We start from the raw sequence: 72,089 nt of genomic DNA, 5'->3' as shown, positions 1-72,089 counted from the left end.
CTACTATTTCATTAAATTAGTAGCACCCCCTGTGATTAATTTTATAGGGGGGCGACTAAAAAGGAAAATACAATTTTATCCTTAAAATCATATTTTATTATTGTAAACTAAGTCGTTTTATAGACAATTCATATATAATAACTGATTTTAACAAATTTAATAGAAAATCTAATCTAAAAAACCGAACATGCTGCTAATTAAATAATTAATTAGTCAGTAGGACGTTAATCCAATCTCATGTAATCCAATATAGATAATCGAACGAGCCCTTAGTAGTATATTCAAGTGAATGTTTGTCGTTCTACAATCACATTATAGTGGAAGAGAATATTTATTAGAATGGTCATTTAATTGTTACTATACACAAATGAAATAATTGTTAATCAATTATTAATATCAATAAATTATGTGGGCAATGGGATATATCAATGTGTGAGAAGAAAGTGTGCTTAATGATTAAACAGATTAGTCCATAGATTAAAAAAGTTGATTTCAACAAACTCGAGGATAAAATAATCACTACATGTTTAAAAAATACTCAAGAAAATTATAAAAATAAATACAGTAAAAAGTGATGGATTGATAGTTTAAAAAAAAAGAAATCTATCCTCATTAATAATTAATTATAGAGTTTTCTTAGAAAATTATAGCTAATTTTGCCAAAATTTATATTCATGGAAATAGAAACTCGTTTGGATTTCTTTCCATGCTTAAATTTGTAGCGGTGGAAATCAGAATGGTATTTCTGAATTCTGCCAATTCCGATTCGAAAATATTCGAATTTGAAACTATACTTTTCATCCCAATTTCCGAAGTTCCAATTTCGGATTCTTTCGAATTTATTTGGAATGGTATATAAAATTATCGAAAATTCCGATTTCCAATTCGATTTTAATTCCAAATATTTCTATGGACTTTCAAAATATATAGTATAATTTTATGATATATTTTATAATTCAATAATATTACTTATGTTACATTTTATCGGAAAAATATAAATACCAAATGGTTAAGCAAATTAAAACCCTATAAAATATTAGTGGGTATCAAAAAATTTATGTTGTATTTTTCCTTATAAGAAAATATATGTCTCAATTTGTTATTCCCACATTTGTTTTTATTTATTGCATTTTGTCAAACTCTCTTTTGAGTTTTCTTGCATTTTCCTGCACAAAAAAAAAAAAAAAAAGATAGAAAAATATTGTGAAAGTATTCATTATATCCGAATTTGGAACAATAGATTACAAACTAATGTAATTTCTCAAAATTCCGTCGGTTCCGAGGTATTCCAAAATCGGAATGAATTTTTGCATTCCGATTTGGGTAAATCGGAATTATTTTTTGCCTAACTTCATACCATAAGGGGGTCATGTGCAGAATTTCAAAACCACAAGGGGGTTATATGCCTAAATTCATACCATAAGGAGGTCATGTGCAAAATATCCAAACCACAAGGGGTTTACGTGCCTAATTTCATACCATAAAGGGGTCATGTGCAAAATGTCCAAACCACAAGGTGGTTAAGTGCTATTTACCCTTCCGATTTTTTGGAACGAAAATTGGAACTCATATTTTTACTTCCAAAAATTATGAAATTTTTTCGAAAAAGTCATTTTCAATCCATTCCTTCTGAAATAGTAATATTAGCATGAGAGAGTAATATTACGGTCGAAGCCAGCAAAATTGCAGGCCAAGACGATAAAATTAATTAATACAGTAAAACTACTGATTCATACAGTAATTATTGTCTCACACAGTTAAATTACTGTCGAAGTCAGTAATATTGCAGGCCAAGACAATAATATTAATTAAAATAATTATTATAAAGAATAAACAAATTTAAAATAAAAAAATCAACGCCGGAGACTAGCTGTTGACCTGCCGAAGAAAAAAACACATTCAGAAGAAAAAAAAAATAAAAAAAAAACAGAATGTCAACGCCGGAGACCAGCGGTTGACCTGTCAGGAAAAAAAAGTTATAAAAAAAAAAGAAAAGAAAAAGAACCGGCGATTAACGGCGGCTGACCGGCGGTCTCCAACGGTGGCGGTCAAAATTGGTGTCAAAATTGGGGTCAAAATTGTCTAATGTGTGAAATTGGGCTAAATTGTGGTGTAAATCATAAAATTGAAGTTGAATTAGGATTTCAAGGAGTTGGGGATAATTTTGGTATGGGATGTGATAAATGTCGTTCGAGCTTTAATAATACTGTTTCGACTTCAAACGTGATTTTCATCATTTTTAATTCCAAATTTTGCAAAACCTGATAAATAGAATTTGTAGTATTTTGGGTTAGTTTTCTAATACAACTTGAATCACCAAAATTGGATGTCAGACGAGAAAGATATACATGAATCAATGGATACTGCCCATAATTTTGATGTATTGCGGTATCTAAAATTCAAAATGTGACTCATTCATGCATAACTTTTTCACACGGTATCCAATCTAGTGGATTTAAGTTGGATTAGAAAGTTAACCCAAAACACTACAGTTTTCGTGTTTCGAATTTTGCCAAAATCAAAATAGAAATATGTCAAAATCAAGTTCGAAGTCAAAACGACATTAGTAAAATTGAAATGACATTTAACATTTCAGTTTTGGTATATATAAAAGTGTTTTCCTTATTTGCAAATAAGTTTAAATAAAGTGGATTTATATGCAAGATAAAAAGTTGGAAATCCCCCTTTTTAATAGGGATTATTTCACAAAACCCACTCGTCACGTAACTCCAATTACAATCAGCCCAAATTTATTTCTTATTTTTATGATAAATTCAAAACATCTTTTATTAATAAAAATTAATTAAGTATCACAATTATACCCTTAGATTTATTATAACGTATCTTAGTGTTGAATATAACAACATAAATAAACGTGTATCTCTTTTTTCTCTCAGATTTGATTTTCTGCCCTTTTTTTTTCACCCCACCGGCGCCGCCTCTTTCTTCTATCCCCACCGGCGCCGCCCCAGCCTCCATGCACCTGGCGCCGCCCCTGCCCCCATTCGGCGCCGCCTCAGCCCCCATCCCTATTTCTCTCTCTTCAGCGTAAACGATGGATATCTAAGCGGTGGTAGAAGAAAAGGTAATTTTTTTTTTTTCAATCCTCTTTCAATGGTTTTAGGATTTGTGAGGAGCAGTCCCTATTTAATAACGATATTGTGGGAAAAAACTATTAATTCTTATAAATTAATATTTTTGAACAAGATGATTATTATATTAATATTTTATGTACATGTTTCTGAAAATTTTGGGGCGAACAAGATGATTTTATATATATATATATATATATATATATATATATATATATATATATATATATATATATATATATATATATATATATATATATATATATATATATCATGGTTATCGGATCGTAAAAATATCTCGTATCGTTTTGCTCCACATCTCGTACCGTATCGTTATCGTATCGTATCGTAAGATATTTAACCAACTATTAAAATAGTAAAAAATATATATCTATATTATAAAAATATTATAAACATGTAAAATTTAATACAACTATTTATTTCGAAATAAATATAAACTCAAGTTTCAACATCATATTATAAAATATGACAAAAATCATAATTATTTATGAAATAACAACATCTAAGAGGGTGTTTGGCTAGGCTTATAAGATGTTAACAATAACTTATAAGATGTTTAAGAGCTTATACGCGATTCTAGAGTATTAGGTAATTTTTTTTTAAGATCTTAAAAATTCAAAATATTATAAGCTGTTGGAGGAGAGCAAATAATCTTTTTTAAAGTATATTTACCCTGTCTATTTATTTAAGATCTTATAATGAGTAAAAATAATTTGTAAGATCACTATCCAAACACTTGACAAAAATATTTTTAAAAGTAAGATGTAACAACTTATCAACTCTTAAAACATCTTATCAGTTGTTCAAAAGAAGCTTAGCCAAATGGGCCCAAGTACAAATTCAAATAACTAATTTCTAAAATATTCGATCTCTCATAATTTTGAAGATCAATGTCACTTAAGTCATCCTCATCTACCAATTTTAAACGGTTCATCATCATCAATCGCAAAACTCAGTAAAAAGGCCTTAAAAAGGCCTTAACTATCCATATATATATTGAATTAGGGTTGCGATATTATGAAGATTGGTGAAGAAATTTGAAGAGAAAAGTGTGAAATAGGATTGGGATATTGAAAAAATTTATTCAAAACCGTTTTTCAGAACAGTTGATTGCATTTCTTCCTTTTTTTTTTCTTTTTTTCTTTTTTTTTTTAATTGTCGACTAATATCGTAAATATCGTATCGTATCATGATACGGCGATACGGTACGATATCTCGCGATATTTGACGGTATTTATCAATAAGCGATACAGAACCCGAGTTGTATCGTTTTGATTGGAACCGTACCGTATCGCGATATATATCGCGGTATATCGCGAGATTAACTACCATGATATATATAATCATCTTCCGCATTGCTTCATGGATAATATTTTTTAATACAATTTTGGCATCAGGACTATATAGTCATGGATGTATCCATGACTAGCTCCATAAAGTAGTCATATTAATGCTATATTATATAAATCTGTTGAAACGGAAAACGAATGAGGAAACAATAATTATAATTAAAAGGAATGATAGTGGTGATAAATTACATATTAGTAGGTTAGAAAAATTTTGTTTATGAAAGCTTCCCAAATTTGGTACTCACCAACGATGGTGTGACAACAAACTTTGCTTTTGGAAATTGGTTTTGATTTCCTAATTAATTTTTTTTCTTGTTCATATTGATACAGTGACCCTCGTCGGCCGTGTTGGTGGTGGTGTACTGATTTTGCACTTTTTTCCTGGATATAGTAGGGGTTTACGTTTTAAATAGTTGATTTTCGAATAGTGAATTTATGTTCTATTTTTTAGTTATGTTAGTAGTGGATTACGTATGTTTTTAGTAGATTTCGATAAGTTTGTTGTTGATTATGTTATTAATAAAGTGGATTACGTTAATTTTTCGTAATTGTTCTTGCACTTTTTTCCAGGACATAGTAGTGGTTTACGTTTCAAATAGTAGATTTTCGAATAGTGGATTTACGAATAGCGAATTTACGTTTTCTTTTTGGAGTTGTGTTAGTAGTGGATCACGTATTTTTGTAGTGAATTTCGATAAGTTTACATAGTTGTTTTGGTTAATTAATAAGTTTATAGTGAACTTTTCGTAATCAAATTCGTTAATGACATAGTGGTTTTCGTTAATTACAGAGTGGTTTTCATTAATTACAGAGTGATTTTTGTTAATTGATAAGTTTATAGTGGATTTTGTAATGAAATTTGTTAATTACATAGTGATTTTCGTTTATTACAGAGTGGGTTTTATAAATTACAGAGTGGTTTTCATTAACTGTAGAGGGTTTTTGTTAATTACATAATGATTTTCGATAAGTTTATAATGGATTTTCTTAACGAAATAATATAACTCCATAGTGGTTTTTGGTAAGTTTATATTTAGATTTTAATTTTTTTTTTTAAATTTAACGTTAAAAAACAAAAGTATAAAAAATAAAAAATTGAAATTAAAAAAAACGAAAAATAAACTTTTTGAAAAATAAAATTACATTGTTCTTAAGAAAAAATCGAAAATAAAAAAGAAGTAAAAACGAGATTTTTGGAGTTGATTTGGGAGCGTTATTTGGGGCATAAATCTTGGAGCGTGATTTGTGGCCATAATTTTGTAGGAAATTTGGGTGTAGATTTGAAGCAGGATTTGAATTTATCAACATAATTATTTTTTTAAGTTTTTGGAATAGTTAATTGGAGCATATAGGGTATTTTGTATTGATTGGACTTATGGCAAATATAAACTATTAAAGTTGGATTTATTAAGAAGTCAAAATGCTATGAAGGGTGTTTATCAAGTAGCCTCTTTTTAATAAGTGCTTTTGTTATGGGCCTACTTGCCATTTATCTTAATTTTTTTTTAAATAACTTGTTGGAGAGAAAATATGATTTTTTTTTTAAATATCTCTACCCAACTTTTTTTTATTTAAGATCTTATAATAAGAAAAAATAGCTGATAAACTCGTTACCACAACCATGGTTATCGGATCGTAAATATATCTTCTATCGTTTGGCTCCACATCTCGTATCGTATCGTTTATCGTATAGTATCGTAAAATATTTAACCAACTACTAAAATGGCAAAATGTATATATCTACATAATAAAAGTATTATAAACTTATAAAATTTAATATTTTAAAGTCAAACACTCATAAATAGATCCAAAATCCAAATTCAAGTTTCAACACCACATTATAAAATTGGACAAAAATCATTATTGTTCATCAAATAACATTATCGAGATTCAAATTCAAATCCCTAATTTATAAAAATAATATATCACTCGCAATCTTGAAGATCAATATCACTTAAATCTTTTTTATCCATCAATTTCATACAATTGCCTTCATCTTCATTTTCATCAATCTCTTTAACTTCGTCAACTCGAACTTTGACTTTTCTTCTCTTATTAATCTCAAACTTTAACATTTAAATTTCTTAGACATATCTCAAACAAGCAGCCGCTTTGGGCCCAAGTGCAACGGGGCCCAAAAAAAAGGAAAGAAACTCTTCACATTTACATATAATCTAAGTTTTAATATAAAAGTAAAATATACCTTTACTTAGACATGGCCACAGGGCGGGTCGGGTCCGGATCCGGATCGGACCCGCCGGGTCTGGGTCCGACTTTTCGGGGATCCGAAACCGACCCGCGGGGAGGCGGGTCTGGGTCTGGGGCGGGTTCACCCGGCTCCATCCGGGTCCGGTCCCGGTCCGGTCCGGGTCCACCCGGTTTTTCAATTTTTTTTTATATTTTTTTTATTATTATTTATAAGAAAGGAAAAAAAAACTTATATTGAAACTTGAAAAAACATGAGATTAACTTTAAATTCAAAATAAAAAAATAATTGAATTTAAACACTAAACAATTTTAGAAAAAAATGAAACGAATAAGACTTTGAGACATAAAGTAAATAAAATTAAAGTTGTGAAGATTGAATTATGGGTATTTATAAGTGAAGTAATAAGTGAGAAATTTTTCAAAATTTCAAAATTCAAAAAATATCAAAATTCAATCTTTCTTTTAAATTAAATCGTATTTTTTTTATATTTTTCAAAATTAAATATATATGCATTTGTTACTAGTCGAGATTTTTGATATTAATAATAGTCAACATGAAAATTAATAATTTATAAATATTAATAAGTTCTTGTCAACAATTGAGGTTAATCGATTTAAATTTGTTACTAGTCGAGATTTATATTTTTAATTAATCATCTTATGATAAGATACACAATAATATTAATAATTTCTTGTAACAATTGAGGTTAATCGATTTAAATTAATTGAAACGAGTTATAATCTATTTTTTTAAATAAACATATTATTTTATTTTTCATTCGATTTTTTCACACGGTCGATTTTAATAACATAAGTGAATTTGTAATAAGTCAACACATTTGTTTATATATTGAATTGATTCAATACTTTATATTTTTCAATAGTGGAGATTACATTGATATAGTAATTAATAATAGATGTTTTGACGTATTGAACCGTGATTCTATATATTTTTTTAAAAGTTTCTTATATTGCATTTGTTAAGTATTTAATTAAAATTATTTAATAATAATTAATATGAGAAATTTTTCATAATTTCAAAGTTAAAAAAAAATTCAAAATTCAATCTTTCTTTTAAATTAAATCTTAATTATTTATATATGCATTTGTTATTAGGGGAGATTTTTAAATATATATGTATTTGTTATTAGGTGAGATTTTTAATATTAAAGATAATGAACCTGACAATTAATAATTTATTAACATTAGTTATTCAATTGTTATAATCATTTTATAGTATTACTTATAATTATATATTTATAGTTAAGATTAATATTGCAATAAATAACTTTGCCCGAGTGGTTAGTGTTCACTAATCAAATTGGGCTACCCGGGTTCGAACCCCAGAAGCTGCATGTTTGGTGATTATTTCATTAAAAATCCGATGGACCCAACGGGTCCGGGTCTTCGGGCCCCCCCGCCGGGTAGACCCGGCTAGTCATGGCCACGGGCCGGGTCTGACCCGGACCCGGCCCGTTAACTGCCCCACCCCGGCCCCGGCCCGTTGACCATGGACCCGAACCCGGCCAAATACGGGTCGGTTTCAGGTCCCGACTTCTTGGACACGAGACCCGCCGGGTAGACGAGTGGTTTAGTGGGCACTAACCACTCGGGCAAAGTTAATAAATTATTAATTGTCAGATTCGTTATCTTTAATATTAAAAATCTCCCCTAATAACAAATGCATATATAAATAATTACGATTTAATTTAAAAGAAAGATTGAATTTTGGTTAGTGTTCACTAATCAAATTGGGCTACCCGGGTTCGAACCCCAGAAGCTGCATGTTTGGTGATTATTTCATTAAAAATCCGATGGACCCAACGGGTCCGGGTCTTCGGGCCCCCCCGCCGGGTAGACCCGGCTAGTCATGGCCACGGGCCGGGTCTGACCCGGACCCGGCCCGTTAACTGCCCCACCCCGGCCCCGGCCCGTTGACCATGGACCCGAACCCGGCCAAATACGGGTCGGTTTCAGGTCCCGACTTCTTGGACACGAGACCCGCCGGGTAGACGAGTGGTTTAGTGGGCACTAACCACTCGGGCAAAGTTAATAAATTATTAATTGTCAGATTCGTTATCTTTAATATTAAAAATCTCCCCTAATAACAAATGCATATATAAATAATTACGATTTAATTTAAAAGAAAGATTGAATTTTGAAAAAAAAATTAGTTTTGAAATTATGAAAAATTTCTCATATTAATTATTCTTAAATAATTTTAATTAAATAATTAACAAATGCAATATAAGAAAGTTTTAAAAAAATATATAGAATCACGGTTCAATACATCAAAACATATATTATTAATTACTATAGCAATATAATCTCCACTATTGAAAAATATAAAGTATTGAATCAATTCAATATATAAACAAATGCGTTGACTTATTACAAATTAACTTATGTTATTAAAATCGACCGTGTGAAAAAATCAAATGAAAAATAAAATAATATGTTTATTTAAAAAAATAGATTATAACTCATTTCAATTAATTTAAATCGATTAACCTCAATTATTGACAATAACTTATTAATATTATTGAGTATCATATCATAAGATGATTAATTAAAAATATAAATCTCGACTAGTAACAAATTTAAATCGATTAACCTCAATTGTTGACAAGAACTTATTAATATTTATAAATTATTAATATCAAAAATCTCGACTAGTAACAAATGCATATATATTTAATTTTGAAAAATATAAAAAAAATACGATTTAATTTAAAAGAAAGATTGAATTTTGATATTTTTTGAATTTTGAAATTTTGAAAAATTTCTCACTTATTACTTTCACTTATAAATACCCATAATTCAATCTTCACAACTTTAATTTTTTTTAGTTTATGTCTCAAAGTCTTAATCGTTTCATTTTTTTCTAAAATTGTTTAGTGTTTGAATTCAATTATTTTTTTTATTTTGAATTTAAAGTTAATCTCATGTTTTTTCAAGCTTCAATATAATTTTTTTTCCTTTCTCTAGAAAAAAAATAAATAAAATAAAATGAAAAACCGGGTGGACCCCGACCCGACCCGGACCCGGATGGACCCGCCTCGCCGCGGGTCGGTTTCGGGTCCCCGAAAAGTCGGACCCGGACCCGGACCCGACCCGCCCCGTGGCCATGTCTAGACCCGGCTACCCGACGGGTCTCGGGTCCAAGAAGTCGGGACCCGAAACCGACCCGTACTTGGTCGGGTCCGGGTCCATGGTCAACGGCCGGGGGCGGGGCGGGGCAGTCAACGGGTCGGGTCCGGGTCAGACTCAGCCAGTGGCCATGTCTACCTTTATTGAATAATCTACTTGTTTTGCTGATTATGAGGCAGCGACATCACAACTCCAAGAAAAAAATAAATGTGACTTATTTTTTATTTTATTTTCAAATTCTTTTATAATTTGGACATATTATGAACTTTTCATGTACGCAAAATTTAGCAAATAAAAGAAAAAAAAAACCCTTATTTTCAAATATGAAATTTCTTTTTTCCATCTTTTAGTAGAATAAAAATCCTTAAAAGTAATAAAAATATTTCGAGTAATTTTGCTTTTTCTACTTAATGTAATTTATTATTTTAATATATTACTTTTTTTTGGCAGTTTAATGAGGAAATTATTAGAAAAAAAAAAAAAAAAGAGAAAAAGAGAGATTATAATTTTCCCAAAATTTACTTAGGGCCTCGAAAGTTATAGAACCGGCCCCGAAAATGCCCCAAGTATATAAAAAATTATAGAAAATAATGCATGCTTTGTGTATGTGTACATCAGTATATGTGTAGTGTCATATGCTAAGATATACTCTAACAAATAAGCAATGACACTATTTATAGGGTTGTTATCACCTTAAGGGTCAAATATATTTTAATGTGCACAATGACCATTGAAGGGGACGTTACAACATACTAATCAAAATATTAAAAACAATTTTAACTCTTAAAAGTTTCTCAAATTTCCAACACGATCTTGCTCATAGACAAAAAACATGTGATTCCAGTTGGCTTTTATCTTGGGCTCGCGACTCATTTGTCGAGTTCGAGTTAGAGTTCGAACTTTTGTCGAGTTAGCACGACTCATTTAAACCTCTAGTATAATCAACTATTAATACCTGCACGAAAGGTGACAGTCATTCTCTTAGAAATAACTACATTGTTTTATAGAATTTAGAATAAAAATTGTTTACAGAGTTCAAAAAATTAGCTTTAATTATATGCTTAATGATTGTGTTGAAAATTGGTGTTGCCAGAATTATAACAAATTACCAATTTGTTTATATGAAAAAAAAATTACAATGAAAAGAGAGAAAATCACAAATGTCTCATCATTCTGAAATATTGTCAATGCATTATGAAAGTGAACCTATATAAGTCTGTGTAATTTATACTGTCACTGAAAATAAAAATACAAAGGTCCTATAGTGTAAACTAATAAACAAAACAAACATATTTAATATTTAATACATTAGTGCCTTTCTAGTTAGGTTAAATAATAACCAATTCAATTTGCTGAGGTACTATTGCTTTAAGACTTTGCTTCATGTGATATCTTACAGCTTGTTTGTTCATCGATTCATCAAATTGATATGGTACACGGTTATATATTTCATCGTAATTTGGCTCGATTTGTACTTTCTCAAGCGCGACACATTTCTCAATGATGTGCTCGAGTACATTAACCTGATTCGCGTAGCCACAATAGCCACATAACTTGAACACTTTAAGATGCTGGTGGGAAAAACTCGTAATATACTTCACTCTCGTAATAACAAAAATCGACGGATCCAACCACTGTACCTGCATATGAAAAAGGAGAGAAAAAAAAATTAGGAATCTAAATTAATTCCTAAAGAAAGCATATATCTAGCCAAACAGCCCCCTGCATATGTAAAGTTCTTCACAATCGCCAACATACATATATATAAATAAAAACATACCTTTAAAACAAATTCTTGCAAGTAGGGAGATGCCATTAACAAATGGGTGAGTCCCGTAATACTTGCGTAAATATTTGGACGATAAGTCGCTCGCTTTCTTATGACCACCACCAACTTCTTCAGTTTAGGCAGTTGAAGAATGGTGGAGGGAAGAATTTCCTGTGAAACCAATCAAAAGCTTAAACTATTAGTGAAATGTATTATTTAATATTAATATATCCAATACACCATCTGATTAAAGTGCAGACGAATTACATTTGAAGCCTTGCACTTGAAATATTTGAAATAGAACAAGAAACAAATAATTCTATTGTCGAACCTCATCTAATGTCACCTCCAGCGTAAGAATCTCCAATTGGAAAACGTAGCAAGAAAATGCAGAAAGCATGTCTTTGAGAGAAACTTGAAAATATACATGACAAACGGATACCTCAACAAGCATCGGAACATTCTCAAGCAAGAGATTTTCTACTTTTTGAAGAGTAAGTGAGGTGAGATTCGGGGCGGAAACCATAACGGATTTCAAATTGGTGCAGCGGGTTAACTTCAAATGTTTTAAAGCAAGGATTGGGCTACCACAAGCTTCAATGTTTAATAATTTCAACGAGCGATCAACAACCAATTCTTCGAGCAAGGGGCAGTTACTTAGCAAAAACTTAATATCTTGCTCTGTCACATCAACAGATTTCAAACACAATACTTTGAGGAACTTGAAGTCGCTTTCGGAACTAGTATTTTGAGTGAGCAACTCTTGGGGTAAAGAACAATTAATTAGGCTCCAGTTGTCTGTGGTAAGATCCAACTCTAACCTCTGCACGTGCCTCACAATTGCAAAGTTAATCCATCGGTTAACGTCCTTCTGGAATGTTCTGCTCAACCTCAGACGGATTACGAAATCTTTCAAGATGGCTGCTTTGTGTTTTCTGATGACGGAATTCACCCATTTCACATACTTTTCCTCTTTTTGTAAAGAATCGTGTGGATCGAAGTTGAGACTGTATGTATGTTTCCACAAGTTATGCCAACGAGATGAGAGAACACTAGTGCATACAGCTTCCTTGAGCGACAATAAAGAGAGTATATCAACGAGAATGTCATCGGGCAAATGACTTATCCGATCATTGTCACCGTAAATGATCTTGGCACTCTATAAGGAAATAAAAAAAAACAAAAGATTAATTAGCCACTCAAAATCCAAATTAATGCAAAAAAAGTCCCAAATTTTATTAATTAGCCCACCCAAAATTCAAATTAATGCAAAAGAAACTCTAAAATTTGATTTGTTCTTTCTTGTATTTTTTGTTTCCTCTTTTCCTATTTTCAAGAAAATCCCCGAACCATGTACCAAAATTCCTGAACTCGCCACTGTCTCTATGAGGGAATAACATACAAATCAATGTAATCACGATACTTTTCCAAGTATTCTAACACATCTCTTTTCGCTAAATCCAATTTAGTTTTAATGGAGAAGGTTTCGGGCAATTTTCAAACTCAATCGCCCCTGACCCGACCCGATCCGGTTCTTGTAGGAATGGTGATTACGAAACAAGTGGATTGTGATATTTATTACACACAACAAAAGGTATACAAATAATTAATTTGGTTTGTGGAGAGAACTCACCTTCTTGGTTTGGAACTTGTCATCATCAGATTTGACTTGCTTCCCTGCCATCAATATTCAATCTTTCGATAATAAAAATCAGTGCATAATTATTTAATCGTTGAATCATAATAATGTAGTCAGTGAATTGGACTCTGTTTCCCAAAAACATGAAATTCTGTTTCCATGTGGATTCTTTCTTGTAGAGAAAGACACTTATTTTCCATGCTTAAATTTCACGTCGTGTATTGAAATTATGTGAGGTACTTACAAATATATACGAGATTCAATTCTGAGCCGATAGCCGATATTTAATACAAGGGGCAATTTGCTTCTAGGTCCTCCTATAAGAGTTTATATATATATATATATATATATATATATATATATATATATATATATATATATACTCAATTACTAATTCCCGATTTTTATTATATTTATTATTTTTATAGTGTCTAAAATACCCCTAATAAATATAGAAAAAAACTCTCTCTACCAAATAAAATCACCGAAATCTCTGTACCAAATAAATTCCCCAAAACTCTCTACCAAATCAAATTCGCCCAAATATCTCTCTCTCTTCTCCCAATTTTAATCAAAAAACAAGTTAATTCGTGAAAATAAAAACTCTGGAAAAATTTAAACTCTCAAACTTCATCGAATACAAACATCAAATGCAAACAGCAGACACCAACTAAAAAAATATAATATGTATTATTTAAACTGCAAACAACATACTACACTCGATCAAATGCAAACAATAAAGTGGAAAGTCGAATGTGCATCATCTAAGTAAACAGTAAATTGAAAATAAATTGAAAATATGATTAACATCATCTAAATTCAAAAAAAAAAGTTAGTTTCTTTAAAAAAAAAATACACAGTACGCAAATGCAAAACACAACAACAAAATCTTCCAATGCCAAAAAATAGAATTTACAATTCTCAAAAAACTATTATTACGGATTGCTATTTGCAGTTTTCAATTTTATGTTTCAAATTTAGTTTGCCAATTTAAATTCTTTTTGGTGTTTGGTGAAGCGAAAAACAAATTAAAAATGCAACAAAAATATATAAATTCACTATACATAAATTTAGAGAGAGAGGGAGAAGCAGATAACTAACTTTTTGTAACCAATGAGGTGTTTGTTGTCGACCAAGAGATAATCTCATAATGTAAAGCTCCCTTTTTTTTTTCTATGTATTCTTATTCCTTCAAACAAATCATTTGGATTCTTGTCTATATATTTCTTCAACAAAAAACAAAAAAATAGAATTCAAAAAAAAAAAGAAAAAACGAAAGGTTTTAAAAGAAAGAGAGAGTAACGAGAGAGACCAGTAGAAAAAGAGATGTGATATTAGAAATAAATAGAGACGTGAGATTGGAGATAATGAGAGAGTAATATGTGGGATTTGTTTCCTAATTAATTGAGGGTGTTTATGTCTACATACTAATATATATATATATATATATATATGTGTGTGTGTGTGTGTGTGTGTGTATAATTCATTCTAAGAATGCCCTTTCAGTCACAAGTTCAAAATATTTTTATCTAATGTCTTTTACTTTTTTTTACGGTTAAATACAGTTTACACCTCTATACTATCATCATTGTCGCATTTACTCCTTGTAATCATCATTGTCGCATTTACCCCCTTGTATTATGAAATGCCACAAAACAACCCCTTACCTTAACAATCAACTCTCACGTTTCTAACGATGTTATTTTCTGAAGGGAAGTTACCTTTTTACCCTTAATTTTATTTAAGAGAAATACAATTTTCTGACTTGGGTAAAAAAAATTGAACACGACATAGCAAAAGCAGAGAAGAGAAAACCGAAACTTGAGAAACTTGAGAAACTTTCCTCTCTTTCGTTTCATCTTCTCCATTGCAATTGAACACAACATAGACGTTTTCGAAGCAATTCGAAGAGAACGTGGTGCAGACAAAAGTAAGTTCTCAAATTATCTCTTAATTTAGAATTACGATTTTTTGGGGGTTTTTATCCCACATAAAATTTGGGTTTAGATCTTTAACGGTTGGGTTAAAGACCTATTTTTAGAGAATTATCATCACAAAACTTATGATTTTGGATTAGTATTCACAATACAAACTCTATTTTGTATTTAAAATTATGTTCTTTTGGATTTGAATATTTCATAGTACAAGGGGGTAAATACAGTAGTGGTGATAGTACAAGGGTGCAAACTGTATTTATAAGAGAATACCCGTTTGTCTTTTTTATTTTTCTACATAATATTAAAAATTACAAAAAAAAAAAACATGTCATTTTTTTCATTTTTCTAATTCAACTTCTAGACAATTTTTTTTTTAAATTTTATTCTATCTTCTACCAATAAATATAGTAATCGTAGTCACTATCGTCGCTTGTAGGCATCTAAAACTTGAATTTTAGTTTATCGAACATTCTTTGTGATACGAACCACGTAGAACTCGTTACGCGACCCAATTACCTTACGCGGAAGCAAGATCGAAACATCCAAACAAACAAGGATTCAGATTGGCGGAATATTATGGCGCTAAGAAAATTACAAGAATCCACTAGTAAAATCCTGGAGAATGCTGTAGAACATCGAATGAGAATTGATCTCTCAAAAACTCAATTGATTCATCGAAATTCGTCCATTAAAATAAGTCAAATTGGCAACCTATTTATAAGTGCTAAAAAGACTCATTTTTCTTAAGGAAAATGACTCCTACCTAAACTATAATAAGTAAACTAATAAATAAGAAAATCCTAACCATTAAAACTCTACAATAATAAAAACATCGTAATCCTAAAATCAAAACATAAATTAATAAAATATAAACTTCAAACATCAAGTCAACGACAGGAACACTCTTCATAACTCGAGTACACTCATGGTTGCGCATGTATGTTGACTTCAAGCTCAATTTCTGACCTCTTCACTCTAAATCTGCCTCGGATCAAAACATCAAAGTTTAGATCATCCCGTTGGCTTTACGTAGCAATTCGAATTACCTAAACTGGACGTGATATGAGAGAGTTATAACCCACATGGTAAACCTGCAAGAAATAGGCGAGAATCTCGGATGCATTGAACTCTGTTAGTCCGATGAATTCTTTTTTTCTTTTCTTCCAATCCCTCACCAAGAAATCTTCAAACAACTCACTTGTACAGAATATTGTCAATTCCAACACAAACATCTCCATTAGTTTCACTCGCTTTCTCTTCTTCCAATTCTTCATCTTTGAGCTTCTATGGATCGTATCATACTCCCCCTCTTTAAAAGGATTCGTCCTCGAATCCGGACAATTCGTCTTGGAGCACGATAGGATCGTATCATACTCCCCCTCTTTAAAAGGATTCATCCTCGAATCCGGACAAATATCACAATGAGTATAAACAGAATAGGTCTCTATGTTCGGTGGCAAAATGACACATCTTTGCACCACATCGCAGATTACACCATCTAACAACCATTGAAGCGTAAACGAATGTGGGCGTTTTGTAGCTCGAAACCTCAATACGTCGAACCTCGATAAGACCATCTCATCATAATGCACAATGGGAGTTTGCACTCCGGTTAGTTCAGCGTTAACTTCACTGCATGGCTCGATCATATCATTCTCCACCTCTTCAAAAGGATTCGCCCTCGAATCCGAACCTTCTTTTTCTTCCATTGGTAGGGAGGTTTTGCACTTTTCATCCTATGTGGGATGCAACTGAACAATATCGTCTTCCATCCCTTCAATTTTTTCACCAATATTTTCCATGACATCTAGAACATTTTCCTCCATGGGAATTTCAAAGTTATCATTCCTCGGAGGTGGTGACACGTAAATAATAGTTTTCTCCTTTGTAGAATCATCCTCAATGTTGGACCACAAGTTCACGAATTGGTTGTTCGGACACTCCTCTCTCTTAGTCTTGAATTGCTGCTTGGTTTTTGATTTCTTTGTTTTAGGCTTTTGCAACGATTCTCTCACCATGCTCGCTGGAGAACTCCTTTGCGATTCCCACATCGGCGAACTCCGTGCTTCTGACTTAGTAACTTGCCTCAAGCTTTGCATCTTCAATTCCCTATAATAATGGGTAAGAACGAACCTCTTTCTCATAACTGCCTTCGTGGACTCCCAACCATCAATTGGTGGTTCGCCACAACGCCGCCTAGTTAAGAAAAATTGGTCCCACCGACTAATTGCATAGTCAATGAATGCTTCGACGACGAGCTTGACTTTTTTTTTTTCTGAATAGTAATCACAATCGAATATGTGTTCAACCTTTCTTTCCCATTGAATGTACGCCTCGGGATCACTCTTACCTTGAAAGGGTGGTATAATCAACTTCATTGAGGTACGGTTTTGATCTACGCCATCTCTTTCTCGACCAAAATATCCTCGGCTCGATCTATCCAATCCAGACCCTCGTCCCATTCTCCCTCCTTGATTTTGTAGCGTTCACACAAACAATTTCTATCACGATCTACCTCTTTACCAGGATAAGGTATAACTGGTTGGTGAACATCACGTCGTACGTATGGCCCTCGAACATGTTGATCTTTGCGTAGTTCCTTTATTTGGGTAACAATTCCTTCCATCCAATCTTGGAGTTCTTGAAGCGTTTATCCATTGCCGAGAATCTCGGATGCAAGGAATTGGGCTAGTCCGATGAATTCCCTTTTTCTTTTCTTCCAATCCCTCACCAAGAAATCTTCAGACAACTTACTTGGAAAAAATATTGTCAACTCCAACACGAACATCTCCATTAATTTCACTCGCTTTCTCTTCTTCCAATTCTTCATCTTTGAGATTGTGTGGATCGTATCATACTCCCCTTCTTTAAAAGGATTCGTCCTCGAATCCGGACAAATATTCCAATTCTTCGTCTTGGAGATCGATAGGATCGTATCATACTCCCCCTCTTTAAAATGATTCGTCCTCGAATCCGAACAAATATCACAAGGAGTATAAACAGAATTGATCTCTATGTTCGGTGGCAAACTAACACATCTTTGCACCACATCGCATAACACACCATCTAACAGTCATTGAAGCGTAAACGAATGTGTGTGTTTTGTAGCTCGAAACCTCAATACGTCAAACCTCGATACGACCATCTCATCATAATGCACAATGGGAGTTTGCACTCCGATTAGTTCAGCGTTAACTTCATTGCATGGCTGGATCATATCGTTCTCTACCTCTTCAAAAGGTTTCGCCTTTTTATCCAAACCTTATTTTTCTTCCATTGGTAGGGCGGTTTTGCATTTTTCATCCTCCGTGGGCTGCAACTCAACAATATCGTCTTGCATCTCTTCAATTTTTGGACCAATGTTTTCCATGATGTCTAGAAAATTTTCCTCCATGGGAATTTCAATGTTATCATTCCTCTGAGGTGGTGACACGTAAATAATATTTTTCTCCTTTGTAGAATCATCCTCAATGTTGGACCACAAGTTCACGAATTGGTTGCTCGGACACTCCCCTCTCTTAGTCTTGAATTGCTGCTCGGTTTTTGATTTCTCTGTTTTAGGCTTTTGCAACGATTCTCTCACCATGCTCGCTGGAGAAATCCTTTCCGATTCCCACCTCAGCGAACTCCGTGCTTCTGACTTAGTAACTTGCCTCAAGCTTTGCATCTTCAATTCCCTATAATAATGGGCAAGAACGAACTTCTTTTTCATAACTGCCTTCATGGACTCCCAATCATCAAGTGGTGGTTCGCCACAACACCGCTTAGTTAAGAAAAATTGGTTCCACCGACTAATTGCATAGTCAATGAATGCTTCGACGACGAGCTTGAATTTCTTCTTTTCTGAATAGTAATCACAATCGAATACGTGTTCAACCTTTATTTCCCATTGAATGTACTCCTCGGGATCACTCTTACCTTGAAAGGGTGGTATAATCAACTTCATTGAGCTACGGTTTTGATCTTCGCCATCTCTTTCTCGACCAAAATATCCTCGGCTCGATCTATCCAATCTAGACCCTCGTCCCATAATCTCCCTCCTTGATTTTGTAGCGTTCACACCAAAATTTCCATCACTATCTACCTCTTTATCAGGATAAGGTATAACTGGTTGGTGAACATCACGTCGTACGTATGGCCCTTGAACATGTTGATCTTTGCGTAGTTCCTTTAGTTGGGTAACAATTCATTCCATCCGATCTTGGAGTACCTGGAAGCGTTTATCCATTGGCGACATCCTACGTTGTTCAATTCTTTCTTCTTTATAACCGGCCTTCTCGGACATGATCAAAACAATTATATTCCTTTTTTTGACACTGTCAAACCCTAATTTGGGCTGGAAGAAACTCTAAACCATTAAAAAAAATCGATTTTGTTTTTGTTTTTTATTTATTTAGTACTCTAGACAAAACCTAACTTGGACTCTAAGAAACTCCAAACAAATAACAGAAATTCGAATTGTTTCTTTATTATTATTATTTTTTTACAAAGACTCTAAATAACACGACTCAAGAAAAGAAGAGATATACTAGAAGACACAACAAAAAATAAAGATAGGTGAAACCTGTTTTGGATGTTGGCTTTGATACCAATTAATACGAACCCCGTAGAACTCGTTGCGGGACCCAATTACCTTAATCGGAAGCAAGATCGAAACATCCAAAGAAACAAGGATTCAGATTTGCGGAAGCAAGGAATAATGACCCTATAGCTATAAAGAGCTAGAAACCATTATTATCAATGTGAAATATAATATTGACCCCGTGGTTATAAAGAACCAGAAACTAATATAATGGCGCTAAGAAAATTACAAGAATCCACTTGTAAAATCCCAAAGAATGCTGTAGAACAACGAATGAGAATTGATCTCTCAAAAACTCAATTGATTCATCAAAATTCGTCCATTAAAATAAGCCAAATTGGCAACCTATTTATAAGTGCTAAAAAGACTCATTTTTTCTTAAGGAAAAGGACTCCTACCTAAACTATAATAAGTAAACTAATAAATAAGAAAATTCTAACCATTAAAACTCTACAATAATAAAACATCGTAACCTAAAATCAAAACATAAATTAATAAAATATGAACTCCTAACATCAAGTCAACGACACGAACACTCTTCATAACTCGAGTAGACTCATGGTTGTGCACGTATGTTGACTTCAAGCTCAATTTCTGACCTCTTCCACTCCAAATCTCCCTCGGATCAAACATCAAAGTTTTAGATCTTCTAGTTGGCTTTACGTATCAATTCGAATTACCTAAATTGGACGTGATATGAGAGAATTATAACCCGCATGGTAAAACTGCAAGAAATATGCGAGAATCTCAGATGCATGGAATTCGGCTAGTCCGATGAATTCCCTTTTTCTTTTCTTCCAATCCCTCACCAAGAAATTTTCAAACAACTCACTTGTACAGAATATTATCAATTCCAACACGAACATCTCCATTAATTTCACTCACTTTCTCTTCTTCAAATTCTTCATCTTTAAGCTTGTGTGGATCATATCATACTCCCCCTCTTTAAAAGGCTTCGTCCTCGAATCCGGACAAATATTCCAATTCTTCGTCTTGGAGCTCGACAGGATCGTATCACTTTGTCTTTTCATATACAATACAACAGACTTTGGTAGACTATTGTATACTACGGTGTACTATAGTATCCTACGGTGTACTATTCCAAATCCTAGCCGCCATAAAAACCTAGATTTGAATCCGTAGTTAGCTACCCTTTTTGAAAACCTGGATTTGCCATTTTGAGCTGAAAAAAATATGCTTTCAATATGTTTTATATATATATATATATATATATAACCAATTTGTTTACTAGCTTTATTTAATCTAACATTTATAGTTATATATGTTAGTATAATAATTGACTATATAATAATCTATTTATTCAACTTCGGGCCCTCATTTTTGTCATGGATTACATATTATGTTCTAAATAGTTTTATTTTTTAATTCTAATGAATTGTCATAGTGACAGTATTTGGGAATTTTTTTTTTGTACTAAAGTCTTATTTCAAAAGTATATGATTTTAAGATTGTCATTATTGTTTTAGCAAAATTTAGATGTCTCCAATTAAATTCAATAATGATTTTCAATATTTATGTGCATTATTTGAGGGAATATTTTGGTTTTCTCAATTGATTGTGATTTAATAAAAAATTGAATTTTCAATTAATAAACTATATAATAGTGATACTAGAAGAACAAAAAAAAAGGGTTAGTTCCACTTTGCAACCTCGTAATATATCGTTTTGGCATTTTGCACTCTCGAAAATATCGTATGGCAATTTGCACCCTCAAAACATATTTAATTATTCAAAGTGCACCCTAGTCTATTTTCAGGACATAATTTTCTGTCGTTTACTTATTTTATGATCGTCAACATGGTCATTTTTGTCTATTCAATTAATTTTTTTCTTCAAGGTGAATATTGCTGATGGATTTTCGATCAAAAATGACTCTGTTGACTATCAGAAATTAGTTCAACAAAGGAAATTCTGGCTGGAAAATAAACTAGGAAGCAAATTGAACGATTAAACATGTTCAAGTATGCAAAGTGACATAAATTATTTTTGAGGGTGCAAAGTGACAAAATGGTATATTTTGAAGATGCAAAGTGAGATCAAGCCACAACAAACACACCTAACCTTGATTTGCTTAATTTTCGGAAGAGTGTTACTATTTCATTATATTCTTTGAACAATCTAACCATTTTTTTTTAATGTTTTTTATATTTTTTCGTTGGTAAGTTTGACTTCTTACTGATTCTTATATTCTTTAAGAGTTTCTTTTTACATTGAATATTCACTTCGTATTTTTTTTAACCATCGATGATAATTATCTTTATTAGCACAATCATCACTTAATATTCTCGTTGTTAATTTATTTGAACTTTATAAATTTATGAAACCAAAATTTATAATGGTTTTTTTTTTTAATTTCATTAGTTCACACATTTGATTCCTCTTTTATGCAAATTTGATTTTTTGATAATTTCTTCTATCCGGTGTGCATCTGGCCAATTTGTGTTACTACTTGTTATTGTTAAAATTGAATCGCATATAGTTTTAATAAATAAAACTGTGATAGAAGAGCGTTGCAATAGTTTTCACCAGATTAATGTGTTAATTGCATGTGGTACCGTAGACATGCATATGTATCACCTTAGGTATGGATTGACGAGATCTATAATTTAATGTTTTATTTGTAATCGGCTTGCATAGACGTATAATAATCGGATTGCATAGACATATAATAATCTGTTTGTGAATAATAGAATTATAATACACGCGAAACAAGTTATAATTAATTTTGTGACTCGGGTTGATAATCAGTAATCATAATTTGCACTATCGAGGTTTAATTGGGTAAAGAATCAACACATAGGGGGAAAATAAAATTTCTAATTGATATTTTTTTCTTCTGCTTATTTTCTTTCATAGATAGTTTAATAATTTAGATCATAAAAACTTGACACCCTGGATTTCTTGAAAGGAATACATTTGGTAGAATTCGGTACGTAGGATAAGATAATTTGATTATTCGCTGTATGATCGATATTCGACTCTATTGACGTCCACTTTTACTGCTTGTTTGTAATACGTACGTGTTAGTATGTACTCCCAACTGATAGCTTAACAAGTATTGGAACATTCTGAAGCAAGAGACTTTCTACTTTCTGAACAGTAAGTGAAGTGAGATTCGGGGCGGAAACCTCAACGGATTTCAAAAAAACGCTGCAACTCTGAATAGTAAGTGAGGTGAGATTCGGGGCGGAGACCTTAATGGAATTCATACCGTAGCAACGTGTTACCTCAAAGTGTTTCAAGACAAGTGATGGACCACCACAGACTTCGACATTTAATAATTTCGGGGAGAAGTCGACAGCCAATTCTTCGAGCAAGGGGTAGTTGCTTAGCAAAAACTTAATTTCTTCATCTGTCACATTAAAAGATTTCAATGTCAGTACTTTGAGGGACTTGGTGCTCATATTTTGAGTGAGCATCTCTTCGGGTAACGAACAATTAGTAAGGCTCGAATGGTTTGTGGTAAGATCCAACTCTAGCCTCTGCACGTGCCTCACAAGCGCAAATTTAATCCATCGGGTAACGTCCTTCTGGAATGTTACGCTCAACCTTAGTCGGATTACGAAATCTTTCAAGATAGCTGCTTTGTGTTTTCTGATGACGGAATTCACCCATTTCACGTACTTTTGCCTCTTCACTTTGCATGATTCGTATAGTTGTCGAGTCCCTTTTTTTAAACAAACGTGTGGATCCAAGTTGAGACGGTATGTTTGTTTCCACAAGTTACGCCAGCGAGATGAGAGAACACTAGTGCATACGGCTTTCTTGAGCGACAGTAAAGAAATTATATCGACGAGAATGTCGTCGGGTAATTGACTTATCCGATCATTGTCACCGTAGATTATCTTGGCACGCTATAAGAAAAAAAAATTAAAAATAAAAATAAAAATTATGTATGTTATAACAGCTGGTGAAATACATCATGTAATCTCGCACGATAAATTTGCACACAAACACACACATGTATACTAGCAATTCCGTTTTTTTTTTCTTTTTTTTTTTCTGGAAAATTATGATAATCCTACTTCCAAGAAAAAAAAAAGAAAAAGAAAAATCAATCTGTTGTTTCAGATTGAAGAGAGAAATAGTAGGAATCATTGGATAAAATAATTAATTTGGTTTGTGGAGAGAATTAACTCACCTTCTTGATTTGGAACTTGTCATCATCAGATTTGACTCGCTTCCCTGCCATCAATATTCAATCTTTCGATAATAAAAATTAGTGCATAATTATTTTACGTACTCAGGGGATAATATATACTCAAATCTCTATTGGACTCCGATTAGGAGTTGTTTTGAAATCTGTTTCCATGTGCAAGGCACGTGTCGATATGTCTTGTGGAGAAAGACATTATTTTCCATGTTAAATTCAGTCGTGTATATGGATTTATGTGAGATACCGAAAAGTATATTATTTGATTATTTCCAAACTTAGCTACGGATTTTTTTTAGGGAGGAGTAATATTGAATGTCAAAATAGTAATATTACTAATATTACTATTCTAAATCATAATATTACTGCATGAGACAGTTGTATTACGGTCGGAGACAGTAATATTATGGTCGAATACATCAAAATTGTAGGCCAAGATGATAAAATTAATTAATACAATAAAACGGTTAAATAACTATATTTGATACAGTAATATTGAAGGCCAAGACGGTTAAATTAATGAAAATATTTTTTTAAGAAAAAAAAAGGGCAAAAAAAAAAAGTCAACGTCGGAGACCGACGGTGGCGGTCAAAATTGGAATAAGGTCAAAATTGGTTAATTGGTGAAATTGGGGATGTAAATTAGAGTTGAATTAAGGTTTCAAAGAGCTGAGGGTACTTTTGGATATATATATATATATATATATATATATATATATATATATATATATATATATATATATATATATATATATATATATATATATATATATTTTCCTTATTTGCAAATAAGTTTGAATGATGTAGATTTATTTGCAAGACAAAAAAGTTGAATGTCCATTTTTCAATTAAATACTCTTATAATGTTCCTATTTGTCGTTTCCGATTTTTCATATATTGGATGTAATTGTTTGACTCATCAATGTACATTAAAAATAACTATTTACTTGTAACATAAAATTTCGTACAGTTAATCCTAGATGTAAAAGGCAAGTTAAATGAAATTTGATGCTACAAATAAGGGTAAATTATTCTTGAAGTCTGCTAAAATAATTTTAAGGTCCCCTTTGTATTGGTAATTACAGTTGCACCCATGAAACAATTGCCGGAGCCAAGATTTCCTGTCCCGGGGACCGATATGCACTATATTTATTTGCCATGGGACCATTAATGCTATCATAGATGAAAATTTTATATAAAATAATAAGGATTTAGAAATGTTATGAAAGCCATGTCACCCCTAACTCTATGTTGTCTCCACCATTGCCTGAAACTATTAGATCATATATATATATATATATATATATATATATTTTTTTTTTTTTAATTTTCAAATCAATATGTTTACTGTACTGAAATTAACTACATGTAACTGTAGTAACTATGGTAATGCGTAGTTATGTTCTTTTTTTTAGCCCATATTTTTAGTCGATCAATTATGTACACATACACAAATACTGGCTAATAGAAAAGAAATTCATAAACCCTAACAACAAAAAGTTACAAATTTCAATATTTATATTATAAATCGCCTCAAAATCAATAAAGTACAAATAAAAAATACACAAATATACGCATATGTAACTACATGTTACTATAGTAATGTACAGTAATGTATACAGTTTGTTGAATAAAGCATTCAAACAAAAATTTTGACACCTTCAAGGAAAGGATCAATTGGCCTTCATTAAGCTGCAATTGCAAAATCAAAACAAAAAAAATATTTTAGTGCAAATGAACAAAAAATAAAGAAACATCCTAAAAAAAACACTAAGAGATCGAGAGAAATAAATCTGAAAATATAAAAATCAAATATAAAAATAAAATAAAGTATAAAAATATAGAAATAAATCTGAAAATATAAAAATGAATGAAATTGACATCAAAATATAGATCCGACGAGAGGAATCCAACGGTGAGTAGCCCGTCAAATTCCGACTAACGAAAAACAAATTACACCTCTTGTAAGAACACCGTCGTCGAAATACGCCGACTAAAAAAAATGCAAAAACAGATCTAGCACTCCAAACTGAATGAAATACCCAACAAAAAAAAGAGCTTGACGAAAGGAATCCAACGATAGTTGAACCATCAAATTTCGACCACCGGAGAGAAAGTTATGACTCCGAGAAGCAAAATCGCCGGTTAGAGACCTTGGGGGGCGGTATTTGGATCTGGGAATTGAGAGAGGAAGATAAACACCGATATGGGTTGGGCTAGGGTTTAAAACTGATTTAAAAGGGTATTCTGGATACTTCAGAGTGGGCTAGGAGGGTATATCAAATTATTATTCAAATGGAGGGGGTTTGCACTAGGGTGTAAACAACATGGTAGTTATATATATTTTCGAAATGAGGGGGCCTCTAAAATAATCCCTAAAAAAACTAGGTAATATTAAATTATAGGTTAAATTACGATCACCCTCATTCCTGCGGCAAATTACTAAAATATCACTCATCCCTGATTAATTATAATCACCCCTAATTATTAATCTCTACACACATCAACCCTTATGACATCAAATTAAATAAAATCTTCTAGATTATTTAGAAATATTTATAGTTTGTACACCTTTTGTACAAAAATGCAGTTTTTGATGCAATGTACTGTGACATTCACAAGTCAAGAGACACAAATCTTACGATCATCTTGCTTCAAAATGTGGAGCTCGAATGGAGTAAAAAAACGGGTACAAACTGGATAATATTCCACATAATCTAGAAGATTTCATTAAATTTGACATAATAAAGTGAGCACGTAAGAAGGTTCATAGTTGATGGGGCAAAATAGTAATTTCCTAAACATGAGAAGTTTTTTTGTAATGTGATCTTACCTTTAGGGATGGCCGTAATTTAGCCTAAATTATATATACATTTAATTATATATATGATATTCCAATTGTGAGAGAGAAAATTAATTTTGTTTTGGTTTTTCTGGCAGCTACAAAGAGGTATTTAATTATCTCGATTAATTAAAATGTCAAAAAATCTTATAAGTAGTGTAAAAAGGGTTATAAAATAAACATTATTCCTCAGGAAAAAACTCTTTAATTTAAATTAACTAATAAAAAAATAACAATCTTAAATTAAAATAATTTTAGTTAAGAGACTTTGAAATAATTTTAAAGTTACATATATGGTAAATATTTGTACGTGAGACGTACGCCACTGCCGGCACAAGCTAGCAGTTCAACCGACTACTAGCTAATAACCTAGCTCGGAAGCACTGTAATCATTCGGATGCTCAAAATCCACTCTTGCTAGTAGGAATTTGGCATCGACGCGCCAGTTGAGATGCACACATTTCCTTCGAGTGTAACAAACGCGTCAGGCATGTGCGTCGCTTCAGGCGGATTATCAGCCAAGAATAACTTTTGTTGTGGTTCAAAAGAGGCATCATACTCGTCTCTTTCCTGCTGACCATAAAAGTCGCAGTACTACGGACAAGAGTGGTAACATTTTGCCAGGTACAGATTATTTATTAATGTTTAATATAATTTATTTATTTTTTTCTTAATCTTCCCAATTTGTGTGTATAAATCATTGTGTTTTTGTGAATTAGGTACTGTGGTTGATACCAAGATTTGCCACCCCAATGAATTCGATTTCTATCTTTGCAGCCATGCTGGGATCCAGGTACAATCTTGTAGCACTTCAAATAATTCGTTGAAAATTTCAGCTTGTATTATACATATATATCTCGATCTATACTTTGCTCGTATTATAATACATTTTTTTTAATAATTCTGGTCTTGATAGGGAACTAGTCGTCCAGCACATTACCATGTGTTGTACGATGAAAATCGGTTGAGTGCAGATGCACTGCAAATTCTTACCAACAACTTGTGTTACACGTAAGTATTCGTTCGTTATAAATGTCGAATACAATCATACTTTATTTTTTATATACTTCAAATAAATTGACTTCAATTTTTTCAATTTTCCCCCTCAGATATGCAAGGTGCACTCGCTCAGTTTCCATAGGTAAGATATACAGCCTTCAATCTGATTATAATCTTTCAATTCTTTTTTGTTCTACTCAGTTACTCTTTATATTAACTTGAAATTGATTGTCTGTTGTGCAGTCCCACCAGCTTACTACGCACATCTTGCTGCATTCCGAGCCCGTTTACTACATTGAAGCGGGAGAATTCTCCGACAGTGGATCTGCTGCAGCGGGCCCTGGTGGAGCTATGAGGGAGAGGGTTGGAGAGGTTCGGGCTCTGCCTGCAATTATGGATAATGTTAAGGATGTCATGTTCTACTGCTGATTTTGGTTGACTTAAAAAACTTAACTACAGGACTACATCTTTTTGTCTAGATTCACATGTTTTGCTGATTTTCGATTGATTTAGAAAAAAAACTACATCTTTTTGTCTATGAACTTATGTTTTTCTAGATTTCTCTTTTTCGTTGCTAAAATATGCTATGATACCTAAGGTTGTTTTGTCGTCGTAGGTTGAAAAGAATTATGTGCCGTCTGGCTAATGATCCGATGGCAATGTTATTTAGAATATTTGAACTTCAATTGTGTTGGGATTAAAGGAATTTGATCGGTTTTCTTTTTGTTGAACGTATATGTTCTGGGGTTAATTGCAAATACCACCCCTGTGAAATCTCTAATTGTCAAATAACCCCCTGTCAAAAAAAAATTCGCAAATACCCCCTTGTGTAATACTTTTCGAAGCTCACCGCACCCATTATCATTTTAATGGTTGACTGAAGGTAAAAAGACAAGTATACCCCTAAGTAGTATAACATAAAATTATATTAATTTAAGAGGCTAAATTGGAATTTTGTTAAACTTTTAAAATTTAATTTGAGGGACTAAATTGCAATTTTCCAAAACTCATTCATTTTTCTGCAATTTTGCCCAGCCACAGCTCCAAATCCCCACTCTTCCTCTCAATTTTCACCATACTTATCATTCACCGTCGCCGCTCACCACGAACCACCACACCCATCCATATTTCCCACATGTTCTTTCCTGTCCCGCTATTCCTTGGTCGAGAAGAACAACAATAACACCTTTTCATTTTACCCCAAGCCGAAGCTTCTTATTTATTGATCTTGCCCAGCGTTCCATCAATTGTTTGGGCTTCTTCAAGCTCCGATTTTTTTGGTGGCGGCATAGAAGCTCGCGGCTTGATCGATTTTGTTGATTTCTGATAAAGGGTCTGTAGATGGGTTGTGTATTGCGTTTTTGCAGGTCTAAAAATGGTGGCGGGTCCGGCGATGTTGTTGTTGAAGTATGAGGGAGAATTGGAGTGGGGATGGGCCGAGGTTTGCACTCGCTTCTCCCAATTGGGGGCGCCCCATTTCGCGGCGGAGGTGAAGCGGTGGGCAGCAGGGGACGATGAAGAATGGGGACGATGAAGAATGAAGAAGAGGGAAGGAAAATGAGCTGGGGACATTTTTGATATTTCACAGTCGAAAATTGAGAAAAAACCGCAACAGTAGCGCGTGAGAGACACGATTTGCTCTCAAGGGTCTCAATGCCTTGACTTTGTTTACACAGGGGGGTATGAGCAAAAATTTTTTTTACAGGGGGGTATTTGACAATTAGAGATTTCACAGGGGTGGTATTTGCAATTAACTCATATGTTCTGTGAGTGGTCGATTTTTTATTTTTTTTTATTTTTTTTTTATTTTATGAAGACAGGTACATATTGCTGCATATAGTGATACATGTGACTTATGTATTTGATTTATGTTGATATAGTTACTTTAATGTATAATGTGTTTATTGTAATTTACGTAATATGCTAATCATGTCGGAAAAATTATCGAAAAAGAACTACTGTTATGTATATATAAACTTAAAATAATTTTGTTTAATATTCTCAAAGCACAACCAAGCAGTATATAATATAAATTCGATGATCTTGGATTACATTAAATATCTAGACAACAACAAAATTAACCGAATCTTGTAGTATTGGTTGAAATTCTTTCCGCACACGAGCGATTGTCCTCTCTCGGCTTGTGTAGCTTTTGTCGGAGCTAATTTTCACGATAAGTTCTTCAAGTGCCGTAGCTTTTCCAACAACGAGCACCCCGAGATCCAATTCATTCGGGGACGCTTCGAGTCCCGACAGTTTCACCGTTTGCGGATGATCATCATTTGAGGCCTTGTTCACCACCTTCATATGATAGTACTCTTCGTGAAAGTTTGTTGACGTAAACTGCAAAATTATAACAATATATTAATATACATATATGAATATAATCGATTCCAGTTGATCAATTTTTGGATAATATATAAAATATTAGGATATATAAAATACCTTAATCTCGAGTCTTTGCAAGCACGGACAAGCGTCGATGAAACGAACGAGGTCGTGGAAGCTACAAGTATTCCTGTATAGATGACATTCCAACTCCACATGTTTAACCTTCGCCAATTGCTCACTAATTATATTGCCTCGCGAGAGGATTTCAGTTCCGATCTCGACACAATTAGTGTCCAACTCAACAAGCCTCGGCACATTTTCTATCACGCGGAGACAATAATGCGGAATTTCATGAAACCTCATAGATTCGAGGTTCGTCATGTCTCTAATCTCCATGGTTTTGATACTCCAACACGTACTTATGCTCAAGTGCTTCAACTTTGGCGCCAAATCGCCAGATATACGCACGTCGCTTAATGCATCGTTACGCGAAATCGAGAGGCGCTCGAGAGCGACGGAATTCAAAAGCAGTAGCCTCAAACCCTCGTCGTCGAAATCAACGCCTTGTAAAGATAGTTCTTTTAGGGATTTGAAGGCCGGTAAGTTTCTTTCGAAATTACAAGGAGGAATGGGAAAACGGGCCGATGCGTGAACGGAATTTAAGTGTAGGTGGATGGTTCGGACGACTTTTTTGGAAAACGCGAAATCGAGCCACATCTCGATTGGCCATGTCGTCTCGTCCGACCACGTGTTTATCTGGAACCAAGGTAAGTAGAGTTGAATTTCTTCTAGAGCCGCACCTCCCTTGAGTGAATCCAATGTGCGATCGATTATGCTAGCGCAATTTCTTACGACCTGCTCCTCGAATACTCGATCTTCACCTTTTTTGTTGCGGCCGCGCTCCTCTTCTTGATCTTTAAATGCTTGTAGTTGTTTGGAGGTTGGAGAAAAATCGAGGCGGGTGATGTACATGTGGAGCCCACGCCAACGTGTGGATAAGACGCTCGTGCACACAGCTTCGGCCACCGTCAGCCGTGAGATTATCGATACGAGAATATCGTCCGGCAATCGGCTGATCTTGTCCACCCCATCATCATCATTATCAATATTATTAATAATCTTACAATTACTTGCTGCTGGTATTTTTTCCTACAGAAATAAATTAAACATATATATCGAAACACATTACTCTTCAATTCAATACACAAGAGAAACACAAAAAATAAACTGCATTATGCATCTTGAATGTACGATAACATAAACAGAGGAATCTATTCACAAATCACAAAAACAATAGACCAGAAGAGTCTTACATGATAAACAAGTTTTCTGAAAAACAGAGTGACATATATATGTGCATACACCTATATATATATATAATAATAAAAAATAAAATAAATTTGAGGATATAATACCGATTAGAAAATAAACAAGATGTTGAAGTACGAACTATAACATGCTCCGATGCAATGAAAAATATCACAAAAAAAAAAAAAAAATATAAACAAGAGAGATTTAATTAATAATTACCTTAAGTAGATTTTTATCTTTATTAATCTTCATGTAATTTCTCTTCCTTCTCGTCGATCTACTGTTCGTCATCTCTAATTAATTTATCTACCCAAGCAAAAGACAGAGCGTTCTTCAATATGCGTACGTAGTATGGATATTTATAATATATACATCAACATATACATATATATATATATAGAGATAGATAAAGATTAGGTTTCATATAATCTAAACAGAATCACATTAGAACTAGATTTTATGTATATTTTACCATAAATAAATAATATTAAAGGCAGATTTGCATTGTAATTAGGGTACACGTATATTTTCCTAATCTTTATATATATAAAAAGGGTTTATTAGGGATAACCCCCTTGTTCATATTTTCTAATGAGGTAGATCCAATTAATTTTTCCCTTTTTGAGATACACCCAAATTTGCCAACTTGGCAAAATATATTATGTAATTTCCCTTTAATACCCCTTTTTTATTTTGTTTTATTTTTGAACGGTATTTACTTTCTTAACTACGTGATATGAGATTGCTGATATGTTGCCTAAAATCACGGAATAAAATTACGTGAGTATATTGGCGGTTTCTATCAAATCTTGTACAACCGGTTTTGAAGAATTTATCCAGCGTTTCATCGTTTTCCATCGGATTTGAAGATAGGTTCGGATTTCATCGTTTTCATCGTTTTTCATCGTTTTCCATCGTTTTCATCATTTTCAATCGGGTTCGGATTTGAACCGGTTTTGAAGAATTTATCCAGCGTTTCATCGTTTTTCATCGTTTCCATCGTTTTTTCAACGGCGTGGAAATAGGTTCGGATTTGAGCGTTCATCGTTGTCCGTTAGAAGATGATGATGTTTGTTTGGAAAAAGGATTGACAGAGTTAGAAGAGGATGGTTCACGCAGATCGGACCAGAGTTGTTTTATATGAGCTTCGTAGTTGGTTTATGCAATAATCGGAATAATTGTCCGCTGTGGTCGAGTTCATGTTTTTTATCCCGATCGATAGTTGGTTTATTTGTTTATAACAGCCGATTTAAGTGTGTTGGGTAGTACATTAAAATATAGTTCGTAGTCTTTTTTAATTTAGCGTATGGATTTTGCATTTTAAGTTTATTTTTGATGATATTAATGTATTGTCATTCAAATGTATTTGCAGTCTATTTAATCATTTTTTAGTATTCTGCATTTTTTATTTTGTTTCATGATTTTAGGTTTTTTCGATGGCGAATTTCGTACGGATTTTGTTGAGGTTTGGTGGGTTGGTTGCTATAAAGAGGTGTTTACGATGTAATGGCTCGGTAACTTCGGTTAAGTGTTAAACCGTTGTAATACAGTAGTATACTATTATGAATATCGCATGATACTACCATTATCATTTTATTATACTATTATGAGATTATTAATGTACTAGAGTTTTTTAACTCGACATATTGGTTTGATTGTGTTATGATGTGTTTATGTATTTTATCAAAACCCTAGATTGAAATTATGAGATTATTAATGTTCTATTTTATTGGTTATGTTGGAATACTTTACGTTGGTGTTGTTCTCAATGTTCTTGTCATTTCAGTGGTATATTGTTTGTAACACAATTTCATATCACTACTATAACCGTAATATACTATCATAGCAGATTAATGTACTATATTGAAATTATTAATATACTATGTGGTTGAATAATACGGGATCCATAGTCGATTAACGAGATCCATAGTCGAATTAGATCAATAAGATAGTCTATTACACGATATAAGGAAAATTACCCTAATTGATTAGTATTTCAAACAAACATATTATTCAGTTTCCATATATATTATTATTTTTTCATATATATTATTATTTACCATAATCGTTTTCATATAATAAGGAAAATTACCCTAATTGATTAGTATTTCAAACAAACATATTATTCAGTTTCCATATATATTATTATTTTTCCAATAGTCAATTAACTAAACCCATAGTCGAATTAGATACATGGGATAGTCTATTAATTTTAAAACACAAATCCGCCGCCGTCACTTCTCAAATCTAGGGTTTTGATGATTCTTCGGCCCATAGTCGATTAACGAGATCCATAGTAAAATTATACCAGTGGGATAGTCTATTAAATGATATGGGATAGTATATTAATACAGATGTAATTCGACTATGCATCTCGTTAATCAACTATGGGCCGAAGAATTATCAAAACCCTAGATTTGAGTAACCCTAGAGCAGTGACGGCGACGGCGACGGAGGTCTTGGTCGTTTTTTGCGGTCTTGGAGGTGGAGGTGGTCGGATGTGGTGGTGGTGGAGGACTAGGCTATGGTGGAGGTGTTGCTTATGGCCAATATCGTTGTTATCGTCGTTGGCCACCGGCGACAACGGTGACGGAGGTGGCGGCGGTCGGAGGTGGAAGCGGCGAACCCGGCGGGAAAATAGGGAGGGATTTCGGAGTGCAGAAAATCGTCAATCGCCGGTGTATAAATTTCTGGTTTTCTTTGGGACGTTTTGCAGATTTTGATAGTGGTTTTGTGGGGATAGTGTTTTAACGGGAAAATAGAGAGGGATTTGATATTATTTCAATAGGTAAAGTAACGGGATTTGTGGGATTTGATTGAGGGTACTTATGTAATTTAGAAAAGTTTGGGTTTTTATCAAAATGGCAAATTTAAATTTGGATCTACCCCTATTATTTGAATGTTTAAGGGGGTTATATCTAATAGACCCATATAAAAAAGGTTTGTCCTGAAACCTAATTGGCAGTTTTTGTGAACTTTTATAACCCTAAGGATATTTTTGTCGTTTTCCTAATTAATTTTTTTAAAACTATTCTTCGAACAAAGTATTCCTCTATCTGAAATTTGTAATCGGAACACGTTCTGCTTATAGGGTGTAAAAACTTTATGACGGGTTCAAAAGAATAAAAAAAAAGATCCTAGAGTATAAATATAGATTTTTTGTGGATGATTGTACTTATATAATTTTAATTTTTAAATTCAAAAAAATAAAGAGTTCTTAGGGATAATTACAGTTTTGGTCCCCCAAATTTGCACGTTTTTCATTTTTGGTCCCCCATTTACCGTCGTCAACAAAATACACATTAATGTTGTCACATTTTAACACATTTAGTCCCTCCGTCTATTTGACCGTTAAGAAGTAACGGTCAACGGCTGAATTTGGGATTTTTCTTTGAGAAAATTGCAATAAGACCCCTGTATTGTTTCAAAATATTCTAAAAATCTCTAAATTTTTATTCAACCATAATTTAACCCCAATTTCATCAATTAACCAATTTTAACCAATGACCCCGATTCTTCAAAATTGGGTGATCCGACCTTGACTTTCTTTTTAACTCGGTTGACTCTTTTTTCGATTGATTTTTTTTGCCGCTGTTGACCGATGTTGAATGTCGGGTTAACATCGTTGATATTTTTCTCTTGATTTTTATTTTATTTTTATTTAAATTTTTGAGTAATGGAAAAATATAATTTAAAAAAAAACGGCAAGAAAAAAAAAATCATAAAAAAAAGTCAAAATAAAGAAAAAAGGAAAAAGTCAACGCATCTCAATAACGGAAAAATTTAAAGACAAAAAAAAAGATAAAAATTAACGGCCGGTGTTAGCCCCACCATTTACTAGAGTGGTTATCTCATTCCAAATTACTCCGCACATGCCTAATTCATCTTCTTCATATTTTTTTGGGAAGAAATTTGGGATGCACTGGCGGTTCCACGAAGAATAAATTGAGGGGAGCAAATTATGGATTTTAGAAATTTTTTAAATCGTAGTTAGGCCCTAGAATTTTAGATAAAAACTTTATTTGAAGTTTGTAATTTTAATATTATGATACTAGATATTAATATAGTATTATTATTGTGTTCTACGGTAAATCGGTAATTGTGTTGATTAGGAAAAAAAATGTCGCAAGAAAAAAGTTCATAAAAAATCAAGAAAACTAAAAAAAGTCAACATTGTTAACCTAGAATATATGTCGGTGAACGGCGTCAAAATTATATTAAATAAAAAAGTCAATGCCGAAAAAAAAAAAGTAAAAAAAAAAAAAACGTCGGTCAACGGTCAGCGAAATGCTGGTAAAAATCGGGGTCGTTTGTCAAAATTGAATAAATCATGAAATTGAGGTTAAATTATGGTTGAATAAAATTTTAGGGGTTTTTAGAATATTTTAAAAGAATGCAGGGGTCTGAGTGCAATTTTTATCTATGAAAAATCCCAAATTCAGCCCCAATTCAACAGTTGACCGTTACTTCTTGACGGTCAAACAGACGGAGGGACCAAATGTGTTAAAATGTGACAATATTAGTGTGTATTTTGTTGACGGCGGTAAATGGGGGACCAAAAGTGAAAAACGTGCAAACTTGGAGGGCCAAAACTGTAATTATCCCAGAGTTCTTATCATATATAAGTTTAGGTAAGATAGTTTTTTACATTAAACCAAAAGAACAAAATCTTCCCAAGAGAATTTGTTCTTCCTTTTATCAGTGAGAAGATATTAGATTTTTCTTTTCTTATTCAAGAAAGGAAAATCATATATATATATATATATATATATATATATATATATATATATATATAAATAAATTTTTCACGTTACGTTTAATATTTTTGGTAATGCTCCATCGAATATTTTATGTGTCTTTCACCTTAACAGGGGGAATTTGTTGTCAGGGTAATTGGTAAAAAAGTGTCCCTGTTGTTACTTGGTTCAAGTTTGTGTTTTAAGGCTCTTCTAGATTTGTATAACTTTGAGGATGTATTTTTATCATATTTATTTGTAGGAATATTACTCTTTTATTGTAATTTAAAATTTATTATACTGTATATAGATTTTTATTGTCATGTGTTTGACTAATAATTTATTTTCTCCTTTTATTATATATTCATCTGTGCAACGCACGGGGCAAAAATACTAGTAGCGATTAATAAGGTGAATTTTGAGTATTAAGTTATATTATATTACGTAACATATAATTGAAAAATATGACTTTTTGGGCTAATTAAATTAATATTAATTTTATTAGATAAAGTGGGTCTCTCATCTAATAAGGAATTCGGACATAAGATTAGACACGGTCATGGGCCGGTTTTCGGCTCGGAACCGGCCCGTTGACAAACCGGACCGGCCCGGTTCTTGAAATAGGTGAACCGTGAACCGCCGGGCCGGCCCTGCGGTTCACCCGAAATAAGAAAAAAAAAATTAGAAAAAAGCTGAAAAGGCTTAAAAACTTGAACCGGGCCAGTGAACCGGCCGTTAATTGCTCTTTTCTTAATTTTCCCCCATTTTTTCGATAAATACCCTCACACCCTATTTTTTTTCTATAAAATTAAGTTCAAGTCATTTTATTTATTTTCTTTTGTCTTTTTCATATTTAAAAGTAATTCTTTTAATTTATTTATCCATCAAGTATTTTCGAAAAAAGATATTACCTATATAAATATAAATTTCCGGGCCAACCGGAAACCGGCCCAGATAGGCCAAGAACCGGAGTGAACCGGCGGGCCGACCCGGCCCGCCGAACCGGGTGTAGTACGGGCCGGTTCCGGTTCCGGAAAAAATGAACCGTGAACCGTACCGGAACCGGCCCGAACAGGCTCATGGCCGTGTCTACATAAGATTATACCTTTTTTGGTCTTGGGCCTATCAAAAGCCCATAGTCATTAGAGATTAAAAAAACGGCGTTATCTTACATACCCCCTCCCCCAAATAAACTAGAATAAACCCAAACTCAAATCATCATTTGACATACCCCTGGAGAAGCAAAAGTACTATACTACCTTTATAAACAAATTTTCGGCCAAACCACATTCAACATTTCTGATCATGTATTTATCATTTTCGCTAATTTATTTATTATTATTTTTCTCTCTTTTTTTTTTTCAATAAACCTGTTTGTTAAATATATATATATATATATATATATATATATATATATATATATATATATATATATATATATATATATATATATATATATATATTTATTGTAATATATATCCACTCTAAGGTACTTGTGGACTAAGTCAAAACGTGTCATCCTCTCATCTTTTTGATAAGCATGACAAATCACTTTGAAATTCTTGTATAAATAGATGGCACCATCTATGTGCCTTCAAAAGAAAAAGATGGCACCATCTATGTAAATCTATACAGAAGCTTTTGGCTTCAATAAGAATTCAGAGAATTTTTTTCTTACAGCATACAACTTCAATATACAGTTTTTATATTGCACACACCTTGTTCCATTTATTCGTATAGTTAATATACGTATTATACTAAATGATTATTCTATAACACGTTATCACCACGAGATTTTGCTCGATAAGGATTTGCTATTTTCGTATTCTTTTTTCTATTTTATTTTATGAAAATCCAAATCCTCGATTTATTGTCGAAAAGACAAACGAGAATGATTAGCGAATACTTAGGTATTTTATACGCTATCATTTCTCAAAGGATATGATGGATTCGTGTATATTAATCTATTACTTATTTATTTGTTGAATTGCTGTTGAAATTTATATTTACAAGCTTGTGGATCCCAAGCAGTGTTATATGCACGTGCTAATTTTAACAGATCTGTGGGCCGACTTAGAGGCCAAGATACTAATTCCGAGCATGATGCTCGTCGAGTAAAAGATATAATAATCTCAGTTGAATGTCGATTTAGAGAATATGAGATTAACTCCGAGCAAAAGCTCGTGGAGTTGGGGAAATAATAATCTTCCTTTAAAGCCGATATAGAGGCTATCCTTTGAACTTCGGGCATAGTACCCGTAGAGCTACACAGAGACCGTATAGAGGTCATACTATAACTCCGAGCAGATAAACACGTTGAGACAAGAAAGCCGATTTAGAGGCTAAATCTTTAATATAGCTCCGAGCTTGAAGCTCGTTGAGACAAGAAAGCCGATTTAAAGTCTAAATTGTTATTATAACTCCGAGACTAAACTCGTAGAGATAAGAAAGTCGATTTAGATGCTAAATCACAAATATAACTCCGAGCCTGAAGCTCGTTGAGTCAAGACGTGGTAGTATCCGTCAAAAGCCGATTTAAAGGCCAAATATATAAATATATCTCCGAGCCTGAAGCTCGTTGAGTCAAGACGTGATAATATCCGTCAAAAGCCGATTTAAAGGCCAAATATCTGAATATATCTCCGAGCCTGAAGCTCGTTGAGTCAAGACGTGGTAATATCTATCAAAAGTCGATTTAAAGGCCAAATATCTGAAAATATCTCCAAGCCTGAAGCTCGTAGAGTTAAGACGTGATAATATCCGTCAAAAGCCGATTTAAAGGCCAAATATATGAATATATCTCCGAGCCTGAAGCTCGTTGAGTCAAGACGTGATAATATCTGTCGAAAGCCGATTTAAAGGCCAAATATCTGAATATATCTCCGAGCCTGAAGCTCGTTGAGTCAAGACGTGATAATATCTGTCAAAAGCCGATTTAAAGGTTAAATATCTGAATATATCTCCGAGCCTGAAGCTCGTTAAGTTAAGACGTGATAATATCCGTCAAAAGCCTTAAAGGCCAAATATCTGAATATACTCCGAGCCTGAAGCTCGTAGAGTCGCTAGACGAGGTAAAACCCGTCAAGAGCCAACTTAGAGGCTATTAATCACAAGCCCAAATATAAAGGGTTTTGGGTTATTTTGTACCCAGTGTATATATATCTCTCTCGGAAGATGTGATTCCCGAGATTGAGTTATTTTGTGTGCATCCATGTTTAACCTCTCTTGGATAGTGTGATTCCCAAGATCGAGTTGTTTTGGGTAAACTCATATGTACATATCTCCCTTGGAGGATAAATACCCGATGTCGAGCTGATTGTGATACGCGTACATGAAAGACATGGACAAATATGACTATTGCCTATTCGATAGCGCAACTACGCACTCAATATTCAATAATAAAATATATTTCTCGAGTGTGAAATTGTGCAAGGCACAAGTTAAAATCATATCAGATCCCGTAGAGATATTAGATGACTCCGGGAATGCAACAATTATGTTGCCTAATGATACTACGTATGCTTATCTACCCGTAATATAGCATTTGCGCGTTTGTTGGCACATATTATTGTCCAGCTCTGGAAATAAATGTAGAGCACCTAGTAGCATACGTTCACACTCAAAATGGACTAGCGGAATCTTCGATTAAACGCGTCCAAATAATTGCTCGTACTTTGCTGACGAGATATAAACTCACTAGTGCAGCATGGGGCCATGCAGTAGTGCATGCATCAGTACTGATTAACTTATTCTCCAATGCTTATCATATGCATTCCCCAATGCAATTGGCATAAGGCTTCGAGCCCGATATTTCGCACCTTCGCACATTTGGTTGCGTTGTGCAAGTACCAATTCCTCCTCCTTAGAGGACTAAAATGGGTCCCCAACGCCGACTTGGCATTTACGTTGGGTTTGACTCACCGTCGATTGTTAGGTTCTTGGAACCAATGACGGGTGATTATTTACCGCTAGATTTGCGGATTGTCATTTTGATGAGACATTACTTATACCGATTGGTAAGGATATTCAGAATATCCGTGATAATGATAAACAAAAGGCAATCGACAATCTCACATGGTGTGAGCAACATTTATCTCATCTAGATTCATGTACCTCTGAATGTGAAAATGAGATCCATAGAATCATTCATTTACAAAATATTGCCAATAGACTTCGTGATGCATTTTATGATGCCAGTAAAGTCACGATATCTTATATTCCAGCTGTGAATGTGCCAGCTAGGATCGTTGTTCCTGAAGAACATGCGAAAATGAATGATGATCCCCACGACAAAAACGGGCTAGACCTATTGGATCAAAGGACGTTGTTCCTAGAAAAAAAAAAGAGGAAAATCAATGAATCCTCAAATAAGGTGGTTCCTAGTGAGTATGCTCCAGATAAATCTGTTGAGCCTGATATCGAAAAAGTAATATCCAATCTCGGGAGTACCGAGAATCTCATAAGTTATTTCAATAAAATATGGGATATAAATGACATAATCGTCGATTATATTTTTACATTCTTGGTTTCTCAATACATTGTGTACGATGATTATAATAATGAACAATGTTTTGTAATGTTGCAGGTACATCTTGTTGATTTACCAAATAGACATGTCCACTGCCATGATAATGTTGATTATATAGTGCAGGGAAGAGTCGGATAAATAAATATAAGAGTAAAAAGCAGTTTACCCCCTAAACTATGAGCCGTTTTGCACTTTACCCCCTAAACAAAAATTTTTTGCACGTTTTTACCTGAACTCATTAATTCGTTGTACGGTGCCCCCTAAACTTAAGTTTCCGGCAATTTTGATCGGAATGTCAAAACACATGCGTTGCACGTGATATTTGTGGGGGTAAATTCGTCACCTCACTTATATTCTATATATTATCTATGAATTAATAATTAAAAAAAAAAAAAAAAAAATTGAAAATAAAAAGAATCATCTTCCTCTTCCGTCCCAAACCACCGTCCCAAACCCATCCCAGCCAGAAAATCTCGCTGCCCCCAACCGCCGATTCACTCCGCCTCCATTCCTTCATTCTCCCAATTCGCCACCACCTGTTTTCTTGACGTTTTCCTTTACAGATTTGATCCATGGCTGTAAGAAGTAGGTCGAAATCTTTGGCCCAATTGTTTAGGGGGAGAATGCTTCTCCGATGAAAAATTTGGGGGATTTCGGTAAATATTTGGGGCTTGTTTTGATCGTAGTGAAACCTTGGGTGTGTGTTTAATGGCTTGATTTTGTAGTTGTTGAAGAGTTTGTCGGCGGGCAACGAGCTTGGCGACTGAAATCGAAGGTGAAATCGGATGAGGCGGCAAAGCTTATTGCTGCTTTGGATGTTCCTGGTTATTCTTCCCTATGCCGCCGTGGAAGTCGTGGTAGAAGACGGCGATACGGGTAGAGCTGGAGGAGGCCATGGTGGGTTTCTTCGATGAAAAATTTCAACCCCTTTTTGCCGTCCGGAAATCCATCCACTCGTTAGCCTTAATAGCTCCTTGGAGAATGGAGATGGTTTGGCTTTTTAGATTTGTGTTTTTTTTTTTAATTCTTTTGAAGAACACTTTTGGCCTCTGTAATGGCGCTCTGCCCCCAAGATTTCTTAGGGGTTGCATTTGCTGTGTCAATAATACCTTTAGTGTGTGTTTGAGAAATGTCGAGATGATTTATGATTAGTGGGAATTGAAATTTGTTTGGCCTAGAAATTGGTGCACAAAAGGGTTTTGGAGATGAAAAGAAGCAGCCATGATTCAAACCAGGGAGGTGGAGAAGAAGACCAAAATGGAAGAGAAGAGAAAAATTGAAGTCGGACAAGAATAAAAGTAAAAAGACAAATTTGCCCCTCCAAATCCCACGTGAATGGCACGTGCGTGAGATTCCGGTGACATTTGCCGGAAAATACCACCCTTAGGGTACCGTGCAACAAAAAAACGAGTTTAGGTAAAAACGTGCAAAAAAAAAATTGTTTGGGGGGCAAAGCGCAAAACGGGTCATAGTTTAGGGGGTAAACTGCTTTTTACTCTAAATATAAATGACGACCACACAAGCATATACTACAAAATTTCGTCCATACACTCTTGCCAATAGAAATTGGTATACGACATTCAATGAGAATTGCCAATATGGAGAAAGATTGATAGCTCCTCCGGAGGTTTACACTGCTCATTTTAGGGGGAGCAATAGTGCGCTGCACTCTTTTTCCCTTTTGACTGGTTTTGTCCCGTTGGGTTTTCCAGCAAAGGTTTTTAATGAGGCAACTTATGCACACGGCTTGGATTGAGTTAGCACTTTTTTTTCCTTCTGACCGGTTTTGTCCCACTGGGTTTCCGGCTTGAGGTTTTTAACGAGGCATACATATACATTTTACTCATCCAGTTTATGACCACTACTATAAATACTTAGTCCAACGGGGAGTATTGTAATATATATCCACTCTAAGATACTTGTGGACTAAGTCAAAACGTGCCATCCTCTCCTCTATCTAATCTTTTGATAAGCATGACAAATCACTTTGAAATTCTTGTATAAACATATGGCACCATCTATGTAAATCTATACATAAGCTTTTGGCTTCAATAAGAATTCAGTGAATTTCTTTCTTACAGCATACAACTTCAATACACAGTTTTTATATTGCACACACCTTATTCCATTTATTCGTATAGTTAATATACGTATTATACTAAATGATTATTCTATAACAATTTTTATTTTTTTAATATTTTTAATTTTTTTAAATATATATATATATATATATATATATATATATATATATATATATATATATATATATATATATATATATATATATATATATATATATATAATTTCCAAATCAATATGTTTACTGTACTGAAAATAACTACATGTAAATGTAGCAACTATAGTAATGCGTAGTCATGTTCTTTTGTTTAGCCCATATTTTTAGTCGATCAATTATATACACACCCACGAATAATGGCTAATAAAAAAGAAATTCATAAACCCCAACAATAAAAAATTACAAATTTCAATATTTATATTATAAATCGCATCAAAACCAATAAAATACAAATAAAAAATACACAAATATACGCATATGTAACTACACGTTACTATAGTAATGTACAGTAATGTATACAGTCTGTTGAACAAAGCAGATGTAACTTCAAACAAAAATTTTGACACCTTCAAGGAAAGGATCAATGGCCTTCATTAAGCTGCAATTGCAAAATCAAAACAAAAAAAAAAAATATTTTAGTGCAAATGAACAAAAAACAAAGAAACATCCTTAAACAAAAAAAAAACACTTAGAGATCGAGAGAAATAAATCTGAAATTATAAAAATGAAATATAAAAATAAAATAAAATATAAAAATATAGAAATAAATCTCAAAATATAAAAATTAATGAAATTGACATCAAAATATAGATCCCGACGAGTCGAATCCAACGGTGAATAGCCCGTCAAATTCCAACTAACGAAAAACAAATTACACCTCTTGTAAGAACACCGTCGTCGAAATACGGCGACTAAAAAAAATGCAGAAACAGGTCTAGCACTCCAAACTGAATAAAATATCCAACAAAAAAAGAGCTCGACGAAAGGAATCCAACGATAGTTGAACCATCGAATTCCGACCACCGGAGAGAGAGTTATGACTCCGAGAAGTAAAATCGCCGGTTAGAGACCTTAGGGGGCGGGACTTGGATCTGGGAATTGAGAGAGGAAGATAAACACCATATGAGCTGGGCTAGGGTTTAAAACTGATTTAAGAGGGTACTCTGAGAACTTCAGGGTGGGCTAGGAGGGTATGTCAAATTATTATCTAAATGGAGGGGGTTTGCACTAGGGTGTAAAAAACATGGTAGCTAGTTATATATATTTTCGAAATGATGGGTCTCTAAAACAATCGTAAAAAAACTAGGCAATATTAAATTATAGGTTAAATTACGGTCACCCTCATTCCTGCGGTAAATTACTAAAATATCCCTCATCCCTGATTAATTATAATCACCCCTTAATTATTAATCTCTATACACATCAACCCTTATGACGCCAAATTAAATAAAATTTTCTAGATTATGTAGAAATATTTCTAGTTTGTACACCTTTTGTACTCAAATGTAGTTTTTGATGCAACGTACTGTGATATTCACAAGTCAAGAGACACAAATGTTACGATCATCTTGCTTCAAAAAGTGGAGTTCGAATGGGGTAAAAACGGGTACAAACTGGAGAATATTCCACATAATCTAGAAGATTCCATTAAATTTGACATAATAAAGTGAGCATGTAAGAATATTCATAGTTGATGGGGCAGTAGTAGTTTCCTAAACATGAGAAGTTTTTTTTGTAATGTGATCTTACCTTTAGGGGTGGCCGTAATTTAGCATAAAATATATATACATTTAATTATATATATATATGATATTCCAATTGTGAGAGAGGAAATTAATTTTGTTTTGGTTTTTTTAGCAGCTACAAAGAGGTATTTAATTATCTCAATTAATTAAAATGTCAAAAAATCATATAATTAGCGTAAAAAGGGTTATAAAATAAACATTATTAATGCGGAAAAAAACTCTTTAATTTAAATTAACTAATAAAAAAATGGGTTACTTATTTGCACTTAATTAAAAGAGGGACATCCAACTTTTTTGTCTTTTAAATAAATCTAGCTCATTCAAACTTATTTGCAAATAAGGAAAATCCTTTTATATATACCAAAATTACCCCTAATTCATTGAAACTCAATTCAACTCCAATTTCATGATTTACACCCCAATTTAGCCCAATTTCATCAATTAACCAATTTTAACTCTAATTTCAATTTTGACCCAAATTTTGACTTTTTCTTTTTTTTTTGAAATTTTTTTTTTCCTGAATTTTTTTTCCGGCCGGTCAACCACCGTTGATCGCCGGTCTCCGGCGTTGATTTTTTTTTTCGATTTTTTTTCTTAGAAGTTAGAACCCTAACGGAATAACTTATCCAATGCATTATTTCGTTAGAGTTTCTAATAATTTTGTAGGGGGTAATTGTAATTACCGATACTACAGCCTACAGGAACCTTAAAGTTATTTTAGCACATCTCAGGAGTGTAGGTGATTTACCCTACAAATAAATACAAAAAAGAAAATTAACATATATCATTACGAAAATATTACCATAGAATTACAAATTTTAATATAAATATTTACAGAGTAATTATTTTAATCCAAAATTCTAAAAATTACACATGTTAAATATCTATCCACCTGGCAATTTTTTTTAATAAAAGCAATGTGTCATTTCTTATGAATTACTAAAAAAATTATTGAATTTGATGATAAAATTATAACTTTTTTATTACTACTATCACAGTAAGTAATAAAATAGGTTGACGGTTAAGTCAAGGGGGATAAGTGTATTTTTCAAAGTACGAGTGGGTAAATGCTACGTAGCTTATAGTACAAGGGGTAAAAGTGTATTTTACCGTACTTTTTCAAGGGTAAAAGTAGCATTTTGGAAAAATCAAGAATCAAATGAGTTAAGTATACCCTATATAAGCTATAATACCAAACCTTGGGGGAGGTTTGCCTAATGTTCAAACAATAGGGGTTTATCTACAATTACAACTAACGTAAGGGAAAGTATCCCAATTATAAATAATTCCGGCTGTTCCTGTCACCGGTGTCGTTGCATTTGATGATTCCGTTTCTTCAACAAAGATGAGACTCTCACCCAAGAAACCCCAAAATAATTGAAACTACAAATTTTCAGAAATCTGCTATCAGATATCATCATCTATATTATATAGCCCGACTTCCGATTCGAACCATCCGAATCTGCAAATGTGTTTGCAAGCCATGGCGAGATTTACTCGGCCGCCGGTTTCCATTTCTCTACTAAATCAGTCGCCGGACAAGTTATCGGCTACTATTCCGCCTCTTAAAACTACAGAATCTTGGAATTTGACGATGAACTGCTCGGTCTTGAACATCACTCTCTTTACTAACGTTAGAATGACCATCTCAACCAAAAGTTTAAGCTATTAATATTAATATCTCCAATACGCCCCCTCAAGTGCAACGATTTACATTTGAAGCTTTGTACTTGAAATATTTGAAATGAGTGGCGGTGTGATTTAAATTCAGGACCTTTTTATTTTGGCCTGACTCTGATACTATGTTGAATGATCATCTCAACAAAATACTTAAGTATTAGTAAAATGCAATGTTCTTAAAACCGGACCGGACCGGCCGGTCCAACCGGTTCAACCGCGAACCGGTGACTGGTCCGGTCCGAGTCGACCTCAAAACCCGTAAATGCAAAAAAACCGGGTCAACTGCTAATGAACCGGTTCAACCACGGTTGAACCGGCAAAAATCGGTAAAAACCGGCCCCAAAAACCGGATTTATGCACAGGGAGAAACAAAAAAAGAAAAAAAAGACTACCTATAAACATAAACTGTAAATTCTTTACACTTCTCTTGGACTTTTGATTTGTTAGAGGTAGTTCCAGTAGAATATTAACACCACATGAATATAGATAATGTTTGTGAGGAGTTGGGGAAGGCAAAAAAGAGAAGAAAAAAGTTGGAAGTGCACAACATAGAGGTGGAAAACGAGGAAGGAGAGAGAGGGAGGCGGTGGGGCTAGGTAAATAATGGGTTTCTATACTTATATATTAGGGTTTGGGGGAGTAATTTAAATAGTATTAATTGTTGTTTAATGTTGTTTTATTACTTTGTATTAATATTTTTTTTTTGAATTTTACTTTCTATTAATACTGAATACATATAAAATTACTATCTGAATATATAAATCTATATATTCGTAAATAAAATAGAATTAGTAATTTATTGTTAGATATTTTATGTTTTTCTTATAATATTTCAAACATTTATATTCGTTAATTTTTAATGACATATGTAATGTCTAAATTATGCTATTAATGTTTCAAAATTTATTTCTATTTTCTTTATGCTTTAATTTTATTGTGAATAATTCATAAATTACTAAATTAGAGTTTTTGGTTGACATTTAATGAATAATGTAATTATTGAATAAATATTTGTATAATAGTCATCTTAAGATTTATATATTAAAAAATCAAAAAAAATATATAAAAACCCGGTCGGACCCCGGTTGAACCGGTCCAACCGTGACCCAGTAGGTTGTCCGGTTCTATGTCCGGTCCGGTTTTCAAAACATTGGTAAAATGTATCATTTAAAATATGGTAAATTACAACCAGCCCTAAGGTATGGCTAAATTACAAACCCCCTCCTGTTTAGGTAATTACAAAAACCCCCTCAACTATAAATCTTTTTAATTACACGTCCACCTTTGTGGTTTCAAATTTAGTGGAATCTTCGAGATTATATGGAACATTATCACTTTTGTATCCGTTTTATCACATTCAAACTCCACATTTTGAAGCAAGATGATCGTAATATGTGTTTTTTGGCTTGTATATATCAGATTGTGGTGCATCAGAAATTGTATTTTTACACAAAATGAATACAAATTAGATCACATTCCACGAAATCTAGATGATTATGTTGAATTTAACACCACAAGGGTGGAGATGTAAGAAAAAATCATAGTTGAGGGGTAGATGTAATTATCCAAACAAGAGCGGGTTTTTCGTAAATTGACCATACGTCAGAGGGGTGGTTGTAATTTACCCTTTAAAATATTAATATCTCCAATAACTACAATCCAGTCACCAAATTCGACTCCTCCATGGATTCCCGTACTTATATGAGCTAAAGGGTTCAGAGCTAATGATCTGGATCTGACGCATTCTACATATGCAATCCAATCACTCGTGAGTATATTGAGCTTCCACACGATCGGATTATCAATTCAGGAATTGGGGTAAGCTAAATTATTGGCCAGCATAAAGTGGTTAGGATTTGCCATGATTTTTTCTCTGTGATGATGGTGATGATGGCATATTCGATATATTAAGGTGTACCAAGTCCGTTTGTCTCGTTTATGCTCTTGGTACATGAATGTGGATAAGCGTTGCCCCTAATACCCCGTTTCTATAAGATATAAGTTCGATTGGTTGAAGGAGTTTTCGATGTATCCCACTGCATTTCTTGATTTGATCTTGAGACGGAATTATTCAGCACTTTTTCTCCGCGGCAACACAAAATTGCCAAAAATAAATATGTATTTAATTTAACAAATTGCACATTCTTGCTATTTGGTGTTTGTAAAAAAAAATGAGCATTTATATTTCAGATAAAAATACTTTTAGGTAATTAAAAAAAAAAAAAAAAATGAAAGAGGGATCGAAGATCAAGAAGAGCAGTAGTATCATATCTACATGAGCAACCATCTTTACGTGTCTGATAAACGACAATCATAGTACGTATCGTACGTACGAGGATTCTTAACATACTGTACTGCTAATTTAAATACAAGATGATGAACAAGCTTTGTTTATGCAGAGCAACAAAATGCTAATATACATATGTATAAAAATTCATCATGCTAGAAAACCAACCAAGAAATCCATGGATACAAAGAGGTTTCTTGTAAGTTGTTGGTCGAGAGTTGACCGACCGTATGCAGAATCAAACACTTGTGCACAATTCAGATTTCCGAGGGGGAAAAAAATAATCACTCTCCTAAACTTGTTCCACGAAAATAATCCAAACCTGTTGCATGAAAGAAAAACGTATTAGGATTCTCGGTACTAATTCTTACAAGTTTATGAGTTTAAGGAACATGTTAGATATGTATTTCGAATAACGATGAAATATAACACGTATAAACAAATCGATTTCAGACGACTGCACGTTAAATAAAACAAGAACAATTGCCGGGTTGGGGTTCAACATGGCTTTTATAGTCTCTCTTAGTTTTCGTACTACGGGACGGGTTTTTACTATGGATATTGTCGCAGTTCAACTCTTACTCCTAGCAATTAAAGTTGCACTAAGAAAATACCATGAGAACAAACATATATACACTTATCTCCAAACAGTTCGGCAAGATGAACAACAAACAACAAACATGGACAATCGAACAACGGGAAAATTACAATTTTCATCCCTCATGTTTGCACTAATTTCACATTTGGTCCTTCCTGTTCATAAAAAATAAATTTGGTCCCTCATGCTTCAATAATTTAACACTTTTGATCATTTTCGTCGATTTACCGTTAGCCCGTCAGTTACGGCAATAATGGGCACACACTTGATTTCGTTAGTGCTAACGGAAAATTGACGGCCAGTACTAAAAATGTTTAAGTTTTGAAACATGAGGGACCAAACGTGTTTTTCTGTGAACACACAGGTGACCAAATGTGAAATCGATGCAAACATGAGGGGTGAAAATTGTAAATTTCCCATCTAATTAACAACCAATCAAGATTCATCATCACAAAAAAAAAAAAAAAAGAAAAAAAAAAAGAAAACGAAAATTCATACCTAAAAAACAAAAGGGAATATAGTCAAGCCCAAGAATTGTCAAAGGCAGCTGACGTAATCGCCTGAGAAAACTCCTGAAAGCTGATCCTCCCATCTCCGTCGGTATCGGCTTCCCTAATCATTCCGGTCAGCTCCTCAGCCGTGAGCGCGTGGCCGAGGTTCGCCATGGAGTGTGCCAGCTCAGCCGCCGTGATATACCCATTCCCGTCCCTATCAAACATCTTGAACAGGTGCTTCAACTGCTCCTCCGTGTACGGAGACTTCGCCGGCAGCAGCTCCGGCGCCACCAGCGCCACGAACTCCGAGAACTCCACCAAGCCGTTGCTGTTGGTGTCGGCTCTCTGGATCAGCGCGTCGAGCTGATCGGGGCTCGGCTTCAAGCCGAGCGAACGCAACAGGGAGCCCAGCTCGAGCTCCGTCAGGCTGCCGTCGTTGTTCCTGTCGAACGATCGGAATATTTCCCGAAGCTCCGCTAACTGGTCGTCGTCTAGTTTAACGGCCGGCTCTTTATTATTGCTCATCCCTCCAGAAAATGCTGGTAACAATTTCTTTCCCTTTTTGCCCCTCTCGTTGATTTTCGAGTGCGTGAAATTCTGCAACCTTGTGATTCTCTTTCTTCTCCACGTTAGAATCGGAAAAAAAAAAATAAAAGAGAAAAAAATTGGATTTTGATTTATTGATTTCAAGAAATTGATTCAAGCAGTAGTATGTTTGATTTCTTGATCAGTTGAATTCTTGTTTTTGTTGGATTTTTGTTAACGATCCACCACTTTCGAGGAGTGTTGGTAAAACTTTGAACAGAGCTAATCATTCGGATCTATTTTTATTTATTTTTGTTTTCTTTTTACATTTTAATTTGAATTTGGTGATTCATCATTTATTAATATTGATTTATGCTTGGTGGTACGTTTACTAACTACAAAGGTGGATATAATTAATTCTTTGGGTAAATTACGACGACCTCCCTGATATATGGTTAATTTACAAAAAAACCCCGTTTTGTTTGAGTAATTATAATACCCTCCTTAACTATGAATTGTCTTGCACGTCTATCCTTGTGGTGTCAAATTTAATGGAATCTTCTAGATTATGTGGAATATTCTACAGTTTGTACCCGTTTTACCTCATTCAAGCTCCACATTTTAAAACAAGATGATCATAAGATGTGCCTCTTGGCTTGTAAATATCAAATCGTAATGCTCATAAACTGCATTTTTGCATAAAATGAGTACATATTAGAGAATATTCCTCGGGATCTAGAAGATTATGTTAAATTTGACACCATAAGGGTGAATGTGTAAGAATACTCATAGTTGAGGGGTGGTTGTAATTACTCAAACAAAAGGGGGTTATTTTGTAATTTGATCATACCTTAGGCGGTTGACCGTAATTTACCCTTAATTTTAATGGGTTTCTTTGAACATTCAAACATGGACCCAGTGGATGTTTATTTATTTATCGAATAGTAGTTCCAAATTTAGTGAATCAAAAGAAAATACTTAGTCAAATAAATTATCTTGACTCGTCCCTGCTTGATTATATTATGGGGCAGTTTGTCAAAAACCCTTGTGTACTAATACTCTTTCGAATCAGGAAAGTCGGATATTTGCAATTTGCTAAAATTTATTTGTTCTTCAAACCCGCATTTATTGTGTAACCTAACTGCTCTATATCAGTTTCCGTTCAACATTGCTCCACTCCGTTAAATTTGCTCCACCTCCTCTCTATGCCTCTGCCTGGATCGAAACTCCACACAAACTCACACGCATAATCAAGCACCTACGTAAACACATTCACAACCCACACACACACGTACTAATGATTTCGGTTACACTCCTTCCCCTCTGGTGTCATCTAATAATTATAGAAACCAGAAATATGAAGAATTGTTAGGTGATGATTCAGTTTCAATTTATTTTAACTAAGTTGTGTAATCAAAACTTTGCAAATAAGAGTCTAAGTTGTCTAATTAACTCAAACATCATAATAAAATTACATTAAGTACATGTTTGTATGCTAAATTTTTGCTGTGTAACTAATCTATGTAAATAATTTTTTAAACTGTCTATATAAGTTGTGTATGTATTGTGAAATACATCTAAAGAGTTAAATTAATTGGAATAATAAATTAATAATAAAGAATAGAAGGAAAAATAAAAGAGTAGGAAAAAAAGGCGGTGGTAATGGCGGGAACTGCGTGAGACAAGCACGTCGGTCTTGCTGAAAGCGACTGCCGTATACTTTGTCAACCGTTTCTATTTATATTTGCATATTGCCTTTCATCAGTCTCGAAGTGCCCCTCCACATTTATCACTACTCTCATTATTTTTTTATTTTTTATTTTTTATTTTTTATTTTTTATTTTATTTTTTATTTTTTATTTTATTTTTGTTTTTTAAACATTCACTATCTCATTGCAGGCTTTCATGTCTTGTAGAGCATGTACTAATTGAGATTTTGAAAATTGAATCGGATCCGATTGGTCGGCCGAATCGGTTAATCAAACCGATGGATCGGTCCAATCATTTTTTTTAATCATTCGTCGGTTCAATTAGATTCATTTTGAAAAGATAGAAAAAAAACTTAAAATGTGATAAAATCAATCTAAAATTAGACTGAACCGAACAAGAATTATATATATATATATATATATATATATATATATATATATATATATATATATATATTAACATAAGTGTAAGGAGAAAATAAAAAAATATTGGTTAAAACCTATATTTAATAAAATTTAGGCGGGCAAAATCACATATCTAGAAAATATTATGAAAATTAACTCAATTGTTTTTTTAAACTTTGGGGGGCCACAACCCCCCTTGCGGCTCTGCCTGACAAACGGTCCGCCTCCGTTTGCATGTAGTTGGAACAAACTTTATATTGCTTCCATCTAAGTACGATTGAACATATCGAAATTAACTTTGTCAATTTTTATTTTTTTTTCGAAAGTACAAAACTAATTCAATTCGAATTCCAATTCAAAAAATTTCAGAACCCAGCATTCCAATGAAACAATAAAGAAATTTTCGGAATTTCAGAAATTTCGAAAATCACATAAGTTTTAACATTTTTTTAGTAAAATCAGAAATTTTCATAAATTTGGAAAGGGCGATGGCAAATAGGTCTATGAAAGGAGACTTAAATGCATATTGATCAAGACAAATAACGGTTTTGCAAATAACTCCATCCCCGTGTCTTTTGTCTAAAATACCCTCCATAATATATTTTTTTATCAATTCCATCAATTATACTCTAACTTCATCAATATTACACATTGACCCGAATTTCAACAAACATATCATATAACCCTCATTTTCATAATTTTTTGAAAAAATAATTCTATTTTAGAAAATAATTTTTTTTCTGAAATAATTTTCCTGCGTTGACTATTTATTTATTTCCGGCCGGTCAACTGCCTTTGACCGTTGGTCCGTCGTTGGCTTTTTTTTTTTTTTTTTTTTTTTTCTCTAAAGTACTGTATTCACAACAAATTATTGTCTCAAACAATAGTATTATTGCATGAGACAGTAATATTACGGTCGAAGACAGCAAACTTGCAGGCCAAGACGGTAAAATTAATTAATACAGTAAAATTACTGTCTCAGACAGTAATATTACTGCGTCAGGCAGTTAAATTATCGTTGGAGACAGTAATTTAGCAGCCAAGACAGTAATATTAATTAAAATAATTTTTTTAAGAAAAAACAAAAAAAAAAAGTCAATGTCGGAGAGTCAACAGCGGTTGACCTACCGGAAAAAAAATCGGAAAAAAGAAAAAAAATTTAAGAAAAAAAAAAGTCAACGCTGGAGACCGGCGGTCTCCGACGATTGCAGGTCAAAATTGATTAATTGGTGAAATATGGCTAAATTGGGGGTGTAAATCATGAATTTGAAGTTGAATTAGCGTTTCAAAGAATTGTGGGTAATTTTGGTATATAAAAACAGTTTTCCTTATTTGCAAATAAGTTTGAATGAGCTGAATTTATTTCGAAAATAAAAAAGTTGGATGTCCCGTTTTTAATTAACTACCATTGTCAATGGCGCTATTTGTTATTTACCCATTTGTAAAATATAAGAACACCCATTTCCATTAAATCTTAAAACTAAAACTATGAATATGATAATACTTATAAAGAAAACCAATAATTAAAAAAAAAATATTATGATTTCAATTTTACTAGACACCGATTTTTTTGTAGGAACTATACACTTCTTTTCAAATACCACAAAATTCTACACCCTTAAAATTGTAAAGTCAAAAATAGGTTTTTTTTCTTTTTCTTTTTTTTCCCGAAAGAAAAGGTCTTTTTTACGTTATAAATAGCAAAGGGAATAAACTAATAATAATAACAATAAATGTTTAATAATAGTAATAACTGCAACTACTAATGATAAGAATAGCGATTGTATGAAAAAGTTTTTCACTAACCATTTTTATTATTCTAGGTTCAGGGATTATAACTTATATCTCTTTCGCGAATAAGTCATCCTTGTAATATGTATTATAAATTAACGCAAAATTAATGTATATGATAAAATTACACCCAAAATTTTAAATCTAATTCTTAATTGTAATCACAATTTAACTTCAAATTTTAATCAAATTTTTACCACAATAATCCAAACTTTGACTTTTTCTTTTAAAAAAATAATTTGTGCCGCATGTTTATGGAGTTAACTTTTATTTTTTCAGGCAACCGGTTTCGGGCGTTGATTTTTTTTTTTAAATTTGTTTGCTTTTTTCGCCGCCGGTTTCCTGCGTTGACTTTTTATATCACTTATTATTATTTTTTCCTAAAAAAATTATCCTTTTATTTTACGTCTGCCGCTGAATGTTGACCGTAGTTATACTGTCATTAAAAGTATTTATATTGTCGCTGATAGTAATTGTACAGTCATTGACAGCACATTTACGTAATCGTACTGTCGTTGACAGTACATTTACGTAATTGTACTGTCTTAATAGTACAGTTACTGTCAACCACAACAATATTATTATATTTTTGATTTTTTTTATTTTGTTTTATTTGTTGACAAGTTAACGTAATTATATTGCTCTCATTGACGGTAAAATTACTGAAAACACAATAATATAACTGCCAACCACATCAATATTTTTTTTTGCCTTTTTATTTTGTTTGATTTGTTGACGAATTAACGTAATAATGTTACTGTCTACTATAGTAATATTATTATAAACACAATAGTATTGCTGAGGTTGATGGTAATATTACTGTCGTTACATTAATATTACTGTGGATGATTGTAATATTCAATGTTTTGAAAACCGGACCGGACCGGCCGGTTCGACCGGTTCAACCGCGAACCGCCGCCATGTCCGGTCCGGTTAGATGGGAGAACCCAAAAAGCCCAAAAACCCGGGTCAACAGTCAAAATCCCGGTTAGACCGGTAAAAACCGGTTCACCCAAAACCAAGTCCGCAAACCGGTTTTCAGCTCAATAAAAAATATCATGGTCGGATCTACATCAATGGTGGTCGTGGGTGAGAGAATCTTGTCCGGAAAGGTTGTTGGTGAACAAATCTAGACGGGTTTGGGTAGTTCGTGACTCAATCCAAGTTGTGGCCGCCATAGCTTTACCGAAGAAAAAAAAAACGAAGAAGGTGAAAGTGAAAATGAAGAAAAAATGTAAAAATAAGTTGAGAAAATAGAGTGTATATGTAGTTGGAAACTGGAAATTATGATAATTGAGAATAAACAGAGGAAGATGAGAAGAAAAGAAGATGGAAGAAAAGAAGGGGATGGGGACCTGTGAAGTTGGAAGTAAGAAGTGAGAGAGAGAGGGAAGGAGAGAGAGAGTAGGGAGAAGAAAAGTAATAATTTTAAATTATTTTTTTATAAAAAAGGTCGAACTAGATTAAAGTGGAAGCAAATATAAAAATATAAAGTATATTATATTTGAGGTATTAAATTAATAAAATAATTATATATAAAAAAAAATAAGAAATCCGGTTGGACCCCGGTTGAACCGGTTCAACCGTGACCCGGTAGCTTGGCCGGGTCGATGTCCGGTCCGGTTTTCAAAACATTGGTAATATTACTATCAACTACATCAATATTAATTCTTTTGGATTTTTATTATGCATTGTTGAACGGTCAACATATTAATATTGCTATGTTACACAATAATAGTGATTTTTGTTGTGTTAATATTACTGTGATAGAGAGTAATATAACAATATTAATATGTTCAACTGTAGTATAGTTAATATTATTTTGTTAAACAGTAATATAGTTAATATCACGGTCAACCACAACATGTTTAAATGGGCAAAAATACGATGAAAAAAAAGTCAAAAAAAAAGTCAACGCCGTCAGAGATCAGTGGCTGAAAAAAGAAAAAGAAAAAAAATTGAAAAAGTCAACACCGGAGACCGGCGGAAAACACAGGAGAAAAAAGAAAAAGATCAGCGCCTAAGACTATCGGTTGATCGGCGACGACGGGCGAAATTGACCAAAATTGAGTTTTGGGTGAAAATTGAATAATTTGTGAAATTTGGGGTTAAATTGAGATTAAATTGAATAAAATGATTAAATTGGAGCATATTAAAATGTGAGGGGTATTATAGTCTTGTACACACTACTAGATAATATCTGGACTTGTTTGTATAATATTTTTTTGCCTAGACCCGTTTATGAATACGTATCCCATAATGGACTTATTTGTAATGTGCCTATCATCATCATCATCATCATCATCATCATCATCATCATCATCATCATCATCATCATCATCATCATCATCATCATCATCATCATCAATTGAATTTCTAACATTTATTTTACATACATCTCTCCGATCAACTCTACATGTTCTCTAGGTATTCAATAAAGTACGCTTGTTGGACTTGAGAAGGCAAGATGAAAGGTTCATACTTCATAAATTTTCTTTTGAAGTTAATAACTAAACCATATCGCTTACGTACTATCCAATCTCGAACAGTAGTGATCTCAAACAAATTACACTTAAATAGTACTACAATTGTTCTTTTGAGAGAGGATTATAATATTATAATTCAATGATATCAATCAGTGTGTCATAATAGTCGCTTCAAGCTTTTCATAATTTGTTCCTTTAATGCAAACTTCATTGTTTTTGGTTTCTTTGTTTGAACCATATATTTTTGTGTGAAATTTGTACCTATCCACATTGTACTGTGGCGATATATGAACTTCTCTAACGAGAACGAAAGCTAAATCTTTTACTCGATCGTCAATGATTTCATTGTGACCATAAAAAAAACTTCTAGAATATCATGAAAGTCAATTTACTTCTATGTATAACATTCAAGATGTATGACAGACATACTTTAGAAGTTAAAAACAAAAATGTTACGTGTGATTCTAACAATGGTGCAAACTCGTGATTTAAATTTGTATGTTTGTTTGGAGTCAAGTTGGGTGATCTTGTTATTTCATTCTCGAAATTTTGTTTTTGACAAATTACAGTTAGATACTTATCATAGACATTACTTTGTATGAAATTAAATAAATTAAACTTACTTTACAAATGGTTAAATCTCTATAGCAAGAACACATGTTTGGTAAACAAAAAGACATACCGTGCTATTTTTGCAATCCCAAAAGCTAACTAGTTTAATGATTGTCTTTGGCAAATGATAATTTCATAGGGTGGCCTACGCAGTTGGTTTAGACTCAGCTACTTCATTGACAACTTTTACATGTATAGAACTCGTAATTGAGGAGAAAGAGGGTGATGGAGCCTCCGATCTGGAGTGCCTTCTATGGCAGGTAATATTATTTGTTAGTTACTATATTAAAAGTGTGTATATGTTTATGAAAAATAATTGATTAATTTATTTAAATGTAATACTAATGTAGGTGTTAAACATGGGTTGGGCGGTCGGATTAGATGCAGCGGACGAAAATGCACTCCCATATTACGACAAAGATGCATACAACAAAATAATTGACAATGCAAAACGCTCCGGACTCAACAAACATCCGGATGGGAGGCATTTGAAGGCTATCACTTATCTTCAGTTGGTGCTCATTTTGATGGAAAAAAGTAATTTAGATGAATTTGCGACTTTCGCGATGAAAATGAAGTAGACTTGAAATTGTTACGGAAATTAACTCCTGCATCACAATATTTACTGAACTAACCTCATTAGTATGAGTCTTCAATCTTCGTCTCTCAGTTTGTGACATCCTTCAATATATAAACAAATGCGTTAACTTAATACAAACTCACTTATGTCATTAGTATTGATAGTGTGAAAAAATCGAGTGAGAAACTCGAATGAAAAATAAAATAAGATGTTTATTTAAAAAAAAAATAGATTATAATTCATTTCAATTAATTTAGATCAATTAACCTCAATTATTGACAAAAACTTAAAAAATTATTGATTATTTTATCATAAGATAATTATTTAAAAATATAAATGATGTTTATTTTCACAAAAATAAAACTAGAATTTAATCAAAATATTATGATGTGATTTCTCTTTTAAAATTGATTTAATTTGTAAAAGTCGTAAGAAATAAATCGTAGATCATATGATTTAATCATTTTCTTACTTTACATTTTATTCAAACATTTGAATCGAATCATACGATTTAAATGGATTAAGCTCAAGTTCTGTAAAAAAATTTAATATTATATTGTTAATAATTGAATTAAAATTATTTAATAATAATGAATATGATAATTAATAATCTATTTAACATTATTTATTAAAATCATTTTACACTTTTTATTTACGTTATATATATATTTCTGGCAAGTAATTTAGCAAAATATTTGCCTTGTCTCACTGGTTTGGATTGTCATTTATGTTTGAGGAACCTGAGTTCGAATCCCATCCAAAGTATTTTGAATAAAGTTCAAAATTTTGCACCCAGTCCCGACCACCGGCCCGGACCCGACCCGACTCGTGGCCGTGTCTAACCGCCGCCACGGTTGCGATCGCGATATGGGCACAAGAACCACATATTTGTTCCATGATTTCTTACTATGAATAGAAGGTCAATTTTCAACTGTAAGACTCTCTCGGCTTCCTCTTTGATTGCTCTTCGGTTTTCTGGAGTTCTCTTCGATTGTTCTTCGGTTTTCGCCAGTTCTTCATTTTGATGCTATATTTGTAATGAACTGGGTATTTTCTTCTAGGGGAATGAAACCTTATATATATATATATATATATATATATATATATATATATATATATATATATATATATATATATATATATATATATATATAGATATATATATTGATTTTGTATCCAGGACTGTGATCTATTTGTCGTTCGGTTTTCGCCAGTTCTCTTCGATTGTTCTTCGGTTTTCACCAGTTCTTCGCTGGAAGCTTCGACGAGGATTCCGACGATGGTTTTTCATAAGCCTTTTCTTTACGTTTAGTTTATGATTTCTCGTGTTCTTCATTTTGATGCTATGTTTGTAATGAACTGAGAATTTTCTTCTAGGGGAATGAAACCTTGTATATATTGATTTTGTATCCAGACCTGTGATCTATTTAATGTTCTTTGATTTTGTTTAAATTTTCATGTATTAAATGCTTTCGATTGTTTGTCCAACAGTTGAATTGATTGTAAATGGGAATGAACTCGAGAGAGGATTTCTCGTTTGATTTTAGGAAAAACATAGCTCGGTGGTGGAAATGGAGACGTGATGCACATCGGGTAGCCCTTAAGGTCTTGACCTAAATTCTCTCTTAATATCAGGTTCTGAACGGGGATTTCAGAACTGTGGATAGACTATAACTACACTAGAGACGGGACTTGAGATATTTTAGTGTCTGGGCTAGCGAATATAGAATTGACATTAGATTCGGATTTGTAGATCTTTATCGATAGTACATTGGTGGATTTTACCCTCGAAACCATCACTTGTCGGAATTCCTCGTTTTTCCTGGAGGATCGTTGTTTTTATTTTTTGTTTCTTTTAAGCTTCATTTCTCCCATCATTTTTCGATCTTCTAGGTAAACTTTAGGATAGTATAAATACGATACTTGGTAAATGTAGAAACTTAATTCTGTGGATCAATATCTGAAATTAACTATTCTACAAAAAGCGATATTGTACACTTGCGGTTATCCACATGTAAGTTTCACGTGTATCCAATTCACTTTACAATGTGTATAGCGCAATCACGACCGCTAAAAAAATGTACAAGTCCTTAGAGACAAAGTACAATATGACGATTTTAATATTCTGCATTTAAAAAGGTTTATACCTATTTAGGGATTTACCTTTGGATTTATCACTTTATTGAATTAAAATTCAACAAGAGATTTTATCAAACATCCCTTTCATATTATTTTCCTATTTGGAATTAATAAATATATATTTGGTCGTGTTAACACGATCAAATTTGGTGGTCATGATTTGTTTAAATGTTGGCTTATTCTATTGGTTTTTTTTTTTTTTTACACTAGTCTATGCTGATGTGATTTTCAAATGGATAGATGCTTCAAAGATGTGGACTTAAAATGGTCACTAGAAAAAAGAAATTGATAGAGGCCTTAGCTTATTGGTTTTATTTTCACAAATAGTTACGGGAAATGGATATTATCATATATATATATATATATATATATATATATATATATATATATATATATATATATATATATATATATATATATATATATATATATATATATATATATATATATATTTCTATAGTCTTTATAATGAGTGCGTTCCCATATTCTTTAATTTATCTTAAATGTAACAAGAAGAGAATTTCAAATGCCCTCAAAAAGTAAGGAGAGCATGGCGTCTAAATATTTATGTTCGATTTTCTGTCCTAACACTTTGTAAATAGAGTTTGTCGCAAATAGCTTACTCAGTCAGTGGCAAAACCATGATTTCATCATTTACGGGGGTCGAAATCGCAATAAAAACTTTAAATAAAAAATAACATAAAGAAATTCAGGGGGCTTGATTATCAGCTATTCCTCAACAATTTACGTATGCATGTGTCTACACACCTAATTGTAAAAGAATTTCATTGGAAATTATTGAATATGTCACGAATAAAACAGCACGTCAACCACGAAAAATAAAATAATAAATAGCATATCGGATTCAATGAAAAAGGAAAAAACCTTTCAATTAAATTAAACGCGTGACGTAAGTCGATTAATGTAAATGTCTCAACCGAAGATTTTGCATTACAAAAATGCATTAATACATAATCGTCCTACCCACTATAAATACTCGTCCGAGCAACCTATGTCTAATATAATTTTTTTTTTTGAACGCATTCACGGTTGACCGGGCTGCCCTTCACGGCAGGTTGACGGGCCGGCCCGGTTATCCGATCCTCTAAAGAGCTGGATTTGTCTGCGGACAAATTCAAGCTCTTTCTCTGCCTTGTCAATCTCAATACTAAGCTTTCTCGCAACCGAAAAGTGGCCATGCACGGGATATTCCAATCGCATCTTCGCCTCCATAATAAGGCTCTCAATCGTTTTATCTCTTTCTTCTTCTTCAACAGATTTAAGTATTTTTAACGTGTTTTGCATGCCGTAAAGGTGGTACACGTCTTCAAAATCGTCAGCTTTTTCCGCCGGAAAATATTTGGCGAGTTCGCAGTTTGCATCGCATCTTCTGCGTTGGTGTTTGCATGCAGCACAAGCTTTCTGAACTACTGAAACTGCATTCGCCATTATATGTATATTAATAATATTATAGCGCTCCAAATTAAGTGTTTTTTGTATTTTTCTTTTTGGTTATGTTAGAAGAGAAAGAAGACGAAGGGTGAATAATTTATAGTAAAGATGTGGGTGGATTACGTCATCATTGATTCTTTTTTTGATTTTTGTTTTTAAAAAAAATCATAAGTTGGGATAATTACAGTTTTGGTCCCCCAAGTTTGCACGTTTTTCATTTTTGGTCCCCCATTTACCGTCGTCAACAAAATACACATTAATGTTTTCACATTTTAACACATTTAGTCCCTCCGGCTGTTTGACCGTTAAGTAGTAACGGTCAAGGGTTGAATTTGGGGTTTTTCTTTGAGAAAATTGCAATAAGACCCCTGTATTATTTCAAAATATTCTAAAAACCTCTAAAATTTTATCGAACCATAATTTAACCCCAATTTCATCAATTAACTAACTTAACCAATGACCCCGATTTTTCAAAATTGGGTAATCCGACGTTGGCTTTTCTTTTAACTCGGTTGACTCTTTTTTCGATTGATCTTTTTTTGCCGCTGTTGACCGATGTTGAATGTCGGGTTAACAACGTTGACAGTTTTCTCTTGATTTTAATTTTATTTTTATTTAAATTGTTGAGTAATGGAAAAATATAATTTAAAAAAAATTCAAAGCTGATAATCGGCAAGAAAAAAATATCATAAACAAGGTCAAAATAAAGAAAAAAGGAAAAAGTCAATGCTTCTCAATAACGGAAAAAATTTAAGACAAAAAAAAAGATAAAAATTAACGGCCAGTGTTAGCCCCAAAAACCGTTGTACTAGAGTTGTTATCTCATTCCAAATTACTCCGCACATGCCTAATTCATCTTCTTCATATTTTTTGGGAAGAAATTTGGGATGCACTGGCGGTTCCACGAAGAAAAAATTGAGGGGAACAAATTATGGATTTTAGAATTTTTTTAAATTGTAGTTAGGCCCTAGAATTTTAGATAAAAACTTTATTAGAAGTTTGTAATTTTAATATTATGATACTAGATATTAATATAGTATTATTATTGTGTTCTATGGTAATTGTGTTGATCAGAAAAAAAAATCACAATAAAAAGTTCATAAAAAATCAAGAAAAATTAAAAAAGTCAACATTGTTAACCTAGAATACAATGTCGGTGAACGGCGTCAAAATCAATATTAAATAAAAAAGTCAATGCCGAAAAAAAAGTAAAAAAGAAAAAACAACGTCGGTCAACGGTCAGCGGAAATGCTGGTAAAAATCGAGGTCGTTTGTCAAAATTGATTAAATGATGAAATTGAGGTTAAATTAGGGTTGAATAAAATTTTAGGGGTTTTTAGAATATTTTATAGGAATGCAGGGGTCTGAGTGCAATTTATATTTATGAAAAATCCCAAATTTTAGCCCTAATTCAACTGTTGACCGTTACTTCTTGACGGTCAAACAGACGGAGGGACCAAATGTGTTAAAATGTGGCAACATTAGTGTGTATTTTGTTGACGGCAATAAATGGGGGACCAAAAGTGAAAAACGTGCAAACTTGGGGGACCAAAATTGTTATTATCCCTCATAAGTTTAATAACTATTGGATTTAATTTGTGCATACTGAGAAATTGTCATTAAAATAATATCTACACAAAAAATAATTAATTAAATGTTATATATATTACCCTTTTTTCATAATCAGTAGATTATGAGCACAATTGTAATAAAAGATTGCAAATTGCATTGCTTAAATATTTCCAACTATATTTATTTACTTTCCTTTACTAGTTTTGAATGTTGGAATTATTTTAAGATTTTTGGAACCGTTGTAAATGAAAACTTTCATCATCACACTAAGACTAGTTCGATTGTTATAATTAAGCCGTCGATTGTTATTTGTTATAATTGATTAAACAGTAGGAGTTAGACGGGGTATGTTCGATTATATTGATAGAATACATTCAAGATAACTCAAACACCGCAATTAAAAACTCAAATTGTGAGGTGCTACGGTTTTGTAGAACCTATGCGTGGCGAAATGCACAATGTAGTTTTCCACAATTGATCTATATATAATAACTGCAAAATCATAGATTAAAAGTTGGGCGAACGGAACCTTTTTCTCCAAGCAACACTACTTTTCAAGTTTTAAAAATTAATAGACACTAGTTTTCCCATAACTCTTTACTTCAATCTGAAAGCCTTGTTTCTTATTCGACATTTCTAGCCTACATTTTCTGAGATTCTCTTGAAAAGTTTCTACACAAAGTACTGCTCGTCATACTTGGAATTTAGAGTGGTCATATTCCATGTTTTTGCCGTTGTATCCTGGGAGACATTTTCTATTAAAATCGTAAACACCGTAGCGGGTAAATTTCGTCTTAAAGGCAAAGACATCTTGCCTCGGCAAATCCATTTCCAACAGATTTTGAATAACATTCTTAAGACGAAAATTTCGTTTCGGAAATCTGCAGATGTCCGATGATAACATCAATGGAGTTCCGCTGCCACCAACCACTGCTCCAAATCCAGGCAAAATTCAACCACCGGACGTTGTTCTTCGACCGAATGTCATTTCACCTTATAACGGTGTTCCGTCGCTGAATAGAGTGCTATCTCCACCTGTCCCACCACCGAATGGAGTTCTGCCATCCACCCATTTCGCCACCTATTGTTCAGTCGTTGTTCTGTCCAACAGCATATCCACCCGACGACGCTCATGGAGAAAAAACGAAGAAGTTCAAAGGAATCGACTTCAAACGTTGGCAACAAAACTTACATCACCACCATTAATTTGGCGATGTTCGTGACCGAAGTACCTTCGGTTGTACCTAAGAAGAAAGCTAGTGTGGAAAGAAGAATTGCGTGGGATATTGTTAAGTGTATATTTTTACACTTTATCGTACCTATTTATTTGAGCTTTTGGTGTGTTTTAACGATAATTGGTGCTTAAAAAGTTGATTTATTGTATTTTAGATACAAATTGAAGAATTGGAAAAGTATGGGGTCAAAACTGTAATTTTGGAGAAAATATGGGCCAAAAGTGAAGAAATCAAAAATCTGAAGAAATTAGCCCGGGACGGCCGTCCCAGATTTACATTTAAAATTGGGACGACCGTCGGAGAAGCAGAAATGGTCTCTGGTTTGGAGACGGCTGTCCGAGTTTTAGTCGAAAATTCGGGACGGCCGTCCGAGATTACGAAAAGGCGTAGTAAAGGAATCCTAATTGCACAAGGAAACTACCTTCTTCCCCAAGTTTTTCACCCAAAATAAGACCAAGCCAAGCGCACAATTGAGATCGATCTTTTACGCAATTTCAAGAGCAACAAAGCAATAAGGAAGACGAAGAATTCGAAGACTCCAAGCATAGATTTATCGTCTATGATTTATTTTATTTGCGTTTTTGTTTCAATCGTGAGTAGCTAATTTTCTTATTTTTAGGATTTTATTTTGAACCCTATGTGGGATTTATGAACCCTTTTCTATGATTTTATGCAAGTTTTAATTCCGGATTATTTCTTCTACTTGTTTTATTAAGTTCATGAAACTGGCCACTTTATGTGCTTTTATGTTATTGTTATTTGCATGAATCGGAAGATCGGGTTAATAATTAGAACTGTGGTAGAAGAGCTTTTGTGGTATTAACATATGAATATAGTTAATCTCTTAGGTAGCCATTATTGAGATTTGTGCTTAATGTTGTGTTCTAGAATTAATTGCGTAGGAATACAGTAATTGAATCTAGAGTATTAGAATTGTAATACACGCGGAAGCGGGTTATGATTAATTTAGCATCTCAGGTTATTAATCCGGGTTAATTGCTTGCATAACTGAAGGAATTGGGGGAGTAATAATCACATAGAGGGAAGAATAAAATCCTAGGCTTGCTTACCTTTATTAAATTTTCGTTTTAAATTGCTTTCTTGTTTTTGTTTGCCTTTTAATTTAGTTAATTCTCTCTAAAGTCAACCGTGTAGGGTGGGCTTGATAGTAATTGCTAGAATTTAGCGTCTAGGATTAAGTAATTAAATATTCTCTGTGGGTTCGATATCCGGACTTAATTGTCCACTATATTACTTGTACGATACGTGCACTTGCGTATAGGTATTACAATCAACAGATATATGCATGGACCCATTCCGACTTTTTGTGTCGGAACCACATGTTGTTCCCGGTATATAAAATGGGTAGTGAATTTAGTAAAATGGTCGAACAAATTAATTAGTGAAAATATGAAAAGATTAGCCGATGCAAGAATACTCTTTCCTTAAGACGATATTGCCCCGCTACGGTGCTTATGGTTATTTGACAATGGTCTCCCAAGATACAACGGCTAACTCGGCATATGAGCACTCAAACAACGAACGTTACTTTGTGTCTCAAACTCTCGAATCGAATACGGAAGAAATTATACGAAGAATATTTTCGGGCTAAAGAAAGAAGAATTCCATAGAACAAAATTATGGAATTGAATTGATTTTTATGGTGTTGTCATCAAACATGTGGAGCTTTTTATTTATAGGTTTCCAATGGTTGTGAGTAATAAACACAACCCTTAGGAAATTAAATAAATGAAAAGGTGTGGCCACACCTCTTCATATTGTCATACCTATTTGATTAAATAGGTGCCTAAAAACCTTTTTTAATTTCCATTCAAAAAATAATTTTATTTTAATAAATAAAATTTCCAACACCACATACAGTAGAACCTCGATAAATTAATAACATCGATTAAATAATAGTTTCTCATAATCCCGACTTGGTGAAAATGCGTTAAATTATTAACTCGATAATTTAATAATTCACTAAATTAATATAATTTTCCGGATCACAACTGTATTAATTTATAAAGGTTTAACTGTATTAAATATTCTACATGATTCACTTTATAATATATGTATAGTGCAATCAAAGTTAATAAGGCAATGTGAGCGTCCTTAGAGAAAGAAGTACGCTAGGACAGTTTTGGTCACATTTAAAGGGGTTATGCGTAATATGATAATTAACTTTATCACTTTATTGAAATTAAAATTGAATAAGAGATTTTATCAAATAACCCATTTTATATTATTTTGTTTTGTAGAATTAAATAGATATTTGGTCGTGTTGACACGATCAAATTTGGTGGTCATGATTTGTTTAAATATTGGCTTATTCTATTGGTCTTTATTTTTTACACTAGTTTATGTTGATGTATCAAATTTGGTGGTCATGATTTGTTTAAATATTGGCTTATTCTGTTGGTCTTTACTTTTTACACTAGTTTATATTGATGTGACTTTAAAATGGCCACCAGAAAAATAAATTGATAGAGAACCTTAGCTTATTGGTTTTATTTTCATAAATTCTTACGGGATATAGAAATTATCACATATATTGCTATACACTTTATGAGTGGGTTGACATATTCTTTAATTTGTCTTCAATGTAACAAGAAAAGAAAAGAGTTTTTGTGCACAAGTCCCCAACGAAGCATCTTTATTATTCTAGATTTAGGGGTTATATCTTTTTCACCAATAAGTCCATCCCTTTAATATTTATTATAAATAAAGGAAACATTCATGTATAGGACAATATTACCACAAATCCTTTATACCCAATTCTTAATTGTAACCCCAATTTAATCAATTTTGTCCACAAAAATCCAATTTTGACCACAAAATCCAATTTTGACTTTTTTTTTCTAAATTTTTTTTTTGCCGCCAGACTCCGGCGTTGACTTTTCGATTTTTTTTCTGGGCAGTTTTTTTCCGCCACCGGTCTCCGACGTTGACTTTTTTTAGTATTCTTTTTTATTTATTTTTTTTTGATTTTTTTTACGTCCGCCGCTAAACTTTGACTGTAATTGTGCTGTCACTGACAGTAAATTAACGTAATTATACTGTCAATGACAGTTAATTAACGTAATTGTACTGCCGTTGACAATACATTTATGTAATTGTTCTGTCGTTGACAGTAAATTCACGTAATATTATTATTTTTTTATTTTTTGTTATGTTTTTTATTTTGTTTGATTTGTTGACAATTCAACGTAATTATATTACTGTCGTTAACAGTAAAATAACTATAAGCACAATAATATTACTATCAACAACATCAATATTATTATTTTTTTTGGGGTTTTTTTGTTTTGTTTGAGTTATTCACGGAGTAACGTAATAATATTACTGTCTATTATTGTAATATTATTGTAAACATAATAATATTACTGTGATTGACGGTAATATTACTGTTGTTATAGTAATATTGCTGTCTACCACATCAATATTATTATTTTGTTTGAATTTTTTTGTTTGTTTGAGTTATTCACGGAATAATGTAATAATATTATTGTCACTCGCAGTAATATTAATTCTTTTGGTTTTTTGTTATGTTTACATTTGTTGAACGGTCAACATAGTAATATTACTCCATTACACAATAATAATGAGTTTTGTTGTGTTAACATTAATGTGCTAGAGATTAATATAGCAATAGAACTGTGTTAAACTGTAATTTAGTTAATTTTACTGTGTTTAACAGTAATATAGGTAATATTACTGTCAATCACAACATTATTGTTGTTTAAACGAAAAAAAATGTTACAGAAAGAAAAAAAAAAAATCAACGCCGGACACCGGAGAAAAAATCCGGAAGAAAAAAAAAAAAAAATCGAAAAGTCAACGCCGAAGTTTGTGCAATTTGTGGTCAAATTGAGGTTAAATTTAATTAAGGATGAAATTGGAGCATATTAAAGTATGAGGGCCTATTTTAATCTTTTACAAAAATGTGGACCATGTGTGGACTTATTTGTAAATGAATTTTTTGTCTGGATCTCTTTATGAATAAGTACCCATTGATGGGCTTATTTGTAATGACCCCGAAAAGAATTTTAAATGCCCTCAAGAAGTAAGGAGAGCACGTGTCTAAATATTTGGGTTCGATTTTCTCTACTACCACTTTGCAAATTGAGTTTGTCCCAATTAGCTTGCTCAATCGGTGGTGAAACAAGGATTTCATTCTCTCGGAGGACCGAATACGCGTTAAAAACATTAAATAAAAAAACAATATAAAAAAAATGATGGCAACAATGATTATTCCAAGAATGGGAGTCTAGGATATTATAACGCAATGTACTTCAATTTTGGAGGGCAATGTTCCCGAAAAAAAGAAATATATGATTATTCCTAATGATTTATTTCATATGGAGCAAATGACAATCAACGATTTAGTGGATTGCACAAGTATAAGTAAATAAGATTTTGTCAGCTTATTTTATCTGTAAGACTCTCTCGACTTCCTCTTTGATTGTTCTTCGGTTTTCACGAGTTCTCTTCGATTGTTTTTCGATTTTCGCCAGTTCTTCGCTGGAAGCTTGAACGAGGGTTTCGACTCGGGTTTTTTATAAGCTTTTTCTTCACGTTTAGTTTATGATTTCTCGTGTTCTGCATTTTGATGCTATATTTGTAATGAACTCAACATTTTCTTATAAGGGAATGAAACCTTATATATGTTGATTTTGATATCCAGGCCTATGATCTATTTGTCGTTCTTTGATTCTGTTTATGTTTTCCTGTATTAAATGCTTTCGATTGTTTGTCCAACATTTGAACTGATTATAAATGGGAATGAACTCGAGAGAGGATTTCTCGTTTGATTTTAGAAAAACCATAGCTCGGGTTGTGAAAAACGGAGACGTGATGCACATCGGGTAGCCCTTAAGGACGTGACCTAAATGCTCTCTTAATATCAGGTTTTTAACGGAGATTTCGGAACCATGGGTAGACTCTAACTACACTAGAGACGGGACTTAGGATATTTTAGTGTCTGGGGTTAGCAAATATAGAATTGAGATTAGATTCGGCTTTGTAGATCTTTATCGATAGTACATTGGTGGATTTTACGTTAGAAACCATCACAAGTCGGAATTCCTCGTTTTTCCTAGCGGATCGTTGTTTTTATTGTTTGTTTCTTTTAATCATCATTTCTCCCATCATTTTTTCGATCGTCTAGGTAAAATTTAGGATAGTATAATTACGATACTTGTAGTGGCGGATCTGGCTATGGTCTAGGGTGTGTAGGTGCACACCCTTTATTTTAAACAAACTAGTATGTCTTCCCGTGCGATGCACGGATAACATCCAAAAAGAGACGTATAAAAAAAAAAAAAAAGCATCATGATTAGAGCAACCACAAATCGAAAAAATATTTTTATCGGCTAGCTAGCACACTACTATTTAAAAAAAAGGTTTGAAATTAGGATTTTTTTCGGATCAAAATCGATAAAATTTGGAAATTCTGTTCCGAATTCTACTCCTAATACTATTATGGACTGTCTTAAATTTATCCAACGTAATATTTGAATGAGATCTTGATGAGTCGATCTATTTACACATCTTACTTTTATTGGTATATGTTTGATATAATCAAGAATATTTTTATAATAAACATATTATAAATAAAATATATAACCACTACACGACAATAGATATGATTATCTTTTGAAGATGAAGTAATAAGAAAATACAGTAAACTAAAGGCAGCGACTATATGCAATCCAAAATTTACTTAGAGCAAGACTAAATAAAATTTTATACCAAATTAAGTGTAAAAAGACTATAATGACCTTAGTAAAATATAAACAAAATAAAAAATAATTACACTAATTACTCTTGCAAGACCAAATTAAAAAAAAAAAAAAAAAAAAAAAAAAAGAAACCCAACACAATTGAAGAACGGGAAGGAGGGAAGAAGAGAACCATTTGCAGATTCGCCGGCGCGCCGTCGCCGTTGCAGTCGACAGTCGCCACAAGTCCATTTAGAACATAGGGTACGATTTTAGGGTTAGATTCCATCACCATTGTTGAAGAAATTGTGGTTTTAAAAATATCGACCTGTACTTGTCGATTTTTTTGTAAAATTTCGACACATTGGTGTCAAAATTTTCACTAAATTTCGACAGTAAGTTGTTGTCGATTATTTGCATTTTTTTCGACATTTGTGTGTCGATATTTTGTTCAAAATTCGGCATCAGTGCGATGCACGGGAGACATTTAAAAAATGAGAAAAATAATGATTTACATACATGATATGAGAAAATGGCATATTGAAAAAGAATGTTAAGACCAAATGTTAGAAAATAAAAATCTTTTACGTACAAAAATATAAGAATTCATAGTCCGGTAGCAAATTTGTTGTTGGGATACTTTCCCTTGTATTGTTTCCGAAAGTATTCAACGAAAACAAAGGAAACACTCGGATTCCTCTTGTCTTGTTTGGCAACAATGCATACGGATGCTACGAAACTATTTCGTCCAAAACGCTTAATCAATAATGATACTCATATGAATTACATCTTTACCTCCCATATTAACTCCAACGATGACATGAGTACCATATAATTCTTCAACAATAGGTTAAGGTATCGGAAACATCAAAACCAAGTGACGTAGACTCAAAATATATGACAACTACTATTTGGATTGTTGATAAAAAAAAAAACAGAAACTATTTGTCTTAGAAATTACTGAGAAGAGGTATCATGCATGAAAAGAAAGAATTGATTATTCCCAATATTAACTGTGCATGTAATGTATTTATTTACATCAAGAAAATTATGATGGTGATAGGAAAATGAGGTTGGAGCTAATGATCTCATGAAGCAAGAGCAACAGGATCCCAGGTAGATCGAACTTCTTATTTCACTTTATCAAATAACATTTATTTATGACCCTCTCCAACTAAATTCAATACAAACCTAACCAACCATCAAAAGCGAGCATTTTGGTGGTAGATGAATCGTTTCAACCCACTCTTGAAGATAAAACATTGCATTGAATAGCTCAAAAGTCAACGATAATTTCTAGTTAAAATGCGCCGACATCTGAAACGTATTTTAGCAAAAAAAAAAATAACAATTTAGAGTTTCATGTGGTGAAGATCACATCTCAACTTCAGAAATTAAGCTATACAAACCATACTCGACTTGTAGATGATTGTCCTCTAATTATTTCAGAACACAAATTGAAAAAATATCAACGGAAGTTATGAACCTTATCCTTGAAGATTTGAACATAACTTTTAATCATGATCGATATACAATTATAATTATTTTTATTTTTAGGATATCTAAGAACCATGTTTTTTTTTTCAATATCGAAGATACCCCTAGGACAACACCAGACATTACTTTACGTTTTACCTTATGTTCTACTTGTAAAAAAATATTTCATCTATAGTGCCCCATAAGATGGTAATAACACCAAACTATACCATATGACACCCTCTGTTCACTATATGGTTATCATTTCACAATTTAATACTCAAATCAAATTTTGTTGAAAAGAACTAAACGATGACTAATTGGATAAAAGAAGAGGCCACAAATGCGGGTTTCTTGTATTTGCAGTCGTTATTACGTTTTATCAAATGGGCTCACCAAAAATATATAATCAAGATAATCCAAATTGAATATAAATAGTTTACCTTCAAAATCTCATTCGATACTTTTCAAAGTAGCTTAAAAGTAATTTTGGCCTCACTTACACAACCAATACCATCCACTGCACATAAAAAGATAAAAAGAGAATTTTTATTAGAATAAAAATTAAAAAACCTCGATTAGGTTTGCAGGTAAAGGATTAAAGATAACACATCCCTGTTTTGGAAACAACCTTAAGAATTATTCTAAAACACAGTAAAAGAAACAAAATTAAGTCCAAAGTATGTGTCATTTCCACCAAATTTAATTCTCAATACACCACGATTCTCAGTACACTATTGTTAAATATCGGGAAAAAAAAACATGTTTAAAGTTTAAAACTGACGGATTTAAAATACTCACCATCAATTCTACATTGAAGTTCTGTTCCCTCTGAA

General features: G+C 32.9%; 6 protein-coding genes, 1 long non-coding RNA gene and 1 pseudogene across 8 annotated transcripts; 3 read left to right on the top strand and 5 right to left on the bottom strand.

Annotated features, from left to right (window-relative positions):
• Positions 1-2,865: 2,865 nt before the first annotated feature.
• Positions 2,866-5,021, top strand: LOC148770481 (uncharacterized). Its single transcript, XR_016031232.1, has 2 exons — positions 2,866-3,085; positions 4,793-5,021. It is a non-coding gene; the product is annotated as an uncharacterized LOC148770481 (long non-coding RNA).
• A 6,021-nt stretch (positions 5,022-11,042) lies between these two features.
• Positions 11,043-13,469, bottom strand: LOC105962402 (F-box/LRR-repeat protein At3g26922). The gene is made up of 4 exons (XM_088818239.1): positions 13,222-13,469; positions 11,920-12,747; positions 11,601-11,759; positions 11,043-11,460 (listed from the first exon to the last, which is right to left on the bottom strand). Exons 1-4 carry the CDS (start codon positions 13,270-13,272, stop codon positions 11,149-11,151), a joined length of 1,350 nt encoding a protein of 449 aa, XP_088674365.1. The 5' UTR covers positions 13,273-13,469; the 3' UTR covers positions 11,043-11,148.
• Positions 13,470-22,790: 9,321 nt separating this feature from the next.
• Positions 22,791-23,959, bottom strand: LOC105967920 (F-box/LRR-repeat protein At1g55660). Its single transcript, XM_012992509.2, has 2 exons — positions 23,909-23,959; positions 22,791-23,621 (listed from the first exon to the last, which is right to left on the bottom strand). Exons 1-2 carry the CDS (start codon positions 23,957-23,959, stop codon positions 22,791-22,793), a joined length of 882 nt encoding a protein of 293 aa, XP_012847963.2.
• Positions 23,960-26,761: 2,802 nt separating this feature from the next.
• LOC105964725 (protein argonaute MEL1-like) lies at positions 26,762-28,486 on the top strand (annotated as a pseudogene). Its single transcript, XR_016031298.1, has 6 exons — positions 26,762-26,767; positions 27,251-27,386; positions 27,482-27,555; positions 27,679-27,773; positions 27,872-27,903; positions 28,005-28,486. The product of XR_016031298.1 is annotated as a protein argonaute MEL1-like (transcript).
• A 1,336-nt stretch (positions 28,487-29,822) lies between these two features.
• LOC105964569 (F-box/LRR-repeat protein At3g26922) lies at positions 29,823-31,694 on the bottom strand. Its single transcript, XM_012989079.2, has 3 exons — positions 31,623-31,694; positions 30,207-31,241; positions 29,823-30,104 (listed from the first exon to the last, which is right to left on the bottom strand). Exons 1-3 carry the CDS (start codon positions 31,692-31,694, stop codon positions 29,823-29,825), a joined length of 1,389 nt encoding a protein of 462 aa, XP_012844533.2.
• A 16,700-nt stretch (positions 31,695-48,394) lies between these two features.
• On the bottom strand, positions 48,395-50,454 carry LOC105963267 (putative calcium-binding protein CML18). The gene is made up of 2 exons (XM_012987664.2): positions 49,553-50,454; positions 48,395-48,778 (listed from the first exon to the last, which is right to left on the bottom strand). The coding sequence occupies exon 1, from the start codon at positions 50,071-50,073 to the stop codon at positions 49,576-49,578; it is 498 nt and encodes a 165-aa protein (XP_012843118.1). The 5' UTR covers positions 50,074-50,454; the 3' UTR covers positions 48,395-48,778; positions 49,553-49,575.
• Positions 50,455-56,934: 6,480 nt separating this feature from the next.
• Positions 56,935-57,657, top strand: LOC148770480 (beta-amylase 2, chloroplastic-like). The gene is made up of 3 exons (XM_088818324.1): positions 56,935-56,960; positions 57,216-57,336; positions 57,427-57,657. Exons 1-3 carry the CDS (start codon positions 56,935-56,937, stop codon positions 57,655-57,657), a joined length of 378 nt encoding a protein of 125 aa, XP_088674450.1.
• Positions 57,658-60,839: 3,182 nt separating this feature from the next.
• LOC105964563 (LOB domain-containing protein 27) lies at positions 60,840-61,244 on the bottom strand. The gene has a single exon (XM_012989073.1). It carries the CDS (start codon positions 61,242-61,244, stop codon positions 60,840-60,842), a length of 405 nt encoding a protein of 134 aa, XP_012844527.1.
• Positions 61,245-72,089: the final 10,845 nt, after the last annotated feature.

This window comes from Erythranthe guttata, chromosome 5, assembly GCF_056151865.1.
Source record: "Erythranthe guttata isolate IM_541 chromosome 5, IM_541, whole genome shotgun sequence".
Lineage (NCBI taxonomy): Eukaryota > Viridiplantae > Streptophyta > Magnoliopsida > Lamiales > Phrymaceae > Erythranthe > Erythranthe guttata.
This window is presented reverse-complemented; position numbering and strand designations above follow the sequence as displayed.

Excerpts from the sequence above, each read along its gene's own strand:
- LOC105962402 (XM_088818239.1), bottom strand. The coding sequence starts at position 13,272 with ATGGCAGGGAAGCAAGTCAAATCTGATGATGACAAGTTCCAAACCAAG. Across the intron at positions 12,748-13,221 it reads ACAAGTTCCAAACCAAGAAG|AGTGCCAAGATCATTTACGG; the intron begins GTGAGTTCTCTC and ends ATTTCCTTATAG. Across the intron at positions 11,461-11,600 it reads TGCAAGAATTTGTTTTAAAG|GTACAGTGGTTGGATCCGTC; the intron begins GTATGTTTTTAT and ends TTTCATATGCAG.
- LOC105963267 (XM_012987664.2), bottom strand. The coding sequence starts at position 50,073 with ATGAGCAATAATAAAGAGCCGGCCGTTAAACTAGACGACGACCAGTTA.
- LOC148770480 (XM_088818324.1), top strand. The coding sequence starts at position 56,935 with ATGGTGCAAACTCGTGATTTAAATTT. Across the intron at positions 56,961-57,215 it reads CAAACTCGTGATTTAAATTT|GGTGGCCTACGCAGTTGGTT; the intron begins GTATGTTTGTTT and ends ATAATTTCATAG. Across the intron at positions 57,337-57,426 it reads TGGAGTGCCTTCTATGGCAG|GTGTTAAACATGGGTTGGGC; the intron begins GTAATATTATTT and ends ATACTAATGTAG.
- LOC105967920 (XM_012992509.2), bottom strand. The coding sequence starts at position 23,959 with ATGGCAGGGAAGCGAGTCAAATCTGATGATGACAAGTTCCAAATCAAG. Across the intron at positions 23,622-23,908 it reads ACAAGTTCCAAATCAAGAAG|CGTGCCAAGATAATCTACGG; the intron begins GTGAGTTAATTC and ends TTTTTCTTATAG.
- LOC105964569 (XM_012989079.2), bottom strand. The coding sequence starts at position 31,694 with ATGACGAACAGTAGATCGACGAGAAGGAAGAGAAATTACATGAAGATT. Across the intron at positions 31,242-31,622 it reads AAGATAAAAATCTACTTAAG|GAAAAAATACCAGCAGCAAG; the intron begins GTAATTATTAAT and ends TTATTTCTGTAG. Across the intron at positions 30,105-30,206 it reads TGCAAAGACTCGAGATTAAG|TTTACGTCAACAAACTTTCA; the intron begins GTATTTTATATA and ends ATAATTTTGCAG.
- LOC105964563 (XM_012989073.1), bottom strand. The coding sequence starts at position 61,244 with ATGGCGAATGCAGTTTCAGTAGTTCAGAAAGCTTGTGCTGCATGCAAA.